Raw genomic sequence first — 72,089 nt, forward strand, 5'->3', positions numbered from 1 at the left:
GACATAAAGTACCTAAATAGATAAGTAGATATGACCCAATTATATGCCGTCTACAATAATACTCCTTGTATTATTTAAAAGAATTCTTTTAGGTTTTGCCCATTAGAATGATTTTAGATGTAGGTTTTTCACATGTGGCCTTTATTATTTTGAGGTATGATCCCTCTATTCCCACTTTCCTGAGATTATTTTTTATCATAAAAGAGTTCTGGATTTTATCAAATGCTTTTTCTGCATTTATTGATACAATGATGTGATGTTTGTCTTTCCATTTGTTTACATGATGAATCACAATCATTGATTTGTGAATATTGTACCAAACTTGCATTCCCAAGATAAATCCAACTTGATCCTAATGTTTGATATTTCTAATGTATTGCTGTATACAGTTGGTAGTATTTTGTTGACAAAATTAGCATGTAAGTTCATCAGAGATTTTGGCCTATAATTTTCTTTCTTTGCTGTGTTTTTATCTGATTTTGGAATTAGGATGATACCTGCCTCATGAAAAAAGCTTGGAAGTCTTCCCTCCTCTTGAACTTTCTGGAATTCTTTGAAAAGAATCTGTGTTAGTTCTTCTTGAATATTTGGTAAAATTTGCCTGTGAAGCTATCTGGTCCAGGACTTTTTTGTGTTTTTTATTATTTTTTTATTGTTTTATTTTATTCGTTGTTATAGGTCTATTTAGGTTTTCTGTGTGTTCTTGATTTAGTATTGGAAGATTGTATGTTTCAAGAAATTTGTCCATTTTACATCCATTGTCCAAATTCTTGGTGTATAGTGGTTTGTAGTAGTTTCTTACAATCCTTTTTATTTCTGTGGTATCAGTTGTTATTTCTTTTATTTCATTTCTGATTTTAGTCATTTAGGTCCTCTCTCTTTTGTGGTGTGTCTGATTAAAGGATCACTAATCTTGTTTATCTTTTCAAAGAACCAGCTCCTGATTTCATTGACCATATGTTTTTGATTTTATTTTTCAGTCTTTATGTCATTGATTTCTGCCCTGATCTTGATTATTTTCTTTCTTCTACTTGCTCAGGGCTTTGTTGTTGTTTTTCTGGTTCATTTAGATATAGTGTTAAATTGTTTCTTTCAGATTTTTCTTGCTTTTTGAGGTCGGTCTGTAACACTATGAACTTACCATTTCAGGACCACTTTTGCTGAGTCTCATAGCTTTGGGTTGTTTTGTGTTCATTTTCATTTGTTTCCAGGTATTTTTGACCTCTTCTTTAATCTCATTGGTTACCCATTCATTATTAAATAACATGCTAGTTAGCCTCCAAACATTTGAATGTTTTTGCATCTTTTTTATTGAGATTGATTTCTAATTTCATGCTACTATGATCCAAGAAAATGCTTCATGTGATTTCAATTTTCTTGAATTTGTTAAGATTTCTTTTGTGACCTAACATGTGGTCTATCTTTGAGAATGATCCATGAGCAATTGAGAAAAATGTATATTCTTCTTCTTTGGGGTTAAATGTTCTATACATATCAATTATATCCATTTGATCTAGTGTGTTATTTAATGTCGATTTATCCTTGTTGATTTATTTTTTGGTCTGAAAGATTTGTCCATTTTTGACAGTAGGGTGTTAAAATCCCCTACTATGATGGTATTGTTGTTGATATCTTCCTTAAAGTCCACTAACATTTAAAAAATATATTTAGGTGCTCCTGTATCAGGTGCATATATATTTGCAAGGGTTATGTCCTCTTGTTGGATTAATCTTTTTTTGTATTATGTAGTTACCCTCTTTGTCCCTTTTTATGGCCTTTATTTAGAAGACTATTTTGTTAGATGTAAGTATTGCTAGTCTAGCTTTGTGTGTGTGTGTGTGTGTCCATTTGCATGGAGTTTTTTTTCTCCTTCCCTTTACTCTCAGCCTGTGGACATGTTTTGTTCTGGGGTGGGTATTTTGTAGACAGCATATAATTGGATCATATCTACTTATCTATTCAGGTACTCTTATGTCTTTTGATTGGAGCACCTAATTCATTTACATTTAAGGTTATTATAAATATACTTATTTATTGCCATTTTTTATTGTACCTATGTTTCTCTCTCTCCTTATTATTAATGAAGGACTTTTTAACATTTCTTGCAGTGCTGGTTGGTGGTAATGAACTTCTCTAACCTTTCTTTGTCTGGGAAACTCTTTATTGGCTTTCGATTTCAAATGATAGCCTTGTTAGGTAGAGGAATCTAGGCTGCATGTTCTTAGCTTTTATCACTAAACATTTCCTGATAAACTTTTCTGGCCTGTAGTGTTTTTGTTGAGAAATCAGCTGAGATTTTTATGAGAATGCCCTAGTCTGTAACTGATGATCTCACTCTTGCTGGCTTGAAAATTCTCTCCTTGTCTTGCCCCTTTGCCATTTTAATTATGATCTGTCTTGCTGTGGGTCTCTTTGGATTCATCTTGATTGGGACTCTCTGGGCTTCCTGAACTTTTATGACCTTTTCCTTCCCCAGGTAGGGAAAGTTTCTGCCATTAACTCTTCAAATGTGGTTCTCTATCCCTTGTTCACACTCATTTCTTTCTGGTGCTCCTATAATGTGGATGCTGTTACACTTCATGTTGTTTCAAAGGTCTCTTAGATTTTCTTCATTTCTTTTTTTCCATTGAAGTTTTTTCCCTTTTAATTTTTTTCAGAATAACTTTATTTATTTTTTAAATTTTATTTAGTTATTTTTCAAGTACAGTTTTTTGTCTATTTCTCCCATCCCAGACCCCTCATCCCGTGCTCCCCACCTTCCTCCCATTTCCTCCCCCCCAGTCCTTGTCCCTGTGTCCTTCATACTTGTTCCTCCAAATCCCTCCCCCTTTTCCCTCTTAAATTCCCTTCTCTCTCCCCTCTGGTCACTGTCATTTCTTTTAAGTCTTGTTTCTTTCTCATTTTTTCTTTTGGCAGATACTGTTATCTTGTCCTATAATTTGCTGATTTGAACCTCTCCTTCATCTAACCTATTGCTGATTTTTTTCAAGGGAATTCTTCATTTCAGGTATAGTAATCTTCATTTCTGACTAGTTCTTATTTATTGTTTCTGCATTCTTTTCAATGCTTACTCTCTCTTTAGGTACATTCTCACTAAGATCATCAGTTCTGCTTCTAAGGTCTTTGAGCATCTTTATAACCATTATTTGAAACTCTGCATCTGGTATTTATGTTGCTTTCATTTAATCTATATCTTTTAATTCTTTTTTTTATAAAAAGGCTCTGTTTTTCTTTTTCTGAAGATGTTTTCCAAAATGTCTGTTTTTAAGTTAAAACTTTATAGCTTAAATATTATGGTATATAAGCAAAATGAGAATATATTTCAATCTGTTTCTAATTCTTCATCCTAGAATGGTGTTTTATGATTATCAAATACATGTGTCAAAATTCCTCCTAATCAACCAATGTTAGTTGTTTTAGCATTAATAGATGTGCACAAAGGCAAATCAGTCATTTTAAAAAAGTTATTTGTTTTCTCATGGTATAGAAATATAAATTTTATGTCTATGAATCTAGTAAGAAATGTTTATTGAGTACCTGCCATATATTTAATATAATGAAAGATATTGTATAAAGTATTTTCAAAAAGAATATTAGTTCTTTAGAGAGAATTATAACCACATGAGGCAGACATGACACATGGGAAGCAGTCAGATAATACAGACAAGCACATAGTGTGTGCTGGGATATGCAGCAGAGCTGATGAGCAAGATGGGAATTCAGTGAAGACTGTGAGCAAAAAAGGAAAAGTTGTTAGGAAGAAGTAGAGCTGGAAAATGACCCCTAAAGGAAAGCCAAAATTCATTGGAGAAGAGAGAAAGAAAGTAGGGGTCATTTATGGTGAGTATATAATGGTTTCACCTTTTTTTTCAGTTGAGTATATAAGAACCATTTTTTCATGTAGTCTTCTATATTAATAATTTAAATGGTTATATTCTACTGCATGGGAGGAATAGACTATTTTACTGGTGTTATACTATTGGTCACTGGGTGATTAAGTTTTTCTTTGACAGTAAAATTATGCAAACATTTTTGAAGCTAATTTTTGTCAGAATATTATTACATTATATTGGAATCAAAATTATTTATAGCATGTTGGGCTTAAATATCAACACATCAGTAATTTAGTTTTTTTAGTGAGTTAGCAAAGTTCCTGTCATGTAAGCTTTACACTGCTAGGTATCATGTAAAATGATAAGTTATATGAGACCTCTATGTAGGTTATGTGTGTATATGCAGAGGATATATATGTATGGTATATAATTGTATTTACATATCAGTATGTTTGTGCTTGTGTTAACACACACAATTAGAGTGTAGAGGAATTTTTAAAATAAGCTGCATGAAGTAATATTTAGCAAGGGTTCATTTTAAAGAAGAGAAATTTTATGAAAAGAACCAAAGTTACACAATTCTTGCTCTAATAATATAAATTTTTTATTTCAGTAAACACTAAGAAATGTATGCACTAAGACATGAGCTTGGAGAGTGGTTTTTCAGCCAGATAATAGAAAGTGTGAACTGTAAGCTAAGGAGTTTATACCTGATCTAAGCAATAAAGATTTTTAAAACAGATTTTGATAGATTAAAGGGCTTTAATAAAATACAATAAAAAAAGAGCTTTATAGTAGAGTAATAGAGGTTTACATACTGAGGTGAAAAGAAGAATACTTTTATTATTAGGCAAGATGGAAGATTACTGCAATTTTCAAGGTCCCATTTGGTGGGAGGTGTAATCATGGAATGATGGACAGATACAAACCACAAGGGTAGACAAGGTAGGCAGATATTGGATTTAGCTCATTACAACTATTCAAAGAATACCCCCAGTTCCTCACTAGTGTTATTGTCTACTTGGCACTGTACTTTCCAATATTCTTCATATTTTTATCAGTAGTAACCACTTGTATTACAGGATCAGTGAACAATCACACCTTTGAGTTATGTGCCATTTCTGTGAAACTCCTCGATGAGCATTTTTCCTCTTCCTTAAGGGTAGAGAAACAATGTGCTATTAAAATAAGCCCAAACATTTAAAAAGAACTTTACTAATGTAGCACTCGGTTTTCTTTTTCTGGAAGGACTGGACCCAAAGACCAAATCAACAGTGACAGCAACAAAAGCAGTAATGGCCTGCAGCAAGAAACTGCTGAATCTATAATCAGTTGTAATGATAGGTCTAAGATTCTCTTTGAAACTTAGACCAGGATAATAATGTGGGATGCGTGTATTGTTTGTAAGATGTTCAAAACTTCTCAAATGAGCAGAAATCAAGGAAAAAATTCCATTTGATATAGCAAAAACAAAAATAAAATATGTGGGAATAAACCTAACTAAGGAGGTAAAAGACCTGTATGCAGAAAACTACAGAGCCCTGAAGAAAGAAATCAAGGAAGACACAAACAAATGGAAACATATACCTTGTTCATGGATTAGAAGAATTAACATCATCAAAATGTCCATACTACCCAAAGCAATTTACAGATTCAATGCAATACCTATTAAAGTACCAATGGCATATTTCACAGACAGAACAAACACTTCAAAAATTTATATAGAACCATAAATGAGCCTGAATAGCAGCTGCTAATTTGAGAAAGAAGAACAAAGTAGGAAGAATCACAATACCTGATATTAAACTGTATTACAAGGCCGCTGTAATCAAAACAGCCTGGTACTGGTATAAAAACAGGCACATAGACCAATGGAACAGAACAGAGAGCCCAGAAATAAACCCAACTCTTTACAGTCAATTAATATTCGACAAAGGGGGCAATAACATAAAATGGAGTAAAGATAGCCTTTTCAACAAATGGTGTTGGGAGAACTGGACAGCTACGTGCAAAAAAATGAAACTTGAGCACCAACTTACACAATACACCAAAATAAATTCAAGGTGGATAAAAGAATTAAATGTAAGCCTTAAAACCATTAAAGTCCTAGAGGAGAACATTGGCAGGAAAATCTCAGATATTTCACGCGGCAGCATTTTGACTGATATGTCCCCTAGAGCAAGGAATATAAAGGAAAGAATAAACAAATGGGATCTCATCAAAATAAAAAGTTTCTGCATGGCTAAAGAAAACAGTATTAAATTAAAAAGACAACCAACTGTAAGGAAAAACATATTTTCCAATGATACCTCAGACAAGGGTTTAATCTCCAAAATATACAAAGAACTTACATGACTCCACTTTAAGAAGACAACCAACCTAATTAAAAAAATGGGAAAAGGACTTGAACAGATACTTCCCCAAGGAGGACATACAGAAGATCCAGAGACACATGAAGAGGTGCTCAATATCGCTAGCTATCAGAGAGATGCAAATTAAGACCACAATGAGATACCACTTAACACCAGTCAGAATGGCTATCATAAACAAAGCAACCAACAACAAATGTTGGAGAGGTTGTGGGGAAAAGGGGACCTTAGTTCACTGTTGGTGGGATTGCAGACTGGTGCAATCATTATGAAAAACAGTATGGAATTTTCTCAGAAAACTAAAAATTGACCTGCCTTTTGATCCAGCAATTCCACTGCTAGGATTATATCCCAAGAATCCCAAAACATCAATATCAAAGAACCTATGCACCACAATGTTCATAGCAGCACAATTAACAATAGCCAAGAGCTGGAAGCAATCTAGGTACCCATCAGTAAATGAATGGATCAAAAAATTGTGGTACATATGCACAATGGAATTCTATGCAGCAGAGAGAAAGAAGGAACTACTACCCTTTGCAATAACATGGATGGAACTGGAAAGCATTATGCTGAGTGAAATAGGCCAGGTATTGAAAGACAAATACCATATGATCTCACCTTTAACAGGAAGCTAAACAACAAAACAGGCAAGCAAACAAAATAAAAACCAATACACTGAAACAGAGAACAGGGGGACAGTGACCAGAGGGGAGAGGGGAGGGAATTTAAGGGGAAAAAATGGGAGGGACTTAGAGGAACAACTATAAAGGACACAAGGACAATAACTAAGGGGGGTAGAAATGGGAGGGAGATTGGGTGCATGGGTGAGGGGTGGGCTGGAATGGGAGAAGTAAACAGAAAACTGTACTTGAAAAATAACTAAATAAAAATTAAAAACAAACAAACAAAAAAACAAAAAAAATCTTCTCGTGATAAAGGATGTTGAATGAAAAATATAACATGAAAAATTAAAAATGAAGTAAAATTATTACATTAATAAAATTTTAAGATAACTCATTTTGTGAGATTCACATACCCTTAAATTTCATATTTCATATCTTAAAGTATATTTTATTCCCCTTTAGGCATTTATATCAAACCCTAAGTGCTGGCTGCCTAGCAGCTCTTGAATGAAACTCTCCTCTGAGAAAAAAAAACACATTTAAAAAAAATCAAAGTTCTGCCCGGGCTGATGTAGCTCAGTGGATTGAGCACAGACCTGCAAACCAAAGGATCGTGGTTGGATTCCCAGCTGGGGCACATGCCTGGGTTGCAGGCCAGTTCCTAGCAGGGGACGCACGAAAGGCAACCATACATTGATATTTCTCTCCCTCTCTCCTTCCCTTCCCCTCTAAAAATAAATTTTAAAAAATCTAAAAAAGAAACCCCACTTCTCTCTACTGGTATTTTTCTCCACCAAACTTCTCTCTATTGGTATTTTTCATCTCGTGACAAGACCTGCTTACCATCAGCTCAAATTTATCATGCCCTTATTTTATAATGTAAAACCTAATTGTTATTACCTATTTATTATGTGCCAGGTGAGTGCAAAACATTTGATGGGCATTATTTCACTTACACTTTGCCATGGAACTTTTCTTGGAGGAATGTTTTGCCATTGCTGTCGTTGCTATTAACAACAGAGTATGAAAATAATGAGTATGACATAAATAGTTCTGAAACCTCATTTGATGTGGATATTCCTTCATGTCTATATAACTCCTATCTCTCTGGAAACAAAGGTTGTAATAATTCCTACTGAAATCAAATGGATGTTATCACACTGCATTTAAAGTTGTACTATATGGGCTTATATCATCATTGCTGTTTTTCTTGTAAATACAATCGCACATTTGTAATATTATCATGGTCTTTTAATCTTAGCATTAAAGTTCAAAATATGTAATTTCTTTGCAAATTATGCAGTGAATTTGGTTCTTGGAAGCAAGGTTTACTGAGACCTGAATAAATACACTTGTGTCTAAGCAATGAAGTGATCAAGTATGTAGGTCTACTTTTCAGCAGTTTCCTTTACAATGGAAGTTTTCCCTCTCCTCTGTAGATGTGTGCAAATGGCCACAGGTGTTGAGCCTCTAGCATCATTTCAGGCACTGAAATAAATAGCATAGGGGCTTTGTAACTATGCATACACCTGTAAATAATTGCCCAATGGCTACTAAAATTGAACAAGCAGTGTTTTTTTTTTACCCCCCTATGTATATATTGCTTTGAACTTGTTACAGATCTAATTTCTAAGTTGTATTCACAATTTCTAAAAGCACAGATAACAATCAGGACACCTTTTTTTCTTGTAGAATATGCCATATAACTCAGTCACTGGAAAGCATTAACAATGCAGTATCTCTACAGAATAACATTTTAGTGTATATTTTAAGCTACAGGAAAAATCCTCAAAAGAAATGCTTTCCTCTTCTATAAGATTAGTCTTTATAACACTATTTACTCTGTAGTTTACCACCTCCTGAGTAAAGACCTAAATGCTAAATTCCTGTTAGAATTTAGCAACTGCAGGAAAACTGTTTGCTTTAAAAATAGTAACAGCTATGCTTTATTTTATTGGGCAATGGGAACTAAGTAATTCATTTTCCCCAGGCCATTGGCCTGGTCTAACAATATGCTTAGTGTGGTGGAGACAGGTCATATGTGATACTTTACATGTATATTTTTTATTTCATTTTCATCCTTCATTTAAGTCAATACTAAATGGTTAGCTACATAATCGAGTAACACTTACATTAGGAAAAATGATAGTAATTGCTTTCATGAGAACTGCAGTCCTCATCCATCCAACACACTCAGAGTTATGAAAGACGATGTGCTCATAGACTTTATCCCTGTTCCAGTGTTGCTTTCTTAGTTAAGCTCTCTTTTTTTCTTTTACTTTAGATAGCCTCCTTCATTCTAGCATTGCTCCTATGAAAGCCATCCAAAATATTATCAGAGGTTTTTCTCTATCATGGAAATCTTAGCCTCTCTTTTACCTTCTTTGGAGCTATAAATGTCTCTCCCTAAGGATGTTCCATAAAATAAAAAGCTGTGGTGTGATTTGTTCAAATCATGTTCATGATTTGTTCAATAAAGCATTCTCTATTCAAATATAATGGAAAGTTTCTTGTAGTTTAAGGGATTTCTTTATTGCTAGTTAGTATTCTAAGGTTCATTGAGAGTTACTAAGAGAACTTGAAGAAAGTGTGTCATTTCCCAAACACATGTATCCACAGGAACGTTTTCTTGTGGAGATCCAAGTCCACTTTACCAGCCTTTTCTTGGCCCAGATGTTTGCTTTAGTTATGCTGAAGTACATGCCATTTCTGGGCCACATCATGTATTCCTCATTTTAGTGTGAGTTTATGCTATTCCTTCTACCTATGAATACATTTTTCCTTTTATCCATATAAAATGCATAATGAGTCTTCAAAATCCAGTTCAGATTTTGTCATTCACAGTAAAACTTGTTTCTCCTTTCTCTAAAGCAGAACTATTCCCTCCTTCCTTCTGGTGACCATCAAACACTTTATTTAAAGATTTTATTTATTTATTTTAGATAGATGGGAAGGAAGAGAGAAAGAGAGAGAGAGAAACATCAATGTGTGGTGGCTTCTAGTGCGCCCTCTGGCAACCTGACCTGGTCTGAAACCCATGATTTGTTTCTAATTAAATTAAAAGTTGAACATGGTAGTTAGTCTCCATAGACGTTCCCCTCCTCAATGAACCTAAGTACAAGATTTCATGCCATCGAATAGTCGCTCTTGTGCCTGGGCTGGCCCTGTCACTTGCTTTTGATCACTAGACTTTTAAAAATATTCAATATTTTATTTAATTTTTTAACATTTTTATTGTTCAAGTACAGTTTTCTGCCTTTCCCCCAACCCCTACCTACCACCCCAACCCTCCCCACTTCTCCCCCCCACCACCATTTCCACCCCTCCCAGGTTATTGTACCTATGTACTTTATAATTATTCCTGCAAAACCTTAATCCTTTCCCCCTATAATCCCTTCCCCTCTCCCTTCTGGTCACTGTCAGCCAGTTCTCAATCTCAGTGTCTTTGGTTATATTTTGCTTGCTTGTTCATTTTGTTGATTAGGTTCCTGTTAAAGGTGAGGTCATATTGTATTTGTCTTTCACTGCCTGGCATATTTCACTTAGCATAATGCTCTCCAGTTCCATCCATGCTGTTACAAAGGGTAGGAATCCTTTCTTTTTGCTGCATAGAATTCCATTGTGTAAATGTACCATAGTTTTTTGATCCATTCATTTCTGCTGGGCATCTAGGTTGCTTCCAACTCTTGGCTATTGTAAATTGTGCTTCTATGAATATTGGGGCACATAGGTTCTTTTGGATTTGTGTTTCAGGGTTCTTAGGATATACTCCTACTAGTGGAATTGCTGGGTCAAAAGGCATATTCATTTTCAGTTTTCTTAGAAAATTTCATACTGTTTTCCACAGTGGTTGTACCAGTCTGCAATCCCACCAACAATGAACTAGGGTCCCCTTTTCCCCACAACCTCTCCAACACTTGTTGTTTGTTGCTTTGTTTATGATAGCCATCCTGACTGGTATAAAGTGGTATCTCATTGTGGTTTTAATTTGCATCTCTCTGATAGCTAGCGATATTGAGCACCTCTTCATGTGTCTCTGGATCTTCTGTATGTCCTCCTTGGGGAAGTGTCTGTTCAAGTCCTTTTCCCATTTTTTAATTAGGTTGGTTGTCTTCTTAGAGTGGAGTCATGTAAGTTCTTTGTATATTTTGGAGATTAAACCCTTGTCTGAGGTATCATTGGCAATTATGTTTTCCCATACAGTTGGTTCTCTTTTTATTTTAATACTGTTTTCTTTAGCCATGCAGAAGCTTTTTATTTTGATGAGATTTTATTTGTTTATTCTTTCCTTTATGTTCCTTGCTCTAGGGGACAAATCAGCAAAAAAGTTGCTGAATTGAATGTCTGAGGTTTTCCTGCCAACATTTTCCTCTAGAACTTTTACGGCATTATGAAATATATGAAGTCTTTTATCTATCTTGAGTTTGTTTTTGTGTATGGTGTAAGTTGGTGCTCAAGTTTCATTTTTTTTTGCATGTAGCTATCCAGATCTCTCAACATTATTTGTTGAAGAGGCTATTTTTATTCCGTTTTATGTTTCTTCCCCCTTTGTCAAATATTAATTGACCAGTAGAACATGGGTTTATTTCTGGGCTCTCTGTTCTGTTTCATTGATCTATGTGTCTGTTCTCATGCCAATATTAGACTGTTTTAATTACAGTAGCCTTGTAATATAGTTTGATATCAGGTATTGTGATCCCTACTACTTTGTTCTTCTTTCTCAAAATTGCTGTGGCAATTCAGGGTCATTTATGGTTTCATATAAATTTTTGAAATATTTGTTCTATATCTGTGAAATATGTTATTGGTATTTTAATAAGGATTACATTGACTCTTACAATTGCTTTGGGTAGTATGGACATTTTAACAATGTTAATTTTTCTAATCCATGTACATGGTACATGCTTCCATTTGTTTGTTTCTCCCTTAATTTTGTTCTTCAGTGTTGTATAGCTTTCTGAGTATAGGTCTTTTACTTCCTTGGTTAGGTTTATTCCTAGGTACATTATTTTTCTTGTTGCTATAATAGGATCAACAAGCCTTTAACTAGCTCCATCAAGAAAAACAGAGAGAGGACCCAAATAAATAAAATCAGAAACAAAAAAGGAGAAATTAAAACTGATATCACAGAAATACAAAGAAATTACTACAAACAACTCTATGCCAAGAAACTTGAAAACCTGAGCAAAATGGAAAAGTTTCTAGAAAAATATAGTCTAAAACTGAGTGAAAAAGAAGCAGAATGTCTGAATAGACTGATAACAGCTAGTGAAATTGAAGCAGTAATCAAAAAACTCCTGGCAAACAAAAGCCCTGGACCAGACAGATTAACAGGAGAATTTTACCAAACATTTAGCTAAGAGCCAACCCTGATCCTTCTCAAACTATTCCCAAAACATCCAAGAATAGGGAAGATTCCTAAAGTCTCTTATGAGGCTCTTATTATCCTAATCCCCAAACCAGATAAAGACCCAACAAAGAAAAAACTACAGGCCAACATCACTGATAAACATAGATGCTAAATAAAATACTCAACAAAATATTTGCAAACTGGATTCAGCAATACATTAAAAATATCATACACCATGTTCAAGTGGGATTCATGCCAGGGATACAAAAGGAAAGACAAAAATCGTATGATCATATCAAAAGATTCTTAAAAAGCATTTGATAAAGTACAGTACCTGTTTATGATAAAAACACTCAGCAAAGTGGGAATAGAGGGAATATACCTCAATATGATAAAGACCACATATGAGAAACCTATAGCCAACATCATTCTCAATGTGCAAAAATTTTCTAATGGACTAAAAGCTTTCCAACTAAGATCACAAACAAGTCAAAGGTGTCCACTTTCACCACTTCTATTCAACATAGCATTGGAAGTCCTAGACATAGCAATCAGACAAGAGGAAATAAATGGCATCCAAATTAGAAAGGAGGAAGTAAAACTGTCATTGTTTGCAAATGACATGAGAGCGTACATAGAGATCTCCATAGACTCTACCAAATAAGTGAATTTGGCAAAGCAGTGGAATACAAAATCAATATTTATAAATTGAAGACATATTTGTGCACTAACAATGAAATATCAGAAACAGAAATTAGGAGAAGAAATGATTTCCGTAAGACCAGATAATAGCTTAAAACCCAAGAGTTACTAAATGAATGTAGGGGGCTGAGCTATCTTACTTTAATGTGGGAATGTGTGCATCTTTACATCTTTGGCAGAAAGTACCCTTTTTCTAAAAATCATATTTTACTCTCCAATTGTTTACTCATTGAATCATTGCATTATTTTTCCATGGTTTGTTTCTCACAACAATACTCTATTTTATATTTATTAGTAATTTTGTAACATTTTTTTCTTTCTCAGGTAAGACAGGATACCAGAGAAGGCTCACTTGAGGTGAGAATTATGGGTGGATTCTGCCATGGGCTACAGCAGTCCTGCCCAGGACATACTACCTCTGCACTGTGCCGGGCGCCAGACCCTCCCCAGGAATTCCTGTTGTGAGTGCGGTGGGGCACATGTCCTTTGCTTTTTTTCCTGAGCTCATTTCATAAATTCTGAAACCCTGATCTGGTTTCTCCCTGAAGATTTGACATCACCTAAGTGGAGAAAAAAGTATTTTCTATGTTTTGAGTTCAGAGAATGTGAACACATTGAATTAGGTTGTCCTTTCTCACATTTCATAAAGCTCCTGCATTTAAGACAGTAAAGAGGGAAAATGAAGCATGAGTCATCAAGGCCCAAGAAGAAAAGAGTTAGGCTTATTTATCGTTGTCTTCCTAATAGTCATTTGACTAGTGTCACATATAGTATGGTTCAATACATATTTGTTGGATGGGTTAAAAATGAAAACAGGAAATAAAATTATATTGTTTATCTGCCTCTGTTTCTTGTTTTGGTTCATCTTATATAAAGCTGATGTCTTAATGTATGAGAAAAATAAATACATTTATTGTTTATAAATAGAGAATTATGCATATTGAAATACATATGTTGTTTTGTTATATGTCACTTTAAATTGTGGATATTTGCATGTTCATATTGAAATCATCGAAACAAAGAATGTGGACAACAGTGTGGTGATTGCAGGGGTGTGGAGGAGTGGGTGGAGTTTGGAAGAGGGTGTAGGGAGGATAAATGGTGATAAAAAAGAATGCCTGTTATGAAAATTGAGAATGAATAATTCCAAGAGCTGAACATTTTTCAATTATACTTTAACTGTTTTAAATATTTATTAATTCTAAATTTAAGTGTAGATTGTTAAGCCTGCACATTTAAATTACTATTAGTCTTTTTAAAAAGATGTTTAAGCGCACACTAGATGCCTAATCACTTTCCATTTTTACCATTGTTTGCATCTCTAAAGTGTTTTCTATAAAACAGATGAAAAAAGAGTAAGGAGAAACAACCATTTAATTTAATCATTGTTAAACATGATGGCAAAAGTGTTTCCTGTCCTATTTCCATTTCCCACAAACTTTCCCTACAAGTGTTGTAACACATATCTAAGAAGATTTTTTATGATGCCTGAGCAGTTATGGAGATAGTAAGTCCATATATACATATATATTCAAGTCTATGTAGTGTATTTATTATTTGCTACATTTTATTTAAAAAGATAAGGGTCATAGTGCCTTACAATATGGCTTATAATATGGCATTGATCATGAGAGGTAGCTATAGTCAACAAACACAAAAAATGATGTTTTTATTGAAAATCTTATTGATGAGCTAGGAAAAGCTTCATGTATTAATGTCATATTATTTTTTATTGTTGTTTATTTTTTCACAGTTCTTTCATTAAAACTAATAGCAAAAAAAGCAACCAAAAAGCATTCTAAGTTTTCCATATTCTGTGGTCTTTTAACTCTGCTAAAGCTGGTAAGAAAGTAGATGAAAAAATATTTCCAAAATTTTAAATTTGTAAAAATTTAATCTAGTTCATAGGCTACTTTTCATCAGTATTATTATTATTGTACATAAAAAGTAGCTAAAATATATGACTATCAATGAGTTAGCTGTACTTCTAAGGAAGAATGAAACTGTCTCTCTCTCTTCCTCTCTTTTTCAACAACAAAATGGTAATATTCATATATTGACAGTAATCTCAATGCAGATAAGTGATTTTGTGTTTGGCTTATCACATTGCTCCTGTGAATGCACATTTAACATGTGCATATATCAATTTGTATTTATAATCCCATGAAAGAGACTCACCTCTTGCAGAAATAGAGAGTTGAGAAGAGATTACACAGAAATGGTTTACACATTAATAATGGTCATTAATTATCTTCATTTATATTGTGAACTTATTTGGTAAGAGTGGTACAATTACCACTTAATTAATAGAGCTATCTAAGGTATTCATGACCGCTATGAGAGTAGTAAGGAATTTGGTAAGCGGAAGGAATTTGTTCATCTTTAGAAGACAGTAAAAAGTGTTCATTTCAGACTCTGGTATATGTGTGATTAAAGCCTATTAAAATGTGAAATTCAGTTGGTTAGCATTAATTTGAGTCATTTGCTATACCTCTCTGTTTTAACAAGCATTGGCACAGTGTATGCATTAAATCTTTTGCTCAAATAGAAATCAACAACAAAATTTTATCCATATGTTAACTTCTTCAATTTGAAATTATAACAACCCAATGGAGCATAAAAGAAATAGAAACTATTTTTCTTTACTATATAAATAGGACAAACTGATTAACTTGGAATTCATGATTTCATTAGGTTTTTCTTGTAGAAGCTTATGGCTATGTGTGCCTCAGGATTGTTTTGTTGTTGTTAATTTGAATTAATGCATTATGCTAATAACTACAATGCTATAAAAAGAGATTATGGGAATGGAAAATACACAATCAACCAGAATTTTGCTAAAAATTGCTGAAGAATTTAGAAGGGATACTCTAGTGTTCTCACAACTCTGTTATGTTAATGACAGAGGAGTGTGTGTGTGTGAGAGAGAGAGAGAGAGAGGGAGAGATCTGGATATGCTCACAGTTGGTTGAAGATAGATGGGCAGTAACAGCTGCCACTAGTGTCAGCAATCAAGCACAATGAAGTGTGGCAACCCCCCAACTGTTTTCCATTCAAATGAGTTATGAGATCTCTCTGTTCAGAGTCATTCTCATTTTTAAAAAAATCATAAGTTGAGTTGTGAGAATTGGGGAATATCCACCTGGCAGGGAAATTTTCATGCTTTGGAAAAAAGTGGGGAAAAAATTACATTGGATCAATCAAAGTCACTAGAAAATGTTAAAGTGAGAAAATATCAGAGCAACAAGAAATAAAATGGCAACCCAGGGCAACCCGTTAATGAGAATGAGTGTCAGTGTTTCTTGGTTCAAGGACTCTGCTGCAATGGATTAGAACACGGAGCAGCACACCACAATCTCACAGAGCAAACTGCAGGGGGGCAGGGGGCCCTCTCCACCCCAGCATCAAAGGCTAGCTGGAGAAAAAAAATGCTTGGTTCCTTGTAGCTTAATCCAATGTTACACACTTCTTCCAAACATCAAAAATGCTTCTCAGCCTTTGGGTTGCTGGACATTCTTACTACTAATCCAGCCTTAATTATAAAACTTTAGACTCCCTCAGTTTCCTGCCCCCTGTACCACCAAATGGCAGGAGAGGCATTGAAAAATAGGTGAAAGAAAATTGTTGCTTACTTAGTGGTCAGAGCTAGCCAGAATGTTCTAGGGATATCTGTATATAAAGATACTAACTTTAAGTGTCCCTTTGCTTCTTAGAAAAATTTGGGTGTTTTTTCTTATCTCTCCTAATAAACTAAAATTTATCCCCACTCAGCGATATCTCAAATGGCACTGGGATCCCACAGATCACTTCCAGCTACTCATATTATAAGATAAAGGTCACATATCTCTTTTCAACCAGATTTTATCCACAAACATTGGTTTGCAATCTTTTTGTGCCCTGAAGTCTAAAAGCACATGCCATTTGTGCTTATGTACTTGAACTTGAAAGATGTCAAGTCACAAGTTACATAAATTACCTAGAAAGGTAAAAATAAATTATTCTAGGCAATTCCCATGAAGTCCCTAAATTTATGGCTTTCTCCTCTTTTTCTAATGTTTAGCATGAACTTCTACTTTCTCTTCCCGTAACAGCTCCCTAAATGCTTGTAGACAATTAACATGTCTCTCTTCAATTGTCTCTGCTCTAGCCTGAACATGCCCATTGCTCACTGGTCTGTCTTACATCCAAACCTTTTATCAGTTCAGTTGCTTTCCTTTGAACTCACTCCAGTTTGTCTTTCTATTCAAACATATGATATCCAAAACAGAACACAAACCTCAAGTAGGCCTAGATGGAGCAACTCAAAGCGGTAAAAGTGGGTTCTTTCTTTTTACATTCCGCTTAAAGACTAGGTGTATTAAAGTCTTTGCCTTTATTGGAAATAGATTGTTTTTAATCCTTCTAAGTTTATTGCCCACAATCTTTAACATCAGAGCCTTTGGTACTATTAAACTGCCTCTTGTGTTAATATGAACAGATTATTCCTTTGAATAACTATTTTACACCTGTTTTTAAGCAATTTTTCAAAGATAATAGAAGTCATTTTGTATTATTATGTCTCTTCAATGGTATTTATAATAACTCTTACTTTTTTGTTGCTGATAAACATGCTTAATAATTTATTGGCTATCTTTTGCATTGTGTTCCCAATTTAAAACATATCATTCAATTAATTAGGTGGTGGAGAAAACACTTTATAATGTACACTTTCTTCAAATATGACATTGGTGTAGTAGCAATTTTTCTGCTACCCAAGAGACCAGAAACAATAGGCTATCCATCTTTTTGTAGTTTTCTCTAATCCGTATTTCTCTGGTTTCTCTATGCCACCCTCTGCTTTTGAGAAGAGGACAGGTGTTAAATGACAGCTGCACTGGGTCTCTTCTGGCAACCTCCCAGCAAGGAGGATCCCCCCACCCCTCCCCAGTGCTCCTCACCTCTCTCACAGTCTGCAGATATGTGTCAGTTGGAATAAAACAAGCTAAATCCAAACTGGAATGTATAATGATTAATCATCAATAAAGACTTTTTAATTATAAGTTTACTAGTGAAGGATGATGACTTCAACACATGTATTCTTCAAGAAAAGGTCCACATCCCAAATATGTTCATTTTCATTTTCAGGATACTAAAATGTTTATAAGCAGTGCAACTTTTATGTATCGCTTGATTTTTATGGAGCTATAATTGATTTTTATAAAGCTTTATTTGATTTTAGATTAAATTGTACTTTGAAAAATAGGATCTCTATGTGGTAAAGATGACCATCCCTAATATTTGGAATTATATTTCTATAAGAAATGGTTTGAGTAAACTAATTCTGCACCTTTTAGAGGAAAAATATATTTCTGATATAAAAAATCCTCATAAATTATATCTGTGAGACATCTAAAAGGCACTTATTATTTGCCAAAAACTGATGGTCAGTCTAAACAGTGGCAAAAAATCCATGAATTTTGAGCACCCTTATGATAACTTTTCCAATAAGGTATTGCTTATAGCAACAGTGCAAACTGTATCAGCAACCTACTAAGGTAAAGTCTTGAGCTGTCTATTATAAGTACACATTTAATTTGAAACCTTGTATTTTATCCAAACATTCATTGGATTTTGCATTTTACTTCATAATATGCCTGTGGTTGTTTCATACAACAGTGCTATTTGTATTCAATTCCAGTTAATTTTTTTTAACTTCTTATTGAACCAGTTAAATTCTGACCTTTCTTTTTGCTAGAATTGTGAGTCTAAGAAGATGAATTACATTTATCCTAAAAGTATAGTATGTACTAGATTTATTTATTGATTATCATATGACTCCTGCTCCAACATCTATGCCCTATAGGTCAAGGACTGAGACCAGTGATTGGCATATGGTGGGTTCTAAACAAATATTCATTGGAAAAAATAGCCTCGTGAGGCTGCCTATATCTCTGGGATAGGAACCCCCAGATAATTTACACTATATTATGAGCTGCAGGCATTGAAGCACCTTTATGATCAAGATTCATCAATTAATCCTGCAATGACTGTGTGATCTAACCAATTTGGACAAATATGCTGCATTACTTCACTTCATATACTTGTACATGACTTAAAACACCTTCTACTTAATGTCTGTTTGCTTGCTTGTGTTCATTTAACTGAGTGGGTAGGAAAGAAGAGAGCCTGCAGGCCAAAATTGTATACCATTTGTCTTTCTATTATTCAGAGTAAATGAATGGCTGAGGAAGAATGAATCAACAAATGGATGCATGATTCTGCCTCAGAGGGCAGGTAAGAGACACTTGTTTTTATGTGATCTGTGTATTTTAAGGCTTTCTATAATCTGATGATTTCTCAACTTCATTTTCTACTCTGTAATATACTGACCAACATTGTAGGTTGCTTGTAGCATAAAAGGAGGATGATAAACCCTTAGGTTCCATGTGTACTATGTACCTGCCGCAGTTAGTAGTGTTCAGTAAAAGCTATTCACCATTCCCTTGCCCTATTCTGTAACATAAGCAACAATCTTTACCAATCCCTTTTCCTAAACACACTGGTACATATACCAAGCCCACATTCACTTTAGTTATTCATCTTGTGTCTTACCTACTTTCTAAAAGTAGAAAGTCTATTTTTCTTCTTCACCCATTTTTACTCAAAAGCTTCCCAATTTTTACTTTTCTTTTTTTATTTTTTTCATCCAAGAAAAACAATTGTTGATACCCAATGTGAGAATATTTAGTAATATTTTATATGTTCACAAGTCACTACAAAAAGTACCAATCTTCCCTCTCCAATTTGTCACATTCCTGAGGATTTAGGTCATATACAGACAGAAGCAAGTACCCAAATATATCTTTGACAGATTTATAAATAGCTATCTTTCATGGTTCTTAATTTTTCTTTCTCTTAAATTATCTTAGTTCAACAGTTAATGAAAACATGGTAGAAAAAGAGATTTTACAAAAGTTGTTTCATGTAAAACTATTTTAAATTCCTTTAGTTAGCAAACATCTATTTAGATGCACATTGGGATGAAAAGCCTACATGGTCCACTTGGAGACGGAAATGTCCTCGTATCCATTTGACTTTAGGGAGCAGTTTTGCAGTTCTGGATGACTTTAAACTTCATGACAGCCATTTTTTCAGGAAATTGTAAAGTATTCTACATCAACTTTCTTGTGTCTCATTTGGTGCTGCCCTGAATTAAAAGGCAGCTGGACTCCTTTCTAGTCCCGAGGGCTATTTAAATTGTTTTGGGAAGAGGGGAATATGGAGTAAAGGGGACAGCTTCGAACCAACAGGTCTAAATGGCCTCCTCACTTTTTGAATAACTCATATATTTTATTTATTTTCTTTTTAAAAATTATTTTATTTTTGTTCAATACAGTTGTCTGTATTTTCTCCCCCTCTCCCCTCCACCCACTCTGAACCCACCTCCCTCCTTTGCTTCCACCCTCCCCCTTGGTTTTGTTCATGTGTCCTTTATATATTTTAATAATAATAAATGCTTTAAGTTAAAGAAATAAGTTTTATTTTAGAGTACATTTTCTTTATTTAAAATGTATTTCAACATATTTAAAGTTTTCAAATATGCCCCTTTTTAATATAGTCAGCATATCATCCTCTATGTATTAGCTATGTTGCACTAATACTTTCCAGAAGCTATAGTAATATCCTCTTAATGTTTATTTAGTACTTGTTTCAAAAGAAGATTTAATTAATCTGGTAAAAAGAACCTCAAGTACCTGTGTTTCTTGTCTGTTATTGTACTTGTAGCAGATTGCCAATGTCCTAGAAGACAAAAAGTCCAAACTCCAAAGGGAGAATGGAGTGTGCTATTTCCATGATTTGGCGGGTGACAATAGCTGAAGGGTGTAGAAGCATGTGAAGATGCAATTTTATTTTTCCCAAAGCTTTGTTGGAGGTATAGAAGAAACAGTCTAGACATGATAGTGGATTAAGAACTAACAACAAGAAGTTAGTGGATTATAACAGCAGGAAAGAATAATCTTCTGAATACTTTGTTGGGCTTACCTTGCATGTCAAATGTCAGCTCTTTTTCTGCACATTTTCTAAAGACAATAGCATTGTTGATAGTTTGCCTGTGCATTTGCAAGGATGCCTTGTTGGAACCAGTCTGCCTTTGGCACACAGAGACAAGGCTGTAGTTGAAAAAGCAGAAAGGAAATGCCAGGGAAGTTTCTCAAAAAACTATAATATCTGTTTACATTTTTGTGTGGGTGAGAGAAACAAAGCCACTTGTTGAGTTAAGAGACAAAGTACTGAAAACATAACGTCACACAATGTTACTGTCACTAAACCAGTAAATGCATACTATTTTGTGGAACTTGGCACAAGGTGCTTGCTCAGAAGTAACCCTTTGGGTTAATCATTTTATTGGGTCGATTTGACTGAGGAAGCTTATCAGAAGATTGTATGAAAATGAGAAGAGAAAGAAAGAAGCTGAAGGATGAGTTTTTTAGGGATGCATTTTACAGGCACTTCAAATAAGTTGCCCTAGATCTCCAGAGGGATGAGCCATTCCCATGCACTCTCTTGCCACCACCCACCCCGAACTTTTTCATGCTGTCTTTTTGCCATTTCTACAGTATAGGCTCTGGAAGATGGAGGAAATGTGTCTCCTTTGAGAATCTTGGAGAAAAAAGATAAAGTGTTGGGAGCAATATGTGATTTTGGGAGTTTTGAGTATGTGATACCAGCACCTGACATGTAGGTTTTCCAAAATCTCTCACACATCTTTGATTAACTAACAGATTATAGGTGAAAAAATTTCACCCACTGTGGGACTGTGCCCCACTGCTTTCATTTCTTCTATTCTTCCCTAGGCTATTTTCCTTAAAATGAAAGAGGTTCTAACTGTAGGTAGGCTTTAAATATTATATGATATTTTAAAATGAAGAGTAAAGGCAATTTCCTGCGTAATTATTATGGTGGTTCAATTGCTCCTCTCTGCAAAGTTTCTCTAAACGACAAGGAAATTTAGTGAGCGGGTGTACTTTCTTTGACCTGTATTTTTTCTCTGATCAAAATCATTTCACCTACCTCTCTGCTTGTGGAATTTTGCTCTCTAAAGGTTATTCTTTTCTTCTGTCCGAATGATGTATAGGCATGTTGTACTTTATTTAAAAATTGCTGCTTTTCACTGCAAAGCTCTTTGCATTCCTATGTTAGTAGAAATGATTAGGATATCCATATTTATTTATAGCTATGTAGGTAATACCAAAACTAGAAGACATGCTGATTATAGTTTTTCTCTCATATTTCAGTTGGTTATAATTTTCTCAAACACTTTTCTTCTGGGCAAAAGTTCATACTATATTGTTTCTTTCCTCCACTTTAACATGGTTGAGCTGTATTACTTAAGTCATTTGACATTATTCAAATATAAGACAAACACAATTATTTTTCTTATAAGAAAATGGTTTTGAACTTTGTATCACTCCTTTAACTCAAAGCCAATAGAAGTTATAAACTTCAATCTTCACATGATTACAGTCCTCATCAGGGAAGGCGAACAAAGCCAAATCTTAAGAATAACAATTACATTTTTTTAGATTATAAACATTTTTAAATGCTGAAAATTATAGTTTTGTATCTTAGCTCTATAGTCAGACCATCTTACTGACTTCATAAATTATTTTATATTTTTAAACATATAAAGAAACTGAAATAAGACATGTCCAATTAAATATACCTTAAATATAGAAAACTACCTAACCTGCTTCCTGATTTAAAAATAATTTGTTGGGGGTCACTGTAGCCAGAGAGTGATGTTATTATATATTATATAAATGTTTTAGGCTGATAATGGCATCTTCAGTACTTAGAGTGGATTGGGAAAAAAAATGACAGTCATTAGGAAATCTAATCAGTTGCTTTTGAATAGTTCAGGTGCATGAGACAAGTCAAACAGGTGGAAATGAGAACCTGAACTGAGGAAGCAGAGGGGACACAGGGACTGAAGGAGACCCGATGTTTAAAACCTGGACAATTCTGCTCATTGCGATGACACTGATCTCTATGGAATGCAGAAGGGGGAACGTGTTTTCAGAGAAAGATGCATTCTGTTTGAACATGATGAGTCTGAGGTGCACAAAACATACTGGTGTGGTCATAGTCAATGGGAAATTTTCATCAGGCATGGGAGTTGAAAACTATATTATATATAATATACATTCAAATACATATATGCATGTGTTCAAATACATATATGTACATATAATATACACATACATATTCAAATATTAGAGTCTACAGATGAAAGGAGAAAGATTTCAAGGCAAGAAGATCATGTAAATGAAAGCATCCAACTACTCCTGCCACCTCGCCACACTCCTTCACCTCTAACACTAGATTCCTGAAGACATGAGAAGTCAGGCAGACGTAAAATACCTTTGTTGAAAGGGGAGCCCTAAATCAGCATGGAATTTAGAAACAGTGTTTTACTTGCTTCTTTCTGTGTCCTTGACCTCATTCTATCTAATATCATTCATTATTTGTCACAATACACATTTACATGTTCACTTGTTTATTCTGTGACTCCTCCCCATTAGGATATATGCTTCTCAGAGTCTCTGCTTCTGTCATTAGTATATCCTCAGCTCTCAAAAAGAAAAGCTGAATGAATGAAACTTCTACATAATGAAAACCCAGAGAAACTTTAGTTAGATGTAGATTAGGCAAAGATATATGAAAAAGGATGTTGAGAATCTTTTGGAAATCCCCACTTCCATAGAAGAACATTTATAGACATTCATGAATGACATACTGGCAAAGGTCAATGTAGCTTTTACGTCACAGTGATGAGGTCAGATTAGAGAACAAGAGGAAGTAAGAGACCTGAAGTTGGCCCGCTGGTGAAGTCTCCACCTGCAGCAGACACCTGCAACTTGCTGACACCGTAATGGGGTTTTCATTGAAGGAACAGGCATAGAAAGAGAAAACTTTTACATGGGCTCCCTAGCAGAGTAGATTCTTACCCCTAGCACAATTCTTCTTTTTATTTTTAAGTTGAATTTATTGGGGCAATATTGGTTAATAAGATTGCATGGATTTCAACTATACAATTCTATGATATGCTATCTGTTTATCGCATTGTGTCTGCCACGTCAAGTCAAATCTTCTGTCACCTTACATTTGACCCCTTTTACTCTTTAATGCCTCCTTCCCACCCCCTTGTCTTCTCGTAACTACCATACTCTTTGTTGTCTGTATCTATGAGTTTATACTGTTGTCTGTGATTATAGGTTTTTGTTTGTATTGCTCGTATTTGTTCATTTGCTGCTTTCAGTTTTATATCATGCATATGAGTGAAATCATATGGTTTTTTATGAACTTTTCCTGTTTGACTTATTTTGCTTAGCGTCATTTCTTAAGATCCATCCATATTATTGCAAATGGCAGAATTTCATCTTTTTATGGCTGAGTAATATTCCATTGTAAATATGTACCCCATCTTCTTTATCCAGTCATCTAGCAAAGGACACTTAGGTTGTTTTCATGTCTTCACCACCATGAATACTGCTGCAATGAACATAGACATGCATATAACTTTGTGAATAAATGTTTCAATTTTGTAGGGTAGATACCCAAAGAGGGGTTGCTAGGTCATTAGGTCACTCTATTCTTAATTTTTAAAAAAGCCTCCATACTGTTTTTTATAGTGGCTGTACCAGTTTACACTTCCACTAGCAGTGAATGAGGGTTCCTTTATCCCCACATCCTCTCCAACACTTGTTATTACTTGTCTTGTTGATAACAATCATTCTAAGAGGTGTGAGGTGGTATCTCATTGTATTTTTAATTCGCATTTCCCTAAAAGCTAGTGAAGTTAAGCACCTTTTCATATGTCCGTTGGCCATTTGTATGTCTTGTGAGAAATGTCTGCAAAAACTTCTTCAGCTTCCTTCAAAGGAGGCAACAGAAACTATCAGAAACTCTGCATCACAAGTCTTCTTGCTCCAGGAAACCAGAATGAAACACAGAAAAAAAAGTATTAGACCATCTTTATCAAAAGATGTAGGACTAAGAACTTATATACCCAAATACTCATGGGGACATTACATTTGTGAAATTAAATCTGGTATCTGATGAAAGAATAATATGTAATTGGTCAATGATGTACAGTGATGAAAACACATATTGTGGAATTAAAACCATACTGAAGGCTTAATGAGGATATCCTTAGTGAGGATATTAGATACTTGCAAAAATAGAATTAACAAAATAAAAAGTAGACTAATACATTCTTCCATTTAAAACGACAACAAAAATGGTGAGTGAGAGGGTGAGTGAGAGGGTGAGAGAAGAGTTAGTAAATATAATGCACATATAATAAAAATACCAAAAAGACAATAAAATAATTTTTAAAAAGAACAAAAATGTATGTATAATAAGTATTTTGACTAAAATTAAAAGAATGAAAATGTAGTGCAGATAGAACATAAAGACTATTTAAATAAATATAAAATAAATTTTGTTAATGTGAAGACAAAACTGGGTATTTACATTATTTACAGATTCAAAGGGTGTATTTAGAAAGTGTGGAAAAATATTTTTGCTGATCATGTGCAAAAAAATAGAAATACTTTTGATATTGAAAATCACTAGTATACTTTTAAAAATTACTCAAAAACAAACTACAGTTACTTGGGTTATAAACTAATATAAAGAAGTAAAATGTGGGGGATATGTATTAAAAGTCTATATAAGCAGCAGTCACCATTATACAGAGTGACTTTTTTTTTAAATGTTGTTAGTGGGATTCTTAATATTTTTAAAAGCAGTAGTAATTTTTGAAAGGAAAATATATAAGGTCAAAACCAGGATTTAATTCTGATTAGCAGGATGTAAATTCCAAACTATATAAATGATATAGGAAAATTTGTAAGAAGAAGTTAGTGTGGAAACATAAAGTATACTAATTTTTAATCCTCTCTGAAGATTAAGAGATGCTATTCTCCTTTTTTATCATTTATAATAAATAAAAATAATCTAAAGGAAACTATTAGTGGAATAAAAATAAGTGTTTAATTTCAAATCCCTAGAGCAAAGGAAATAGATCAGAAGAAGAAAGGATATTTAAAAATAAACGTAGGCATAAAAATAAAAAGAAATAAAAGCTGGCTGAAATAAAAATAAGAAGAGACTAGTTAAATGTAAAATCTCTAGTACTTGAGAAAAATGGTGGTAATCAGAAAGCCTGTAAAGTGTTTTGGTCAACTCTCAACCCTTCTGTGACCCAATACCTATTTTAAGGAATGGCAGGAACTTGGGAAAGACAGTGAAATGCTACAGCTTATGTAGATAGTATAGTTTCCTTGATTCTTCACTAAATAGCTCTACTATCATTTACAAAGGCACTGTGATCTGGGAAAATATATTCTTATGGAAGCAAACTCAGCAAAATAAAAAATAAGTTGTAAGAAGTAGAGGAGTCATGTAAATAGATAGTAAAAGAAAGTCCCAGAGTGACTACTTAGTCAGATGTCTAAAGAGCAAACTGTCCTGATCAACGAACACTGAAGAATTATGTAGGAAAATCTCAAGGAACTAAATGATGAGTTCAAGCATTTGGGGAAAAACGTGAGAGGTTTGGCTGCAAGAAGTTTGACAATTGTGATAGAACATCTGTGAAAAAATGTACATATATGTTATTAATAAAGATAAATATATAAAATATTGGTAAATAAAAAAATATAATTAGGTAGAATTCACTTAAGAATAAATCAACATTATACAAAACAGAAAAATAATAACAAATCATTTCTTAATGCCATATTAAAATTTTAATATAGTCACAAATTATGATTTTAGTTTTTTATTGTGCAATAACAGTTGCTTGATAAGTAGTAATTTAATTAAAAGCTGATATATAAATATACTTGAAAAATAAAGAAAGATATTTTGAAATAAGCTATCTAATATCTACCACCTATCATATTGAAAGTGATTTATATTTACTGAGGATGTTCTTTAGATTTCTGACACACAAAATATGCATGTGTGTCAGGTATATATAATATATTAAAATGTAAATATTATATAAGTATATAATACATATTATACAATATAAATGTAAATATATAAAGTATTAATATATATAAGATAGTTTATATAAAATATATAAAAAACTAAGCTACAAAGCACTACATATGCATAATATACATACACACACACACACACACATATATATATATATATATATATACACACACACACAGTTGATTTACACATTTAATGATTTGGCATTTAGCTTTTCAACATATTGTAAAGGCAATTTTATTTTAAAAATGAAATTTCACACAAAAAGGAATTTAACAAAACTCAAATATTAAAAATAAGAGGGCGGCCCTGGCTGGCATAGCTCAGTGGATTGAGCATGGGCCTGTGAACCAGACAATCGCAGTTTGATTCCCAGTCAGGGCACGTGCCTGGGTTGCAGGTCCGTTCCCAGAGGAGGACACACAGGAGGCAACCATACATTGATGTTTCTTTCCCTCTCTCCTTCCCTTCCCCTCTAAAGATAAATAAATAAAATATTTAAAAATAAAAATAGAAATAATAGAGTGGGGGACAAAAATGGGGGTGGGAAAATGGAGACAATTGTACATAAACAACAATAAAAGCAAATAAATAATATATAGATTAAAAAGAATCTTTATGTTAGAGATTAAATGTCAAAAATAATGTATATGTTAGAAGAGAAAAAGATTGCTAAGTTAATCTTTTGCCTTAGAAAATATCAAAACCTTAAGCATATGAAAAATAACAAAAATTAATAAATTTTGAGTAAAGTCAATAAGTAATCTAAATATAGAAATAAATATACACCACATTAGAAAAAATGAGAGACAATCTTTTTCACTTTACAGTATGGAAGATTCCTAACCAATACCCCAAATTGTAAAGCTATAATAGAAAAAAATCAAAAGATTTGCCCACAAAAAATAAAAATCGGTATACAGTGACAAAGTTACATAGAAAAACATACAATTAATTGTTATAATATATAAAAGTGCTTCTAAAGATTAATATGAGAAGTAAAAAAAAATCCAGTCCAAAGTGAGTAAAAACAAAATAAGGAAAAAAAAAGAAGAAACACAATATTCAAATAAATATTTAAAAACATACTGAATTACACTGGTAAACATAGACATAAAAAGAAGGCAGAAATTCTTTTTAAAAACAATTAGACTGAGAAAAATTAAAAGTGTTAACAATGCCTAGTCTTTGTAAATAAGTTGGAATAACAGTTACTGTCAATATTTTACAAATATACATTAATTCAGCAATTCTAGGAATTGACTCAACAGATATTTGCACATGTATACAAAGACACGTGAAGTGATAATCCTTGTATTACTGATTTAAAAACACAAATCTAAGAGAAAAGGCTAAATAAATTTTGGTATAATTATACATTAAACTACTATGTTGTGATTAAAAAACAACAGCAACGAACACAAATAAGCAAACAATAATAAAAAAGAAAAGTAGACTTATATGTTCTGATTTGGAGAATACTCTGAGCTGAATCATTACGTGAAGAAAAAAATCTACAAAGCCATGTATATTGTATGACTCATTTAAATATAACAAAATTGCCAAACTTTACACTCTCGTTCTTCTTCTCCCTTTCTATATAAATACATACACACATTTATAAACACTTGCAGATATATAAATACATATACAACTATAGTTTTACATATTTGTATATATATTCATAGTGTGTATATTTGCATCACTATAAAAATACATATATAAGTATATATGTGATTATTGGGTATAATATAAAGATGTAAAAACTGCAAGATTATGAACCATAGTATTAACAGTAATTACCTTTGGAAAAGGGCAAATTGGGCAAAGTAAGTTTAACTTTTTCTTCTCTATATATAATTTCATATTCTTTAAACTTTTTACTGTAATGTTGTGATTAGATAAATAAATAAAACAAGATACTAGTATTTCTCCAATTAGATTTAAAAAATTGAACAAAAAATTGATAGTATAAAAATTGGCAAGGATTGTGGAAAATACAATCAATACCCTCAAGAGTTCCAAGCCAACCTCATTTTTGAGTTGGCAGCACAGGATGCAGGAATTGGTAGGATCAGAGGTAGTGAGACTAGAAGATTAGGTAAAGGTGTGTTTAATAAACCTTGAATATCAGTAATAATTTTAACATTCAAAGGTTAATAGTTTGTTTTACAGGTCAAAATTTAATGGCTTGTCTCAAAGGTCAAATTTAAATAGCTCTGCATCACAAAAAACTTTAAATAAGTGTCCAAGTGATAACAGCAGGCATCTTAGACTGAAAATATGTATTTGAGAATGGGCAGAAAGAGACAGCCAGTAAGGATTAATAAGTAATAACAGGGTTTGATAGAAGAGGATCTATTCATAAAAGGAAATTTTAGGATTCATGTTTCGATCATCCCACTTTCTTATGCTTTCCACACTTAAAGTTAGGTTAAGATGTGAATAATTCACACCCAGAAATATTCCAATAGAATATTACATAAACATTTAATTATGTTAGTGTTACTATGTTTTGTAAATAATTGGAAAATATGACACTGCATTTTAAACTCATTATATATTTTCTTATAAAATCATTGAAATTATGTAATATTATTAACCAGATACCTCAATAGATTTTAAATAAATAAAACAAAAAATTAAATAAGACAATTTAATAAAAAAGGAATGGTTTAAAAAACTGTGGTTCATCTACAAAATGGAATACTATGCAGCAGGAAGAAAGAAGTCACTCCTACCGTTGTGACAGCATGGATGGAACTGGAGAGCATTACGCTAAGTGAAATAAGCCAGTTGGTGAAAGACAAGTACCATATGATCTCACTTATAAGAGGAACTAATGAACAAAATAAATTAATGAGTGAAACAGAAGCAGAGACATGGAAACAGGGAACAGACTGACAGCTGCCAGAGGGGAAGGTGGAGGGGATAATGGTGGGAAGAAGGGGAAGGAACTAGACAAAGAAATGTATGAGTGACCCATAGACATGGAGAATGGATGGGGTTGGACTGTGGGATCAAGGGGGCTGGATAGAGAAGGGCAAAGGGGGAAAAGTTGGGACAACTGTAATAGAATAAACAAGAATAATTAAAAAATAGTAAAACATTAGATTTTTTTTTTAAACAGTAACCCGAAAAGTGCTGTTTTTATTCAAAGTTTTATATGACTCTTATATAGTCATAGCATTTTTGCCTGTTTAATATATATGAATTTTATTTAATTGTTATATATTTGTGTATATAGTTCAGTTTCATAGTCTATAGTGTAACCATGTTTTATATGATTATATATTTATTTCTCCATTCAACAAATATTAGTTGGCTCCCTCTATATACTGGATGTATAACTGATAAACAAACTAGGATCTTTGAGGAACTCCCAATTTCACATGAAAAACAACTTAAGAGATCATTACAATTTATTGTTCTAACTCTGTAGAGGTTATAAGCACATACAGAAACACCAGAAGAGGCCCCTTCCCCACTGTGTGGGTTAAGGTACAAACTTCAGAGGAAGATGTGGATTTAAACTAAGAGAGAGGCAGGTGAGTGGAGGGCAAAGAATGGTGCAGGAAAAGAGAGTACGGTGTACAAAGAGACTAGGGCTACAGTGAAGAGGAGAGAATATGGTATATTCAGTCAACTGGAAGTGAGTCTTTTGATGCTACTGTAGTTAAGAAGGTTAGGAAGAGTAGTATGTACCTGAAAATATAATACACACCAACTGGGGCAACTTTTAAACTTGTTCTTGCTCCTGTGTTCCTCATTTTGGAGCCTAGATGGGTAATCTAGTAATCTAACTCATTATCCCAACAAGCTACAAACCAAGAGCCTTTCTTAATCCTTCCAACTCCTCCTCCACCTCTCTTGTTAGTTGCTACCTTAGTTCAAGTCTGCCCTCAGAAGTAATGTCCCTTTACTCTTCCTTCCACATTTCCAGATTAATTTTTCATTCCCCATATGCAGTGGCACTCAAACCACAAGGAACAATAAATTGCTACAATGCTCCCTACTTATCTTTTCTGTTTCATTTCTGTTTGGTTGTTTCTTTCTTTATCCTCTCCCTGACTGATTCATCTTTCCATCTTATTTACTTTTGGTTCGGAAGATACTTTCTCTCATGAGCCTATCAGTTTTGGGTTATGTGCCCTTTCTACATAGCCACAAACCCCCCACTCAGGTGGTCACATGGTAATTAAGTCTCACTTATGTCAGCTATCCTTGGAAGTTAATACAAATAGAGAACTTTTGATAAATGCTTCCTATGTGCACAGCATAGAACAAAGGCATTTACATGATCTCATTTAATGTAACACATTTGCAAGGAAAGCACTATTTTTGCTTTTATTGGAAGATGAGAAAGCTGGGCTACAGGAATTCAAGGTCAAATAGTCAGTGGCAGAGCACTGATGCCAAGTGTAGTGAGTTGAACAGCAGAATCATAGTACAATTGTGCAGAAATATAGTGTTGCTTTTAATTTTTTGAAGCTAAGTTGACTCTGCTTTTGAATACTCAATTCAGCTAGACTGTGTGGGGTGGTGGGTGGGTGGAGAGACAAAGCACACTAAATAAAACACAAACAGATCAACAAATCCTCCAAACAAAGGATCAAAAACCATCTTAATCACTCCCCTCCACCCTCTGTCCCCCACCAGTCTTCAGAAACCTGAAGATCTTACAGGGACATCCAGGACCTCAGTGATTACGTGGAGAACAACAGATGCATGGAGCACAGCATCATCAGAGAATAGATGTTGGGAATCATGTCTCAAGCTGATAGGGCATACTTAAAGCATTCCTCTGCTCACCACCCGCTGACTTGTATTTGTTATCATGCCCCCTCTGGGTATAAGCACAGTGTGTCTTGTGTAAAGAAAAAAGCCAGCATGCTTGGAATGAAGAAGGCTTTGGGTATGCATAGTCTGGCTAATTTAGAAGATACCAGTGGAAATGCAGCTATGTATATAGTAACAATGAGAATGGCATTGCTCTCTTTGGAGCAGATAATGAAGAAATGTGATGAAGCAGACATGGAAGAATGCCTTACACAATGTGAAAGGAGGCCAAGAAATCTAGAGTGGTAGCTAAATCTGAATCTGAAATCCTGGATGGGTAAGTCAGGGGTGCAGCATTAGAGGGGTAAGTCAGAGCATTCAAGCAGTGGCTTGGTTTGAAGCTCTTCCAAACCGACTCTGGTAGGATATACCACCAATAACCTTCAGAAACAGAGTGGAGTTAGAGATGACACCTTTGCAACAGTGTGCTGAAGGAACAGATAACTCCTTTTGAGAATTTGTGTTTGGTTAATGGATAAGGCTGTTTTCAACAGGAGCAGAACCCTTACTTGTTAATTGACTCAAGTGAAAGTTTGAAAGAAGGAAACAAATCTTAATCTTGTCTATTAGAAGTAATTCAGTCATTGACAGTTTACCCAGAGACTCGCGGGTTAACTAGCCCCCTTTGTATTAAATGCCCCAGTTTGTAGAGTTCCACCAATGCTGTGCTTCTCACTCTTCCTGCTCTCATGGCTGCTTCTGATTGACAAGAAGCTTCTGTAGTACCCCTGCAGTGGGAATGGGGTCCATTGTGGTTTCTGCCTTGGCTTGCAGTCTTCATTGAGCTGGGTCTCTGGGTACTGGCGTCCTCCCTCTCTGGGCCCTGTGTAATTCATTGTCTCTTCTGGTGAGAGATCACAATTTCAAGTCTCGTCTTGCTCACACAGCTGCACAGGGGCTTTTATTGTCTCCGAGAATCTGAGTTACTTCTACCAATCCCATTATCTTGAATCTCCAAACATTCTGGTTTATTTCCTTTGCCCAACTTGGCCACCCCTTCCCCTGACATTTCAACACTGAGAAACGACAAACAGAGCTGAGGTCCTCCCAGAGGCCCTCACCCATGTCTTTGTCTCTCTGTCCACTCCAGCCCTGATGGGGTGTGGTAGAGTGGTAGGTAGGGTTGGGGTAGGAACGGTGTGGAGGGAAGGGCAGAAAGCACACTCAGGACCTGCTCACCTCATTCAAGCTGCTGGAAGGAGCTCTGGACTTGGCAGTCTCATGAGCAAATTAATTTCCTTTATTTTCCAGCTACTTTGATATTGGTTTTTCTTATGCTTTCAGTCTAAAAAGTCTAAATTGAATCAGAGAGGTAATGCAACATTTCCAGTAAAACGTATCCTTTGGAAGACAGGACATGGAGACTGGTAGTCGAGAGTTTGGGAATTTGTTAAGGTCTCAGTTCATATCCATTCTGAACATCTGCACATGGTAGTTGTTGATTTAGCCACTTTTGTCCTGTATCACCTTTGCCATCTTTGTTTACATTTTCTTAAAGTTACAGATGATGGGGGATAGCATGAGTGGTTTATGACTGAGGTTTAATACTTTATCAGTTTGGAGTTCGAAATCTGAAAGCTCTCTTGACATTTTCCTGATGTCTTTATTGTCTTCTTGGTCAGTCTCAAGTTGAATTCTACATTCTTTACCCCACCCCCCTTTCCTTTCTCTCTTTTCTCACTGCTGGGAAATTAGGACCAATAATTCAATAAAAGAAACACTTAGCTAACAAGAGACCTTTTCAAGTAGATGTCATCTTCTAACGAAGAATTATTGCACTAAATATATTACCATAGCAAGAGCAGAACTAGTTTGAAGGTAAAATGACTTGGACAGTCATTTCTTTTACACATTTTTTCCTCCAAGAACAGAAAATATCAAGTAGCTAGGTTCTTGCCCTGTAGTGAATAGGATGAATAAGGAGAATCATAGGCGATGTAGCTAGAAGCAAACTCCTATTGAGCTATTATTGCACATGTCATTACTGAAATATTAGTCTGATAAGGAATTCACAAAATATATTATTTCACTAAAATTTTAAACATTTAAAAAAATTCCATCAAATATTTAAAATTATCTTTTTTGGAGGGGGATTAAATACTGATACTTGTTTTTTACTGTGAATTTTGAAAATTTAGGAAGAACTATAATCAACATATTAGTCTTGAAGTTGGCACTCTAAGTGCTTAAATGAACAGAATAAAGAACAAATGACCAAATACGGCTAGTTAATAACTTTTTTCAGTTTTGTAGGTAAAAGTATTTCAGGACTCATAGATTTGCAGCTCCTTAGTGGCAAATAGCCTCTGGCATGTAGAATTTTTTTCACATAAACTTCAATAGCTGTACACTATAAATCTGCTGAAAGTTTGTCTAGCAAGAAGACATGAGCTAGGGTAGATTTTTCTCATTTTTCCTTTTGTTTCTCAAGAACAATCTGCTTTGTGAAGGTGTATTCAATGGCCCAGTGTCTCACAGGACATGGGAAACTGGCAGAATTCGGTGTAGAGTAGAACTAAGAGGAGACGAGCAGGAAAATAGTCCCCCACCAACCGCGAGTCTGAAATACTGCCTGACCTAAGAGTAGATATTTGGTTTCCCCAGATTTCTAGAAATGTGATTTCTACAGTATATGGCTAATATAAGGTGCTCTGGCTGCAGCCTACCAGGGTCGGACCCTGATTCCACAGCTGATGCTATGACCTTTGAGCAAGTAAGTTACTTATTCTCTTAATTCCTCAGTTTCCCCATCTGCAACATGTGGCAAATATAACATCATTTACTCATAGCATGTTTTTGTATGAATTTAATAATAAAATCCATGCCATATGCTTAGCCCACTGCACCATATATCGTAAGTACACTCTAAATGTTAATTATTATTAAGTCTAAGTATTTGCTTATCACCAAATATTTATAAATCTAAGGACTATGCATACTCTCTGTATAACTTGGTGGTGTAAAGACTGATAGAACCCCAGACAGATACATTTTCAAAGTCAAACCACAAAATGTGAAACATTTTTTCTAATAATTTACGTATTTGTTATGTGGGCATCTTCAGAATTTTATCAGAGGTTTTGAAGAGCTATGAACACCGATAAGTGCATCACTTACTCGACTTATTCCTTTATCTTCCTTGAAGCCCTGATCTGTAGTAGTAAGTAAAAACTCTCTTCTCTATGTTTTTAAGCTCCAGGCAAACTGCCTACATTAAAGGGAGACTAAGGTTCTGCTATTTTGAATTTAACAAATGAAAAGGGGATCTTTCTAATTTTATTTTATTCAGTGGATTGTAGTCTTTTGGTACATTCTGAGATATATATCTCCTATCATCACCTAAGACTCACATGAACTTCAAAGTGGATGAAACCCAATGGTGCACAAAGTGGTAAGAAACAATGCCAAGTTATAATGAGGCATTATCTGAAGCAGTGCCGAAGCAGATGTCTTGGGAGAGGAAACAGTAGCAGCATACCAAGTGCTGAGCTGTTGAAGTCAGGCCTGGGTCACTTAGCCTTAATGAGATCATGCTGAAGGCCATCCAGAAAGGCAGGGCTTGCGGGGCTAGGGGAGCGCATGGTACAAAAATCACTGGAGCCACTGTTGTTAACTAAAGGACAGACTGTATATGTGACTTGTTGGCAGAGAGGGCTGGTGGTGCACAAATCTTCCCAGTATCGGGGAGCTGGGCATGTTGGGAAATGACCAAGACTCACATTATCATATAATGTAACCAGAGCACATAAATGAATGTGGGCCCTGGAGGGGAGTCTGGGCCCACCACTCCTGGTGTACATGGGCCTTTTACTTCATTTTTTGCTAAAGGTGTGCCTTCCCCAAACTCTGTTCACCTATATCTTAGCAAGCTTGTTTGGATTGAGAATGGTGAAGAATGATTTTGCACTCTGGGTAGAGTGTGTGGGCAGCACTGGAGTTTTACTCTAATCCATCCCTATTGTCCAAGGCTCCATAACCTGGGACTGGAGTGAAGGGAGGAAGAAGGTGCTCACACAGGCTCAGGGTTGAGTTGAGAGTCTAGTATCCCAAATACCATCCTATGGAAATCTCTTCAGTTATGAGATTACTTGGGGTGCGGCTCCTGTGCCTGGCCCTCAGACAGGAAATGCAGAAGGCTGTCAGCTGAGCTGAGAAAAGAGCAGTGATTCTGCAAGAAAAAGGGCATGGGAAGAGTAAAAGGATCAACACCCGTTATTTTTAAGTCTCCCTGGGCCTCTTTTGTAACTGCAATATTTAACTTTTAAGAGTACAAAACAAGAAGGAAAAGGTAACTACAGCTCTGAAAGAAAAAGCACACTTTATTGTCCACTATACAGTGTTCTTTCTAGTGGTTAACAGAAAAGTTACACCAGAGAATTACCTGCTGCCCACTGCCTTTGCTGACGAGTTGTTAGGAGAGTTGATTAATGGAGAAAATATGGTTTTGGCATAACAATCAAGATGGGCTCTTTAGACAAAGCAGGATTTGTCTACTTTACCCAATGCCCGTTCAAGATGGACAAGTCGACATTTAAAAAATGGAAAACAGATGTTTCATACAGAGCTTTAAAAGTGTCACGTATAGATGAAGGACCCTGGCTACTGAGATGAATTGGATTCAAGAAGGGAATGTAGAGAAATCTGGCATTTTACCCAGAAGGCATAAGTATATTCTAAAATAATTGTAGTTTACTTTTAAATAAAGGGAAGTTGTCCTGAATCAGTAAATCAAGATAGAATGGCTTCTGAATGACCCAACAATCATCACACTAATTTTCTGCCAGCTTTATTGACATATAATTGACAAATGGGATTGTGTATGTTTAAGGTGTACAAGGTGATGGTTTGATGTGTATTGTGAAATGATTACCATGACATGTTAATTAACAAACCTATCACTGTCATCATACTAATTAATTGCTACTCTAAATAATTAGTTTGTCAGGTTGTTATAACATAATCCCATTTAATAAAGAGACAAAATTTTGAATAAAGTTATAACTGCATATATTTGTAACTGAGTATTATTTACTCAATTGCATCCTGCTCCACAGACTACATGTGGAATAGCTAACAAACTTACTTTCATTTTCTTAAAGCAAAACAAAAGGAGACCATATGCAAAAACATGTGTATGTTTTTAAATTTTAAGTAAATACACGTTTTAACTCTCATCCAGTTGCATTAACTCTCGTAATGCAACAGTGTTCCATTACAATTACCTGAGGGAATTAAAAAAAAACACTTATGGGATTTCGCTCTTACATATTATAATTTCATTTGTCTGTGGTACAACTGAGACACTGGAATTTTTAAAAACCTTGTCTGGTTTTATAAAATGTATAACCAGACTGGAAACTCCTGCTTCAATGTAGCTAAGTGGCTGCATTAGAAATTTTGTGTCCTCCTGTTTCCTGGGATGAACTGTCGATGACGCCAAGGGCCCGTGCTTATTGCCAGTAGCTGTTTATAGTCTCAGTAGTTGTGTGGTGTGGTGAGTGACAGCACAAACTCTGGAGAAGAAATGCCCAGTTGGGAATCCCAGCCCTCCACACACTAGCTACGTGACCATAGACAAATTACTAACACTCTCTGTTCCTTTTGTGTGTTAGTAATACTATTTATTCTTAGAGTTGGTGTAAAGATTAAATTGAAGATTACATATAAATTAGTTACTATATATAAAGCCCTGAACAGTGATTTTCTACTGGTGTACCACAAGAGATATAGTGGCGTGTTGCAAAAATTTTAAAACATGCATTACCTGACTATTTAGTCAGGGGCACTAACCTCCTTTCCCTTAAATTATCAAAAAAACCCCAAAAAACAGCCAACACAATAGCCATCTGACATGAATGAATCAAAGTATACCTATTTTTGTTAGGCAAAAAAGATACATTTTTTGGTGTACCACAGAATTTTAGTAATTAGTTTATATGTGTTATAAGATGAAAAAGGTTGAAAATTGCTGCTTTAGAATACATTTTTGAAAGATCATTCATTACAACTAAAAAGATCATTGCCTCTAAAACTTGCTCTCTTTCTCCCAGTTACAAAGTGGCCAATGAATATAAACTAAAAACAATCATCTTTTGAAATTATGTTGAAAATTTTGCAAGTTAAGTTCCTGGAGGTGGATGCTATTGTGAACTCACTTGGTTTAGCAACAAGCAGAGTAACTTTTTAGGAGAGCAACTAAAATATACTTAGATTTTAAAGGCCAGCAATGTTAGACTCAAGTTCAATTTACCTAGGTCCAGCTGATAGCTAATAATGAGGTTCATGAAGAGCTGTTGGAGTTCTTTGAAACTTCTGTAATAAAATAGGTAAATCAGCACACAGGGACTCATTAAGTGTTTGAGTGACTGGTGAAGATGCTGGTGACATTGAAGAATGAGGGAAAACAGAACATCTCTAATACGTATTTAAATATGGAGTCCAGAAAACTATGTGGTTATATTTAGAGAAATAACAGTAGCAACGCTTTCTATGAATATTGTTCTTCCTGAAAATATTTTGGGATGTGGGGATAAAGATAGAGATTTTAAGAATCAAAACTCAGATAAAAAGCATGTGCTATCAAGATATTTGAAATCTTGACAAGCCACACTTTTATTGGAGGCACAAATGTTCACCACAATGGTGGCACAGATGGCTTGCAGTGCATCTCCCTGTGTGTCTTGCAGTTTGGTGTTATCATGAGACTGAGTTTTAGCTAGTGCACAAATGATGACTCTTACAGGTCTGGCTCTTAAGAACTTACCATCAATGGACCTAACCATTCCCTTCCCTTCTAGCTGTTTGGAATGGACATAACTCCTGGAATGACCTTGAAAATGTACATTAAAAAATAACTGAGCTACAAATGAAAGTGAATAAGTGAATTGCTATTTAGAGTAGAGACTTCTACCAATCAGGAAAATCCTTTCTGAACTTTGCATGAATGAGGACTACACTGCCACAGACAGGTTAAGCCATCGTGGTCTGGGGCTTTGTTTCCGCAGCTAGCATCACCACAATTAATACAGTTAACAAAGCATTTATGTCACATCTACATATCAAAGATAGAAGCATATTTAGGAAATATTTAGTTTACATATGGGGGACAAATTGTTATTTTAAAAATGGAACACATTAGGTTTCTATATCATCAGGAATGGGGGGCACCCAGGAGTCTTGACGCTCAGCTATCTGATACACTTAATTGAGAGCAATCTCACCTAGGGCTGGCTGGGCTCCCCTGGGTAGCAGCTGAAGTTCCCGAGGGATATTACAGTGGCCAGGGGATTCCCCCTGAGAAGTGTGGGTTCCCCCTGAGAAGTGGGTTCTAAACTGCCCCAGACTAGAGCATCAGAGTCAGAAAGGAACATAAATAACATCAACTGTAAAAAGCAGCAGGGTTTCTGTCCACCAGAGAAAGACTGCTGGAGACTCTGAAAGTCTCTTAAAGGGCCAACACACAAAATTTCATTTGCAGCCACTTACCTTGCACTCTGGCAGAGAAAGGACTGAGTGAACTAGAGATGCTTGAGAAGAGTCTGGGGGTGGTAACTCCAGGAAAAGAACTGAAGGAATGGCTACCTGAATCCCTGTGCTGTGTCATTCTCCTTACTGTTGAAACCATCTTTTTTTTTTTTTTTTTTTTTTATTTGGTTACTTTCAAACATCCTCTTCCCCCCCCCCCCGGCCCCCCCCCCCTCCTCACTCCTCAAACCCCTCCCCTTTTTCCCCTTAAGTTCCCTTCCCTCTCCCCTCTTTATCATGCAGAGCACTCTTCTCTAAATCAGTCTGAGCAGAAGCAGTAGCCCGGCCCACAGGAATTAGTCTGCTCCACCCCGTGGAGGTTAAGCTGGGGCTGCTGATTACAGCCTGAGGCGATTATGTTGATTAGTTTAACAACTAAGGTGGATCCCTGGGAGATCTTTGAGAATTCAGCTGACCCTCCCCAGGGCCTGGTGCTGATAAAAGCCAGCCTTGATGCACAGCCTGGTTTTTTCTGGCACACCCAGGTCCACCAGAGGAAGCCACACACTGTGTGTTACTGAAAGCTCCAAACTGGTTGACCAGGGCCCATCACAAACAGCATCTCACAAAGGCCTACACCAAGTCTTTGCAGATCTACCTGATATGTAGAAACAAATATAAAGAAGCAGCCAAATGGAAAGACAAAGATTAACAGACCCCAAAGGTAAGGAGAGAATTCTTCTTTAGAAGAGCTAGATGATATGAAGGCAAGCAATTTTCACACAGAGAATTTAGAGTAATGATATAAAAGGATACTCAACAGCATGAAAAAACACATAGAAAACATAAAAAAGGACCAGTCAGAAATAAAGAATGCAATATCTGAAATAAATGATACACCAGAAGGAATAAACAGTAGGTTAAATAAATCTGAGGATTGAATCAGTCATTTGGAAGATAAAAGCAACAAAAAAAAAAGAATTTTTGAAAAATGAGGAGACTTTAAGAAACATTTTGGACAACATATACATCATGGGAATACCAGAAGTAGAAGAGAAGGAACAAGGGATTGAGAACCTATTTGAAAAAATAATGACCAAAAACTTTCCTAACCTGGTGAACGAAAAAGACACACAAGTCCAGGAAGCCCAGAGAGTCCCAAACAAGTTGGCCCTAAAGAAATCTTTACTAATACACATCATGATTAAAATGTCAAGGCTTAAAGACAAGGAGAGAATCCTAAAAGCCACAAGAGAAAAACAGGTAGTTACATACAAGGGAACACCAATTAGACTGCTATCTGATTTCTCAACAGAAACATTTCAAGCCAATAGGGAGTAGTGTAAAATATTCAAGGTGATGAAAAACAAGGACTTACAGCCAAGGCTATTTTACCCAGCAAGGCTAAATTAAAATTGAAGAAGAAATAACAAACTTCACAGACAAGAAAAAGGAGGAGTTTGTTAATACCAAACCAGTACTGCTGAGAATGTTAAAGGGCTTGTTTTAGGAAGAAGAAAAAGAGGGAAAAAAAAAACCAGACAAATACAGTATAAGAATAAAATGGCACTAAATACATACCTATTAATAATTATGTTACATGTAAATAGCTTAAATACCCAGACCAAAAGACATTAGGTAGCTGAAGGGATAAAGTAACAAGACCCATATATATGCTGCCTCCAAGAGACACATTTCAGATCAAAAGATACACACAGACTAAATATAAAGAGATGAAAAAGATATATCATGCAAATGGAAAAGAAAAAAAGCTGAGGTAGCAATAGTTATATCTGACAAAATAAAATTTTAAAACAAAGGCTATAGTAAGAGACAAAGAAGGACAGTACATAATGATAAATGGAACAGTCCAACAAGAGGATACAATCCTAGTAAACATTTATACACCCAACATAGGAGCACCTAAATATGTGAAGCAAATCTTGATTGACATAAAGAGAAAAATCAACAGAAATACACTCATAGTCAGGAATTTTTAAATTCAGCTGAAGTCAACTCCATTGACTTCATCAGACAGATCATCCAGACAGAAAATCAAGAAGATAGTGACCTTAAATGACACACTAGATCAAATGGATTTAACGCATATCTTCAACCCATTTCACCCCATGCATTAGAATATATATTCTTTTCAAGTGCACATGGAATATTTCCTAGGATAGACCACATGTTAGGACACGAAACAGGTCTCAATAAACTTAATAAGATTGAAATTGTATAAAACATATTCCTTGCCCACAGTGTGATGAAGCTAGAAATTGATCACATGAAGAACACTGAAAAACATACAAAGACATTGAAGCTAAATTGCATGTTATTAAACAATGAATGGGTCAACAACAATCCAAAATCTGTGGAACACAGAGAAAGCAATCCTAAGAGGGAAATTCATAGCATTGTGGAACTATCTCAAAGAACAAGAAAAAGCTCAAATAAACAATATAACTTCACACTTAAAGAAACTTTAAAAAGAACAATAAATAAAGCCCAATGTGGGAAGGAAAGAAATTATAATAAAGATCAGAGTGGAAATAAATGGAGTCTAAAAACTTCATACAAAATATTAATAAATCCAAGAGTTAGTTTTTTGAAAAGATATATAAGATATACAAGATTGACAAACCTTTAACTAGAATCATTAAAAAAGGGGGGGGGACCAAAATAAATAAAATCAGGAATGAGAGTGGAGAAACAACTGACAACAAAGAAATACAAAGAATTGTAATAAATATTATGAATAACTATATGCCAACAAACTGGACAATCTGGATGAAATGAATAAATTCCTAGAAATATACCATCTTGCAAAAGTAAATCAGGACAAATCAGAAAATCTGAATAGACAGATTACACCTAGTAAAATTAAAATAATAATAAAAAAACTAAAATATTAATCCAAAGTCCTGGATTAGATGGCTTCACAAACGTGTTTTACCAAACATTCTCAGAACTAACAATGCTCCTTCTCAAACTATTTATAAAATTCAAATGGTGGGAAGACTGCCAAACACATTTTATAAGGCCAGCACTATTTTTAATTCCAAAACCAAATAAGGACACTACGAATGAAGAAAATTAGAGGCCAATATCCCCAATGAACACAGATACTAAAATTCTCAACAAAATATTAGCAAATTGAACACAGCAATGCATCAAGAAGATCATACACTATAATCAGGTGGGATTTATTCCAGGAATGAAAGTTTGGTACAACATTCTTAAATCAATGAACGTGATTCACCATACAAACAAAATGAAAAATAAAAACTACATGATTATATCAATAGGTACAGAAAAAGCACTTGATAAAATTTAGCACCCAGTTATGATAAAAACTCTCAGCAAAGTGGCATTAGAGGGAACATACCTAAACATAATAAAGACCATATATGACAAACCCACTACCAGCATCATATTCAGTGGGCAAAAACTACAGGCATTTCTCTTGAGATCAGGAATAATACAGGGATATCTGTTTTCACATCTCTTATTCAAAAGTACTGAAAGTCCTGGCAACAGCAATTAGACAAGAAGAAGAATTAAAAGGCATCCAAATTGAAAAGGAAGAAATAAAACTGTCATTATTCACAGATGACATGATATTGTACATAGAAAATCTCAGATTCCACTGCAAAACTATGAGAACTGATAAATTCAGCAAAGTAGCAGTATTCAAAATTAATATCCAGAATCAGCTGCATTTTCATCTGCCAATAATGAACTAACAGAATGAGAAATAAAAAAATCTCATTCACAATTGCTTCAAAAGGAATAAAATACTTAGGAATAAACCTAATCAAGGATGTAAAAGACCTGCACTTGGAAAATTATAAGACACTGAAGAAAGAAATAGAAGAAGATACAAATAAGTGGAAGCACATGCTGTGTTCATGGTTAGGAAGAATGAGCATCACTAAAATGCCCATACTACCCAAAGCAATCTATAGATTCAATGCAATTCCTATCAAGATTCCAATGATGTATTTCACTAGAAAAAATACTTCAAAAATTTTTATGGAACTACAAAAGGTCCCATATAACAATAGTGATCCTGGGAAAGAAGAACAAAGTTGGAGATATCACACTGCCTAATAACAAACTATGCTATCAAGCCATAGTAATCAAAACAACACAGTACTGGCATAAAAACAGACCCATAGATCAATGGAACAGAATAGAGAGACCAGAAATAAACCCACATCAATATAGTCAATTGATATTTGACAGGGGAAACAAGCACATACAATGGCCAAAAGATAGTCTATTCAGTAAGTGGTGTTGGGAAAATTGCACAGATATGTGCAGAAAAATGAAGCCAGATCAACTTCTTACACCACATGCAATAATAAATTCAAATTGATCAAAGGCTTAAGTGTTAGACCTGAAACCATAAAAATCCTGGAAAAATATAAGTAGCAAAATTTTAACATTGCTCTTAGCAATATTTCATATGAACTATCTCCCCACACAAAGGAGAGAAAACGATAAACAAAAGGGATTAATCAAACTAAAAGGTTTTTGCACAGCAAAGGAAATGATTAACAAAATAAAAAGGCAACACACAGAATAGGAGAACATATTCACCAATACATCTGATAAGGGGTTAATGTATGATATTTATAAAGAACTGACAAAACTCAACACCAAAAAAAAACCCAACCCCATTAAAAAATGGACAGTTAAGCTGAACAGACACTTACTCAGAGGATATACAGATGGCCAGTAAATATATGAAAAAATGCTTAATGTCACTAATCATCACAGAAATGTGGATTAAAACCACAACGAGATACCATCTCACACTTGTCAGAATGGCTAGTCTGCATCCACAAACAACATGTGCTGGCAAGGATGTGGAGAAAAGGGAACACTTCTGAACTATTGGTCAGAATGCAGACTGGTGCAGCCACAATGGAAAGCAGTATGGAGATACCTCAAAAAATTAAAAATGAATCCGCCTTCTGACCCAGTGATCCCACTTCTGGAAATATAGCCAAAGGAACCCAAAACACTAATTTGAAAGAACATTAAGTGCCTTTAAGTTCCTTGTAGCATTATTTACAAGGAATAATGTCACCGAGACATGGAAGCAGCCCAAGTGCCCATCAGTAAATGAGTGGATAAAACAACTATGGGACATTTATACAATGACATTTTACTTGGCTATAAAAAAGAATAATTTTTTATTCTTGTGGCAGCGTGGATGGACCTGGAAAACATTATGCTAAGTGGAATAAGCCAGGCAGAGAAAGACAAATACCATATGATTTCATTCATATGGGTAATCTAATGAACAAACTGAACTAAAAAGTAAAATAGAGACAGACTCATAGATAAAGAGCGGGATCACAGCTCCGTGGGGAAGGTAGGAGGTGGAGAGTTCGATAAAAAAAGGAAGATGTACCCATGGACATGAACAGCAGTGTGGTGATTGCTGGTGTTAGGGGGATTTAAGAGGACTAAAAAGTAATGGAAAATGCAATTTAAGTTAAATAAAAAGGAAAGAAAGAAATAAATCTTGCTGAATTTGGAAATACTCTATATTTTAAACGTACCTTTCTCATGGCACCTTGTACTCTACCATAAATATTTGCATATGTATTTTATATTATTTCTCATCCTATATATCATACTTTTAAAGCCAAGGATTATTGTGATAACTTTTTATCATGTACCCTAAAATATGGTGTTCAGTGCTTTGTTAAACATTTTAGAGCTCCATAATTGTTTATTAAATAAGTATGTGAGGACTAGCCACTTTTTTATATTAAGGAAGTGAGAGATCACTTAGATGTGCTATAAATTAGATGTGCTATTAAATTCTCCCACTTCAACAGTTTCCATGTAATTTCAGAATTAGAGTCAGCACAGACTAGAAAAAGGAAACTCTTCAATGCTACAAACATTTTGGCAACATTCTTTATCCGAGAGTTGAATATATTGGGTTTTATTTGTCTTAAATACATATTTTTTAGCTTAGTCAAAATTTGACATTTTCTTGCAAAAATTACTGAGCTTCTAAGTTGTCACTTATTTGAAAAACCCACATATCAAGATTCCATTTGTTTATTTTTGTACAGTATGCAAACCACATGGGCAACTGGAGAAGAATAAAAAAAATGCATGTGTGGTGCTCATGCAGATGAAAATACACCAAGCAGTTACAAACACATTATTTATTTAATTCTAACAGCAAGTTACATCCTCCTAAAATGCAAGTCATAGTTTTATTTTTAGGTATTAGTTTGCATTTTTTTTTTTTTTGGTTAGCAGTTCTGAAATTTTGTACTTGTAGATCTTAAAAACATCCTTTAATTTACTTTTATTTAAAAAGTGAGCATTTGCCAAAAATATCTTTTAATTGAAGGCTGAGGATATAGCCAAAACTCAAACTGCTCAGCTTTGTCTGGGATATGTTATTTTAGAGCTATTTTAATATTTAGATATTAGTACTTGTCATACAGTGCACTGCAGTGTATAATATTATTATAGAAAATTAGCATTTTTCTATAAGAACACATAATTTAGAAATCAATAAGGTTTAGAAATACTATCAAAATTCTAAACAACACTGTATTTTTCTTTCCAAGTGATACATGTATATATATATGTGTGTATGTGTCTATATATACATATGTATATATATGTGTGTGTGTGTACATATATATATTCTTTGTATTATTAGACATATCATCATCACTAGTACCATATTAGACGTTGTGAGAAGGATGAGAAGCTCACATTTTGGTCCTTGCTCTTTAAGAATACAGAATCTGGTGGGAAGATAAGGCAAATTTTCATGTTAATGAGATAACTTAATGAAGGGTTCTAAATGGAATGCCAGTTAAATTGTGAATAGAATTTAAGCAAAGTCTTAAAGACTGGTTAAAATTTAAATAGGCACTTAACACATTATTTACCTCACATAATTCTCATAAACATTTGCATTATATACACATATCAAATCATCACATTGTACAATTAAACCTTACACAATGTGCCGATTATATCTCAGTAAAGCTGTAAATTTCTTTAGCCTCTTGACTCATCCACAACACCCCAAACACTTACTTTGATCCATCTCTTGAACATCTTCCTCCTATTTGTACACCGGGTGTATAATTACTTACACAAATTACAGTAAGTCTGATTTTGAACCTATGTACATGTTCTATAGTTTAGTTTTTTACCACTCTATTTTTGAGTTCATAAAAAATATCTGGTTGTTTCAATGATAAATATGATACTCACCTTAAGTTGAAACATACACTTTCAACACTTTCTATCTCAAAGATAGACCTGGGCGTGTTGTCACTTGGATAAGCCACAGGTGGTGCAGTCAGGAAATGCCAGCTTCCCCAAAGCAAATAGAACAGCTAAAGGGACCATGTACTGGGTTGTAACAAATGCAAAATATAAGGTTTGCTTATAATTAATAAAATTTAACTTATTGAGAAGATTTCCAGTTTCTGGTCTGGCATGTAAGGAGCTTGGAAGTTGTCATTCCATCCTACCTACAAGTAAAAAGCCGAACAAACTGAAATGTAAACATCTCTCCTCAGAGAGATACATCAGAGAATGTGTCAGAGAAGGAGGTCACAGGGAAACCACTCCCCCCAAAATTAGAAAGACAGACAAGCTGGATACAGAGACTCGTACCTGCTGGAGAGGAGTCCCACTAGCAGACAGCTCCACAGACACTGGAGGGGAAACCTCTGCAGGGTCCAGCCCCAGAGCAGGAGAATCTGAGCTGTAGTTGGTGAATTTCTGAAGGCTCAGTGTGGATGACAAGGCTCAGTGTAGAGTGAAAAACTTCAGGGGTGGGTGCCCAGTTATAAGGGAGTTCTCACAGTTTTATGAGTTTTATGTCTGGGAACTCAAGCAGTTCTCACTGTGAAAATCTGAAAAAAAAATCCACTCTTTTTCTGGTAGGGGAAGGGAGATATCGCAATTTGAAATATGCCAGAGCATTCTATTCTTAACAAGGCCTGCCCTCAAGAGAAACTATTTCACTGGAGCCTAACTTTGGGGGGTTTTAGCAGAGCTGAACTGACCTGGGGGAATGGAAACATTCAACTCCAGCTCATTCTAGTCTTTTGTGTGCGGGAAGGGAAATACACAATTCCAGGCTCCTCTGGACATCCTGTCCCATTTTACTGTGTTCTTAAAGGGGACGATCATCTGTGAGGACTGAGAAGCACTGTTAAATTTATGATTTAGGGCCACAGGCTCTTTAAAAGACTACAGTCAAATTATAGGACTGTATAATGCTTCCCCTCCTCCCACACCTTACCACCACACCACTAAAAGCCTATTTACTTCAGATTGTTTTATTTAGTACACCAAGGTACACAAACTAGAAAAGTTACAAGGCATACGAAAAGGCCAAAAAACACAGTTTGTAGAGATGACTGGAATCAGAATTAGATAGGGCATGAATGTCAAAATGGTCGAACTGTGGGATTTAGAACAAAACAAACTGATGATGTGATTGGGCCCTAATAGAAAAAGTGGACAACATGCAGAACATATGTGTAATGTAAGTAGAGAAATAGAAACTCTATAAAGAAACAAAAAAGAAATGTTAGAGATTTCATTTTTTTAAAAGGGATATCAATCAAAGGAGAGAGCTATGTCACAGGTTGTTAGCATGACATAACTTCAATGTTGAGACATAGAGGACATAACATGCCTCTCAGTCATGTTTATCCTCAGGCCCCTCAAATTATAGGGCTGCGTCTGAGTGGATGACCACAGTCGGGCAGATGGAAGCCTCACAATATTTTTCCTTCATGGCAGACTTTGGGAATGAGAATTATAGAGGAGGTTAGGTAGGGTACTGCTAAAGACTTTGCCAAAAAAGAAACATGTTTTCTTTCTAGTATATAATTTAGAGTAAATAAAAATGTAAAGTATTACCAGATATAACAAATATTTAACTTGTACTCTCTACATTCAAGTAAAATATATTCATATTTTAAAATGAGAAACAAGTCTCATCAACATGATTTTTTAATATCAGGCTTTATGTTTGAGATGACTATTTCTAACTGAATTTAGATGTTTTATATGTTTTTCCAAATCCTTGGAGATAATTTTTTCAATAAGGATATAATAAAAATTTAAGTGATTATACATTTTAAAATGTATAATAATTTACTTATATATAACATTCCTTTATTTTATTCACAAATATAAGGTTGATATTTTTACAGTACTATGTTTTTTTCTAATTGAAAATACTGAGAAATAACATGTACATTAATTACATCAGTTTTAACCATAAAGTTTTACAAGTTTTGACAATTGTATGGAGCCATGCATCTCTACAGTGGTCAAGATACAGTGCATTTCAGTCATCCTTAAAGATACCTTGTGTCCCTTTGTAGTCCAGTCCTTTCTTCTCTCTCTAGTTCAGAGGCAACCACTGATCTGCACTTTGTCACTATAGACTAGTTTACACTTTATCTTAATGGAATCATATTATATGTACCATTTCAGTCTGGGTCTTTCATTCAGTTTAATGTTTTTGAGATTCATCCATATTATTGTATGTTTCAATAATTCATTCCTGTTTTTCAGTGAGTAGTATTTTATTGCAAAGGTATATACACATTTTATTTACTCATTTTCTCATTCATGGTATTTGAGTTGTTTCTACTTTGAGCATGTTGGGAATAAAGCTACAATGAATGTTGTGCATAAATATTTGGGTAGACATATGTTTCCATTTTCCTTGAGTAAATAAATATCTAACAGTGAAATGGCTGGGTATGTCATAGATATAAATTTAATGTTTTAAAAAGCCACTAAACAGTTTCCCATAGTGACTGTTACCATTGCACATTCCTATTAGTAGTGTATGAGATATCAACTTGCTCTGTATCCTATCAACACTTAATATTATCAGTCTTTTACATTTGTAGCCATTCAGGTGAATGTGTAGTATTATCTCACTAAGGCTCTGATTTGCATTTTCCTTATGAAGTAAATGCTGAACATTTTAAAAATTGAATTAATTTGGAATCCAGTTCACATAATCATGCTGAATGCTAATTTCTAACTTATAGAATGCCTGTGTCTTTTTAAAATACTTATCTAGTTTGACAACCAAAAAAACAGTTGATAAATTTTGCAGGATTTTAGCCCAGCCTCTGTATCACTCACCACTCTCCACTCCAACCAGCTATTACTTAGTTCTGGGGTTGATCCCATTAAGATCAGGAATAGAGACTCCTGTAGCAGCACCACAAGGGATCATCTTGTCCTGGCTACTGAAGTAGATGACATCACGGCAGATCACTTTGGTGGATGGTCTGTGTGCCATGCGGTAGATCAGCAAGTGTGAACATGACTCTCCATGGCCTGCCTACTGGGGAAAGATAGCGTAGCACCACCACACTATTCTACCAGAGTCCCTGTCAGGGAAACCTAAATGAAAGGGCCTGTTTCTGGTGGCCCAGGGTCTATCTACTCCAGGAACTGCACTCCTGTAGCTTCTTGGGCAGAACTATTACCATCTATGTAACACTGGTGCACTTGAGCACTTCATGCAGTTGAGATGCCTTTGACCAGACTCTTTTCACATGAGGCTTATATATAGTATTTTCAAAGTTTCAAGGCAGAATTTTCTCACAGAAATTGTCTGCTTAAAGATTTTAAGACCCAAGGAATTTTTAGTGGGGTTGGGTAAAAGTGTATTTTGTATATAAAGTTTTCTTTAAGGATAGATTCTGTGCTGTGGACACATTGTGAATAAGGCACATGGAAGAAAATGGCACATTTGAATCTTCCGAAAAATGTTTCCAGGATTCCCAAGTGACAAAATTATAATGGTTGGTCTGCAGAAATGAGGCACCATAACGGATAGGCTTTAAACCATTCTGGGCTTACCTTCCTGACGTGTGATTGAAAAATGGAGCAGCTCTCCTTTTGATTTTCTTTTCCATCTGTTTTTTACATTTAACTAACCAGAGCTATACCATTTATCCCTCAAAATGGCCTCTTTTTATTTGACCCAATTTTTTTTCTCTGGAGGCTGGAGCCCATCCTGTGCTCAGTAAGACTCGACCCCACGTGTCAAGCATCCCACCAGCTGATACTAGCAAGGTAAAAGCTTCCTACTTTTGATATTTCTGGGTTAAAATATGGTAAAAACTTACATGCCGCAAAGTTTTTTTAGCTATGGTGGTTAAGACTAAGTGGTGAACTAGAATTTGTATTGTTCAGTTTTGTGAGGCCTATATTTTATGAACAAAAATGAAGTTTCATTCAGTGTATGAAATAAGTGAATCAGTACACATTAATCACAATTGCCCTGGAAAAAGCTATGGCATATTTTAAACAAATAAACAATAGATCCTTTATTCCAAGAAACTTTTCATATAAGAAAAATTGATTTTGTAATTCAAACCAGAAATTACCTGAAATATTCTGCCTGTATTGATTCATTTTGTTTGCCATTTTCTCTGGGCGATTTCTGTTGACGTTTTTTGTGTTTGTAACTTCATAGGCTCTGGTCATTTGTTACCTCGGCATCACCTATCTGCACCAACATTTGTCATTCTTCTGAGTTCAGCTCAAGTTGGGCAATGAGAAGTCAGGGCTGGTGGAATAATGCTGTTTGTTATATGAAGGCTATCATTAGAGAGCAAAATTGTACTTCAAAGACCAAGCACATATGGTTTTGACTATAAAGATGGCAGGTGGATGGGAAGAAAGGTTGATTTCAAATTTATTTCCATGATAGGAGAACCTTCTTGAAAGTCTGAGGAAGATTAATTTCCAATTTGAAATTCCTAATAACGGAAACATGATAAGGTTTTACAACTTCCTGGGGTACACTTTCTGGATGACCAAAACATCTTCATGTGAATCAGTGGAACAATTTCATGTTAACCTCAGAATGATAGCATACTGACAGATGTTTGGTAAGAGAATCTTTAGAAAACCAACACATGTAGAGGGAAATTCATTTGAAAACTTTTAATTAAAAGATTTATAACATTACAGAACTGAAAAATAAATAATTACTTTTTAAATCAGATTCAAATAAAATCAAGCAGAGTTTTAAAGATCCTCTTCTATTTGAAAAGATGAATTTATTATGTATCCAGTTTAGTCTGCAATGCTGTTCAGCATAGGAAGGCTTCCTTGTGCCCTGGAATACCAAAGCTTCATTGATATGGGCTTTACTTAAAGCATTTTTTCCTCCTGTACTTATTTTTCCTCCATTCAAAGAAGGTGTAAAGACCAGACAATCATAAATGAGAATTCAACTCTTAGTAATTATCCTACACACACTTGCACATGCAGTATTTTAACATCCTTCAGCAATATTTACAATGGCAACAACACAAAAGATCACTTAAAAGCCCATTTGTGGGAGACAAATTAAATAAGTCAAATTACAAATAAATTCTGCAGTGCTATATCCTACTCCATGTAATGACACAGATCTGTATATAATGCCATAGAACAATTTCCAGGATATAGTGATACCATAAAAAGCAAAGCTGATAACAATATGCAAACTGTACTGACATTCGTGTAAAATAGATGTATAATATACACATCATATATATAAATTTAGAAACAAAACTGCTGACTCAAACTTTAAGTAAAATGTTACTTTCACCCATTAATATTCTACACATGAGAAGAGAGACACTGCACAGTCCCCAGGGGAACCACCGTACTCCCTTAACCCCAAGTGCCTTCATATTGCAAAGATTTTTTTACATCTTTGCATTGAAGTAGTTCAGTAACTTGAGTAAGCAGACAGGGAACTTTTTATGAGAATTACTTTATTTGAAGTAAGAGTTTTCCTTTCTGAGACCTGTTTTTTGTGTGTGTGTAGTGGTGGTAGTAGTAGTAGTTAGGGATTCTGTGAGACAAGGGAGCTGTTGGACAGGGGCCCTCGTACTCACATGTTTTGGATGGAGGTAAACTCTAGCAGAGTTTACCCGGGCACTGTGGGCAGGGGATGAAGAACTGGGGTCTTTACTATTTTCATTTTTGTGAGAGGCAAGTTTCATAATTCTATAGATCATTTGTAGATTTTATTGTACTCTTTTTTCTTTTTTTTATTGTTGTTCAAGTACAATTGTCTCCATTTTCACCCCTCCATGCCCCTGCCACCCCACCCATCCATGCCTCCCATCCTTGAACCTATTCCCTTTGGCTTTGCCCATGTGTCCTTTATACATGTTCTTTGATGGCCCTTCCCCTATTATCTCTCTCCCCACTCCTCTCTGGTAACTGTCAGTTTGTTCTCCATTTCAGTATCTCTGGTTGTATTTTTCTTGCTTGTCAGTTTTGTTGATTAGGTTCCACTTATAGGTGAGATCATATGGTATCTGTCTTTCATTGCTGGGCTTATTCCACTCAGCATAATGCTTTCTAGTTCCATCCATGCTGTTGCAAAGGGTAGGAGCTCCTTCTTTCTTTCTGCTGCATAGCATTTCATTGTGTAAATATACCTCAGTTTTTTGATCCACTTGTTTACTGATGGGCACTTAGCTTGCTTCCAGCACTTTGCTATTGTATTCTTTAGGGTAGCTAATTCTCTAGTATGGTGAGATCAAGAAAATAATACTTTTTGGAGTGTTAGATAGAGGCAGAGGATAATAATTATCTTCTCTAAGCAAGAAGAGAAGTCACTTTTGGGGATGGGAAGTGAGGAAGAAATATCTTCTCAGTAGGCATTATTAACAGAGTAAAACTCTCAGAGTATTACCTCTGTTTTTGAGCCCTAGACCCAGATCTGGTGTGCTCTGACAACCAGCCCTCCCCTCTAGCAACAGTGGGCTGGGTCAGCATTCCTTTACTGGCTGTATCATCAGCGATCCACTGAGATCTTATCCAAGATGAAGGGGAAAAAAGATGGAGTTTGGGAAACACTTGCTCTTCACCTCCCATGGCCCAGTATCTTCTACCTTCAGCTTCACTCCAGAAATTTAGAGCCCAATAAAGGCTTATTTGTTTATTTTTCTTTTCCCAGTACAATATCTGGCATTCAAAAACAAAGAAGCAAACGGAAAAAGCAAAGTAAAAATCCACAAGGCATGCCAAAAGCATAAAAAAACACTCTGAAAAGACAAATACACATCAGAACAAGATTCAGGGGTCTAAAACAAAGTAAACTAGAAATCAATAAAATTGAAAACAAGAAACTGTTAGAGAGGATCAATAAAGCAAAAATTAGTTATTTGTAAAGGCTGCTAAAGTTAATAATCTCTGACCAGGCTTACCAGGAAAAAAAGAAGACACAAATTATCAATATCAGAAATGAAGGAAAAATCATCACTACTGATCCAATAAACATTAAAATAACAATAAGGGAATACCATGAAACAACTCTCTGTCTACAATCTTTTTTTAAAAAAGATTTTATTTATTTATCTTTAGAAGGGAGGAAAGGAGAAAGGGAGAGAAATATCAATGTATGGTTGCCTCTTATGCGTCCCCTGAGGGGAACTGGCATGCAACCCAGGCGTGTGCCCTGACTGGGAATCGAATCGAGATCCTTTGGTTTGCAGGCCTGCATTCAATCCACAGAGCTACACCAGCCAGGGCTCTGTCTACAATCTTGATGACTTAGATAAAATTGACAAATTACTTGAAAGACAAAACTCCTAATATTTACTTAAGGTGACATAGCTAAACAGAATAGCCCTGTATCTATTAAAGACATTTAATTAAAATTTTAAGTCTTTTCACAAAAGAAAGCACCAGGCCCAGATAGTTTGACTGGTAAATTCTACCAAATATTAAAAAGATACATACTGCCAACTTTCTATAATCTCTCCCAGAAAATATAAACAGAATGAATACCAACTTATTTCATGAGGCCAGTATAACTCTAATATCAAGACTTGATAAAGACATTACAAAAACTTCCAATAACTCTCATAGACATAGATGTAAAAATCCTTAAGAAAATATTAGAAAATTAAATTCAGCAATATGAAAAAAGGATAATCTATTATGACAAAGTTAAGTTTATTCTAGAAATAAAAAGCTGATTCAATATTTGTAAATCAATTAACCATAATATTAACAATAAAAAGCCATATGATCATACAAATAGATGCAGAAAACAATGAACAAAATCAATACCCATTTATGATAAATATTTACAATTAATAATGTGTTTATAATCCAAAAAAATCTCTGACCCTCAAAGCAATAACAAGGCAAAGATGTCTTTATTTACCACTCTTACTCAATATCATACTGAATAACCTAGCTAGTGCAATACAGTAAGAAAAAGAAATGCAATTTATATGGAGTAGAAAGTTATACATGTTTATTATTCATAGATGACCTAATTTTCTATTTAGAAAACACCAAACTATCTGAAAAATATGTCCTGGAAAAAATAAATAAGTATAACAAGATATTACTAGGTCAATATACAACTCAATTGCTTTCCAATAGACCAGCAATAAACAACTAGAATTTGAAACAAAAATACTATTGAAAATAGTGTAAAAATAATAAAATAGTTTGTAGAATTTTATCTATATTGCATATATATAAGGATATATACAAAAGAAGAGAGAATCTTTGTTCATACATTGAAAGACTCAATATTAAGATGTCAATTCTTCCCAATTGGGAAGAAAGCTATAAATTCAATATAATTCCAGTCAAAATTTTAACAAGCTATTTTGTGGGCATGGACAAAGGAATTTTAAAATTTATATGGAAAGACAGAAGAAGTAAAATTACAGACTAAGGTAGAACAAAGTTGGAATACTCATGATGCCCCAATCAATAGATACTATAAAGCTGCAATAGTCAGGACAGATTGATAGAGGAGAAAGAATAAACACACAGGCAAATGGAACAAATATGCAGGAATAAACCAAAGTAATTGAATTAAACTAAAGTAATAAAAGTAATTGAAGTGGTTATTTTCCAATAAACAGTGCTGGAAAAGTTATATATCTATATGCAAAAAAAAAGAGACCTAGATACAGAACTTACACCCTACACAAAAATTACTTCAAAATACACCATAGAATTCCATGCAAAATGCAAAATTATAAACATTGTAGTAGAAAAATTAGGGAAAAAATCTCCATGATCTTTGTTTTGGTGAAGAGTGCTTAGATATAACACCAAAAACATAATGCATAGAATAAAAAATTGAGAAGTCAGACCATTTTAACTAAAACCTTTTATCCTCAAAAGAAGAGAATGAAAAAATGTTATGGGCTTAGAGAAAATATTTGTAAATTGCCTAACAGATAAAGAAATTGTATCAAAAAGTTAAAAAAAGAACACCTTAAAACAATAAAAACAAGCAACTCCATTAAAAATGTGCAAAAGATCTGAACAGCCACATCACCAAAGAAGACATGAAGAGGGCAATTAAGTATACAAGAATATTCTCAACACTGTTGATTATTAGAAAAACACCAAGTAAAACAACAACATACAACTGCACTCCTATTAGAGTAGTTAAAATTATTTTTAAGTGGAAATAATAATTTCTGGTAAGGATGCAGAGCAGCAGAACTCTTGTTCATTGCTCATGAGGATGCAAAATAGTATAGTGACTTAGAAGATATTTTGGCTATTACTTACAAAGCTAAACATAATCTTATCACATGATCAAGTAATCATATTCCTTGGCATTTACCCAACTGTTTTGAAAACTTATGACCACACAAATACCTGCATTCTAATGTTTATAGCAGTTTTATTTATAATTCCCAACACTAGAAGCAACTAAGAGGTCCTTCAGTAGGTAAAAAGATAGATGTATATATACATATATTTTTCTGTTTCTGTTAATAGAGAGATTCCAGAATCAACAATACCCTAGTGATGATTATCAAACTCAACACAGTAATTTTTATTCATAATACCATTCCTCAATAAATGGAACCAGAGCTCCTTGGAAAAATGGCTATTTCTAGTGATGAGCAGGAAATTATACAAGATAGAACTAGAGCATCTTATACTACCAGCAAATAACACTGTCCTAATAGAAACAAAAGCAACAACAATGGGTATATACCAAATCCATAATTGGCAACTGGAAGAATTCCCAGTGGTCAAATCTGAACAATCTGAATGATAAAGCAAATAATGTATATTGGATTTGATATAAATAAACAATTAAATAGATTAATAAATGGGAGAGGATAGAAAAATCTTGCACGCTGAAGAATTTCAGATAATTGATGTGCATACCCTATGGTCAGGGAGGTGGAGCATCACTCCCTAGCCGTGAAGCATGGATTGCACATTGTGGTTTCTTCCAAAATATGCCTGATGAGAGAGGGGTAAAGAGTAAATTTACAGTGAAGAAACCTAACAAGCCCCACCTTAACCAGATGATGAAAGTTAACATCAAAAGTGATAATTCATTTTGACAGCATGTGCTCTTGACTAGATGTGATGAAAATCTAATAATGTAGATTTGACAGCTGAGGTCTTTTCTCTCAAAATCCGTAACTTCAGTTTATCATGGGAAAAAGATAAGAAAAACCCTAATTAAGGAACACTGTGTACAATGCCAGTCCAGCATGCAAAACAGAGGTCAAAGTCATCAAAAGAAAGAGAGAGAGAGAGAGAGAGAGAGAAAGAAAAAAAGAAAGAAAGAAAGAAAGAAAGAAAGAAAGAAAGAAAGAAAGAAAGAAAGAAAGAAAGAAAGAAAGAAAGAAAGAAAGACAGGAAAGAAAATCTGAGAAACCGCCAAACTCTACATGAATCTAAGGAAACATAATGACTAAATATTATTGTATAGAAAAGGACATTGGATAAAAACAAAGAAAATCTGAAAAAAGTATTAATAAATTACTGATTAATAATAATGTCTCAATGTGGTTCATTAGTTGTGACAAATATTTATACTAATGTAAAATGTGAACAATGGGGTAATTGAATGCGGCATGCATGAAAATTCTCTAAACTAGCTTTAGAGATTTACAACTTTTCTGTAAATCTGAAACTATGCTAGAAAAAATTAGTTTATTCATTTACAAAAACATGTCTTGATGTAAACCTAAATAGCTGTGAAGATTTTAGTGCAATGAACAGAAACAAAGAACAAAGTATGGGACGTGCATTTGAAGAAAAAAGGGTTTAATGCTTTCCATTTGATACATTAGTCTTTTTAAAAAGTGTGTTCCACGAAAGGAAAGAACTGACCTTGACTGTGATTCACAATAAACTTTATGCTAAAAAGTTAGTAAATAGTCCCTGACCAGGTAGCTCAGTTGGTTAGAGCATGGCCCCAACATACCAAGATTGTGGGTTCAATCCCCATTCAGGGCACATATAAGAATCAACCAATGAGAGCATAAATAAGTAGAATAATAAAGCAGTACTTTTCCCTCTTTCTCTCTTTCTCTCTCTCAGGTCAATAAAAAAAGCTTTTAATTTAGTAACTAGAATTATGTGATACATAAAAATGCTAATATATAACAGTCAATTGGAATTTATTATATGAATGTAAAAATGATTTAGCATTAGAAAATCAATTGATTTAACTCACAATCAACATTAATAAAAATGAAACAATTATATAATTACCTCTAATAGAAAAAGGATATAAATTTGGAAAAAATCCTTTTATAGTAACTTTTAGCATACTAGGAGCTAAAGGGAACGGCTTTTACTGATCAGATGTATCTAGATGTATGAGTGAATATATTACCATATTAAAATCAAGACTTTCAGTTCATTAAATAGTACTATTAAAAAGTGAAAAGGAAGTCAAAGAATAAGAAAAGATACTTATATTCATATATTCATACCAATAGTAATTATTAAAAGATTTCTGCCCAAAATTGAACTGGATCTTATATTCAATGTTGAACTAGATACTGTATTCAGTGCAATAAGTTAGCATAAAGAAAATAGAAGGTATAAAATGAAGAAGTAGTACAATATTCAAACATTTCTATTTTTCCACAAACCAGTAGTAAGTGGAAAATGTAATTAAAACAAAAGACACTTTCTTTTTTTAAAGTTTTATTTAGTTATTTTTCAAGTACAGTTTTTTGTCTATTTCTCCGATCCCAGCGCCCCCTGCCTGGTCTCCCCACCTCCCTCCCATTTCCTCCCCACCCCAGTCCTCATTCCTGTGTCTTTCATACTTGTTCCTCAAAATCCCTCCCCATTTTTCCCCTTAAATTCCCTTCCCTCTCCCCTCTGGTCGCTGCCCACTTGTTCTCTATTTTAGTGCAAAAGACACTTTCAATAATGGCATAAAACACATTAAGTATTAAGTCTTAGGGACAAGTCTAACAAGAGTTTTGTAAGACCTATGCACAGACATCTCTACCAAATATTTCTGAGACAAAATAAAACAAAACATAAAGAGAAATATTCCATATCCCTAAGTTTTAAGACTTGATATTGCACTGATATGTATTATATCCCCATAGATCTGTTGATTTAGTGCAACCCAGTTAAAATTTTAGCAGACATTTTAGTGTTGAAATTAACAAGATGATTCTAAAATATATTTATCAGAGGCCTGGGATCAGCTGAGACAATCCTGGTGAACACCAGAGCTGGGGAGTTAACACTATCACATATAAAGATTTAATACAAAGGTATAATAATTAAGAGATAGAGCATATAACAGTGGAGCTGAATAGAGAGCCCACAAACACACCCCCAAATATACATTTACTTCACTTATGATGACTACGGCAGGGCAGTGTAGTGGGGGAAATAATAGCAATTTCAATAAAAGATCCTGGCTATATTGGACGAAAAGCAGCAAAGGGACAAACCAAAGAACATTGGTGTATGAGTCACGGGCACAGACAAGGATATCAGAATTGACTGAGGGTGGGAAGTACTGGGTGGAGGTGGAAAAGGGAGGAAAAGTGGGAACAACTGTAATAGCATAAATAATAAATTAAAAAATGGTGTTGAGTGAATTGGATAGTCATATGCAAAAGAAACGTCCTGGATTCCTAAATCTCATTATGTATAGAAATCAAATCTAGATGGATCATAAACCTACAGGTGAAAAGCTAAACAATAAACTTTTACTAAAGTTTCAATAAAGTAAACAAAAGAGAACATCTTCATAAAATTCAAGAAGGCAAAGTTTTACTTAGGAGGAACACACACAAAAAATAACCATAGAAAGATAAATTGTACTGTATTAAAATTAAGAATTTCAGTTCACTAAATAGTACCACTAAGAAAGTGAAAAGGTAAAGAAAAAGTGAGAAAAGATATTTATACAAATTATGTCCAATAAAAGAGTCATATACAGAGTTTCTAAAGAAATCCTTCAAGTCCTGAAAAAAAAAAACCCATGAAAGTGCTAATGACATGAACAAGCACACTGCAAAGTGAATATCCACACAGCCAGTAAAACCACTATGTGATACCACCACCTGTATATGCTGAAATCGCTAAAATCAAAATGATACACAGTGTTAGACATTGATGAAGATATGGAACAGAAGTAATAGTCACTATTTCTGGTGAGAACATAAATTTGATCAACTACATTTGATAGTATTTTTAAAGTTGACCTCTGTATATTCTTTGACTCAGTATATGTACTCATATGGCCAACACCCCCATACAAGAATGCTGAAAGCAGCATTAACCATTGAATGAAGACAAATCAATGACCATTAACAAAGTGGAGTATTCATACAACAGAATTTTGTACATCAATAAAAAGTTCCACATACTGTTACATGCAATCACATGAATGAATCACACAAAGATAATATTAAATGAATGAAGCAGACACAAAATAGTACATGTTGGGCAATTCCATAAGTAAGAGTTCAAAAACATGTTAAGGTAACATACTGGCTAGATGTCTGATTTATGGTTATAATTTAGGGAGTGATGACTTGGGGAGACTCTTGTGACACTGCTAATGTTCTATTTCTTTACCTAGTTTGTTGGCTGATAATGAGTGTTTTCCTTGTGAATGTTCATCAATGTGTATACTTACAATTTGCATTTTTCTCTATATAAGTTATCTTTTCAAAAAATTAGCTCATGTACACAAAGGTAATTAATTTAATATTCTCTGCATGCTTTATTCTGAACTTCACAGCTGAAATCAAAGTCACTTTCATAAATATTTTGAATACCTACAATGTTTGGTCAAAAAAAAGGAATAATAAAATAGAAACTCTCTGTTCAAGAAGCTAAACATTTCATGTAGGAAGCCTGGACACAACAGCAGATTTGGAAAATCCTTAGTTTTTGAGGTTGCACACAAGGCAAGCTGTACACTTTGGTGCCCCTAGCTGTGGGCTTTTGCTGTGTGCTCCTATGTTGCTGGCTCCTCCTATGGAGGTCCTTTGATGGGCTGAGTATAATTTTATTTTAGTCACTTTATTCTATAATGGTTCTTGAACTGGAGAACTATTACAAGTGTGTTATAGTTTGCATGTTTAAATAATCGTTTTTGTTTAATCTAACATCAGTTCACAATTGGCTGAAAATATATGCTCTTTTGTCAAGTTTTTTTATTGTTGTTCAAGTGCAATTGTCTCCATTTTCATCCCCCGCCCCCACACCACCCATCCCTGCCTCCCACCCTCGAATCTGGTGGGATATGTGTCCAATATATATGGACATATTGGTTTTGTCCATATGTCCTTTATACATATTCCTTGATGGCCCTTCCCCTATTATCCCCGTCTCTTTCCTCTCTGGTTACTGTCAGTTTGTTCTTTATTTCAATGTATCTGGTTGTAGTTTGCTTGTTTGTTTGTTTTGTTGATTAGTTTCTACATTAAAATGAAAAGAGAACCAACCATATGGGAAAACATATTTGCCAATGATACCTTGGACAAGGATTTGATGTCCAAAACATACAAAGAACTCATACGACTCCACTCCAGGAAGACAAGCAACCCAATTAAAAAATGGGCAAAGAACCTGAACAGACCTATCTCCAAGGAGGATGTACAGATGGTACAGAGACATATAAAAAGAAGCTCTGCTTTTTGTATTATATGTACGCACACCATTTGTGGTGAAGACCAGCCATCATGTTAACATACAAAATTCAGTGTCTCTCATGATCCTGATAGGCTGAGGAGTGTTTGTCTCATTTAAGAATGTGATCAAAATTAAGACTAGTACATGAATATTTTATATGCTATTTCAAAGGGTTTCCAGACTTAAAAAAATTGGTCCTTAACCCAATGCAATTCACTTTATGAAAAAAGCCACTTTTCCTAGTGTATTAAAAATATATATATATATTGATGTATTTTAAATGTGAGTGTAGTTAGTATACAATCCTACATTGTTTATATTATACTCAGGCATACAATATAGTGATTTGACATTTATAGCCTACAACCACTAATTCTAGTAGTCATCTGTAATTATGAAAACTTATCTCAATTATTGACTATATTCCCCTTGCCCTCTCACCCATTTCCCCATCTCCTCCCTTCTGCTAATCATCCCTTTGGTCTCTGTTTCTACAGGAGCAAGAGCCATATTTAGTGAGACAGTCATTATACTCAACCTGAAAGAACGGTATTATAGTGGAAGCACAAATCCATTTGTAAGGAAATGCAGAGATAAAAACAATTCATTGTGACCTTAAGGAAGAGATAAGACTTCACAGAGAAGATGGCTTTTACTCAGAGCCTTAAAATATGAACAGAATTCCAATGGAAGAAGAGGTACAAACTGTTATATGCTTGGGGGACACCACAAGAAAAAGCAAAGAAGCCTGAGTCATAGAGATCAAGGACAGGTGTAACTGGGAGCTTTCAATCTCGTGGGTGATTCAAAAACAGTGATGGGGGAGGATGTGAATGTGAACAATATTGAAAATGCATACATTTAAGGCATAAGAAGAGGGAAAGGAAGCAGAAAAGAAAACAAAGGATTATTATTAGAGAAGTTGGGGCAAACTACAGGTTATTTAGTGTAATGGCAATTGAAAGAAGAAAGGCTATCAGGTGGGGGTAATAGGGTCATGAACTTCAGAATGCAACAGCTGACTGAATATAAGGAATTATCAGTTTGATATGGCAGTTCAAAACATTAACAGCATGTTTGCTGAAATGTTAGAGCAATGATTTTCAATCTGCACGCCATGGTGGCACACTGGTGTACTGCAAGAATTTTTAAGTATCAATAACTGACAATTTAGTCAAGGACACTGACCTCTTTTCTTCTAGATTATCAAATTAAAAAGTGACAACAGCCAACGTGACAATAACCATTCAGTTGGAAGTAAGATTCTAACTGTTTCATGAAATTTATACTAACCACTCTAATCCTTTCTTCCCCTATTGAACTATAGTGTTAATGGTCTATATCTATCAGCTTTTACAACACTTTCATTTTTTAGTTTGAGGAGTCTTCTTATGGAAGTCTTCCATAAGTGTGTGTATCTTTTATTTTTTTGTCCATGCCATCCAGTGCATCTTCCAGACAGGCACTAATGGTTATACTTAGCACAGGGCCTGGCTCCTATGGCTTGCCTCTCCAAAAGCAATGACACTAACAAAACAGAACCAAGCTAAGCCAAATCCTGTCAAATTAAAACACATGATATATAAAGGAAATTGAACTAAATGCAAACAGAACAAGTTTCATAGTCCTCAGTTTCTCTGTTTACATTTATGAACTATTTATAAATATTCCCATATTTATAAATGGGAATATTCCTATTCCCATATCTCTGAATGTACATATAAACTCTTGAATATCAATTCGAAAATTTTCTCTGGGAAATGATTATCTGTATGTCTAAGAACAACATTGTTCACCCAGAGCAACTCAAGGAAGGTTGCTTAGGGAGCTGGATATGTAGGAAGATGAATATCTTGGCAAAGCTTTCTAGAGGCTAACTCTGAACATCTATGTCACACGGACTTAGCAGTAGAACAGTAGAGAAAAGTTCTGAAGGGGCTATTTCTCTAGCAAACTTCTGAAACATTTTTAGAATACTACACAAATAACCTCAATTCCTGGTGGGGTTGCTTTAAAAAATAGAAATTAAAAAAAAAAAGGTGGAAACGATGAATTAGGTAAAAGTTGAAACGGAACATTTAGGGCATCTCAGCAAGCACCATATCAATTATATCACTTTTTCTATCCTTCACCTAAAAACCATCTGGGACTGTCATGCAGCCTTGGCCTCTCCATAATGTCAAGAAGGAATTGTCCAGATCGTCAAGCACACATGCCTTACACCACTTGTACAACACTTGTGTGAGGAAGGCAACTTATACAACAACGGGTAAAATTATATAGTGTTCAGGAAGTTCATAGTATGAATAGCTCCAGGATAATGTAAATGTTTATAAAGCACAGTCAGAAGTTAGAGATTTCACACCTTCTTCCACCAAACACCTAATTTATTTTTTTCTTGAAAAAAAGTTATATTGCATTTTCACTATGTGAATATTTAAGGCACTAGAATATATTTTGGTCTTTTTATATTTTAATAATTTTACCTGTATCTCTGGTTACTAGAAACTCACCCATCATAGATCTTTAGAAAGGCAGAAATGCATTCAAGTTCTTTTCTTTCTTCTTTAAGTGGTATAGGAGAGTAGAGAGGGGCTGCACAAAAATTTGAGGCGATAGAAATGATATTTTTGGTATTAGTAATTAGACTTATTGCAGCTTACTGTAATCCATGTGTTTTGAGTACTCTCAGAGTTTCATTCAGTTGACTAATTACTATAAATTAGCTAAATAAATATAAGACATATAGTTCCTGGCTTCATTGAGCTTACCAGCTAACCTGAAACCATAGTTGAATAAATAGCCATACATTCTAAATTTAAGGAGTATCCTCAGATATAAAAATAATATACTATCATTGTAAAATGTAATATAATTTATAAATAAAACTTTATTTTCAGGGTTTTTTCCCTTCCATTGTTCAAATATAAAATCAAATGTTTGTTCTCATTCATAAGATGTCTGTAATCATCGAAGGATATTCTTGTAATCTTTTGGATGTTAATTCTATGTCCTCCTTTGTTCTCCAGCATATTGTTTTCTACCCAAATATTTTTTTCTAAATTTTCAGTGGTTCTTGCTGACACTATATTTTTGAGGTCCAGTTATTTTCCTGACTCATTATAGAACCTTTGAGGTAGTGAACAAAGAGACATTGTATGTGTTAAGGCAATATTTCAAAGAAACTGATTATGGAATGACCTATGGCTGAAGATTCCCTGAGTTATGTATTAGAACAATTTTATTTTGTTCACATCTTGCATGCAACCTTACAAAACAGAAATATTTAATTTGAGAGGAAGGTCATTGCAAAAAGTACCTTTGACTTAACTACTCACACACACTTGGCATTATTACCTGGGACAGTTAGTATAAACAATCATTTGAAAGGGCATTTACTAGTCATCAATGAATGCTAGAGAGGATAAGGCTTGGGAAATAGTGCAAATGCACACTGACATGCATGACTCCATGATTGCTATTAATAGGTAAGTAATCTGGAGAGCATATTGAACAGATGACTAAAGTCATAACAACCTCAAATCTGAAGAAAACCAGCAATAATTTTGAGATTTTTTTCACATTTAGAATTAGATGATTTATTTACCTCTTTTTAACTTATTATTTTAAATGTGACTTACTGACTCACAGAAAATGCCATAAAGAGCTGGTACATATTTTCTTTTGGGGAAACTATGGGGAAGAGCTGGTATAAAATTAGAGTCCTGCCCTAGCAGTGTGTCTCAGTAGACTGAGCACCAGCCTGTGAACCAAAGGGTCCCTGGTTTGATTCCCAGTCAGGACACATGCTTGGGTTGAGGGCCAGATCCCCAGTAGGGGGCGCATAAGAGGCAAATGCAGATTGAAATTCTTCTCCTTCTCTTTCTCCCACCCTTTCTCTCTGTTGAAAAATAAATGAAATCTTAAAAAAATAAATAAAATTAGAGTCCTTATTTGTTTTTTATAAAATCATGTACTCAATGATTATGATGCTCCAAACTTGGATGGACAAACATGTAACTGTGGACTTCTCAGAGGTGCTGCTGTAAGCACCAGCTCACTTCTTTTATTCTTCTCCTCATCATAAATTCTTGTTTGTAATTTCTTAGGAACCTTTTTCTGTAGTGTTTTTTCAGTTTCATTAAAATAGTCAGGGAGCTCTCTTTTGTCTTTTTTTTTTCCAAGCTAAATAATGTTACTGTCTAGGGATCATGAAACACTTAAAATAAAAGCAAGTTCACTTTATAGAAATTATGCCATTTGAAATGTTTGGTTGCAAGTGATAAGGCAGTATATAAGACATACAATATTAAAGAGTAAGAAAAAACATTAATAATGTTAACTTTAACCTTCAACTAGTGATAGATGGAACGCTTGGTACCCTTCAAAAGTCCTGCAGGCCTTTGCCCATTCAAAGCTTGGGTTTTTCAAATGGGCTGAGAAACATACAGTGCTGCTGTTGAAGATTGGAAAAAGAGCTGAGGTTAAAGGTCGACACAGTCAGAGAGTTTGCTCTTTAAGAGGTTATCTGTGGATCTGCAAAGCCAAGGTGTAATTGGGTTTTGTGATGTGATTTTAGTGTGTAATTGTATATGATCTGAGATAGTTTAAAAGACAAGCTTGGAAGGTTTTTCCAGCCAGTTTGTGATAGCAATTTTAGGCATTGTGGGCAATCCTTGGGTGAACAATGCAGAATGACCAAAAAGAGTCCCCAGCAGTGATACACCAAATACTTGTTTCACTCTAATTTCAGCACAGCGATTCTAATGTAACACATTTTTACTTTTATATATAAAAGGTATTTTATTTTCATGGCTGGTATCAGTATAGCCATTTTTATATCATCACCACAGTTCGCAGTTTTTCAGAGTTACTTGAAGGTTACTGCATCACTATAAGAAAAGAAAAAAAAAAGTCCAAGCCTTGTAATTGAACGCCCAGGATTTTTTTTGCCACAAAATTTGTCAAGTTTCTCATTCATGAATATTCTAAACAATGGAAAATAAACATTTCCTTATTGTTTTAGATGTTTAGGGTTGTCTTGATTAAGCTGTCACTGCTGTCAGTTATGTTCTTATAAGCCTGGTTGGATCTATTTCATGTTAGGAAAAAGCTCAGATAAATCCAGGAAAGCTTAATGTTTATCCAATGTGAAAATAATTACTCAAAAGTGTTATTCTTAATCCAGATAATTAGAGTGAGGAAGGAAAGATCAGTGTCATTGTGAATTATGCCCCGGCAATTGACTCTTGGTCCTTGTAAGTTTCAGGTGAAGATGTGAATGGATAAAGGTTAGATTAAACATAATCCAAAGTAGCTGCAACCTTAATCTGTTATGATACAAGGATGATCACTTAAAAAGAGCTGGATTGTGGGATTGTTTCTGGTTGGATAAGATGCTGCTCGACTGGGACTAGTCTTAAAACATGCTTAGCACCATGTCACTGCAGCCGTAAGCACTTGTGCACGACTGCAGACTGCCACAAGTAACAGGCGCTCCTGGCTCAAGCTGTACGTTGAAGTATCACACTTTCACAGTATCTGGGCTTCATATCAACATGCCTGCAAAGGTTTGCATGGGAAATATATTTCCTGTGATGTTTGAGGCATCTCTTCTTGGTTGTTATAATAATAGATTTAGAACCTGCTAAAACTCTGATATACAGTGTGCAGGCATTTATTAACTTAGACAGTTAGAAGGCATATTTCTAATTGAGTTTGTTTTTGCTCTGTTTCAACATAGGGACTCTGTTTTCAATGTAATTCTTTAATGCAATTCATAATGTTCAAAGATCTAGTTACTTATCGAGTATTTTGAAAAGACATTTAGGCTTTTTTATATATTTCTGTTAAGTTAAAACTATTTGTTTTGCAGTATGGGTAATGAGATCCAAAAATCTTTTAAGAGGCATGTTTGAAATCTAGCAATTTTTAATTTAAAAGAAAAAAATGCTAATAATTTTATCTATTTTTAAAACAAATCTCAACATTTTAATATGCTTATTTTCTGAATGTCTCAGTTGATTTACTTTGATTACATAAAATGAAATAAAAATAGTTTAGCAATTATTATGTGAAACTAATTATAAATTGAAATTAATTTCTATTTCATCACAAAGAAATTTTAATTAGTTCGAAGATTTAATAATTTATAATTATTGTTTATTTTTCTCTCCAGTAAAATTGTGTCCCATTTATTGTTGCTAAGCAGTAATAAAATAACTAGTGCAATGTAAAAAGCTAATAATGTGAACTTTTAGAAACACATTTGGCTTTACTTAAAATAATCAAAGTTTTAAACTGTAGTTTGAATATTGTAATAAATATCACTCTAATTTATCTGTAAATTTTAACCTTTATTAAAACCCAAATTTACTCCATCTGATACTTGTGGTCCTTGTATAAACGTTAACATAATATGCTATAAATGTATCAGCTACATTAATGATTTCCATATGTATTTGTGCAAAATTTGTTCTTCAATGACCATAAACATTTGTTGCAAATTCACCACACTGTTAGGTAATTTCTTCACATTTTCACAAATTATTTAATGACACTGGGCTTCACATAACATGTGCAACCGATGTTCTACCAAACCTGTTCTGTGCCAAGCAGCAGTGCAGGGGCCGTGGTGACTAGAACAGTGAAAAGGTACTTCCTGCTCTCATGAAACTTATATTCTTGTGAGCAGAGACAGAAAGTATGATTAAAAAGTAAATGTAAATATGTAAAAGAATGACAAATGCAATGAAGAAAAACAGATGCTTAGGGGCTTAGGAATGGGGCATAGCGGATCGCTATTTAAGATGGAAAGGCTAGGGATGGCTTCACAGAAAAGGTGACGTTCATGCAAAAACCCGAAGGGTATGAGAGAAAGAGTCATGTGGTGTTCTTGGCTAAGGGTGTACTAGTTTCCAAATAATGACCCTTTCTTGGTAAAGAAGACAATTAACCAGGCTGATTTTTCATTAGGTAATCAAAAATAGTTGTCATTTCCGATTTACTGCTGAGTTTGTCCAGAATACCAAATTCTTCTATATATTTAAAAAATATTTAAATTGAATTATCCTCCATAAGTTTTGGTTCTAAACTATCTGTAAACATTTTCTATGTTTAACTTTGGAAGAACACAGATATGTCTTCACCTTCCAGATAATGATGGAAAACACATGGCTGTCAGTCTTCAAGAAGAGGCACTTGTGTTCTTGTACAGAAGAATAAGAACAAGGTTGAAGACCATCTCGTGGTGTCTGTTCAGTTGTGTGTGAACACTGCAGGCCTGAGGAATGCTGCTGTTACTGGGTGTTCTATCACCTACACACATATGTCTCCAACCTGGCCTGGGCTTGTGAGTTAGTTCACATACAGACATGATGGTCAGTTTACAGACGTCTGGCCCACTGGACTTACTGCTGTAACTCATTTTTATCCTTTAATTTGCAAATACTGTTTTATTGCAAACAACCCTGAGATTTTTACACTTAATTTTTGTCACTCACTTCTATTTCAATATCAATATATTTTTCATAAAATGGCTAGAGTAGAGAATTTGGAAGGAAGAGAATGAACAAGCAGTTTTGAAGTTCCCAGACAAAGAGAGGAAGGTAAAAGATACATCTGAGAGAAGGAGTATTACAGAAAGGGAGGTCGATGTTTCTACAGACAACATTTACTACTTCACAGCTCCAGAGTAAGGACTTGTAGGACAAGCTCTAGCCAATGGGCTTCCTAAAAGAAGTGAGAGGATAAGCATAGGAAGTTAAAGTCAGAGGAGAACACGGTGACAGTCTTGGTGCACGTTCGCACACTGTTGGCAGAAAGCGTTCCCAGTCTAGTACACTGTAACAGCAAATGGCTTCTAGCCTGGTGTAGACACCTGAAAACTGATGAATAGGCAGTGTATAAATAGGTAGCAAGCTTCTATGTTCTAATAAGATAAATAAAAGTTACAATAAATATCTAAGTTCATTAAAAAGCTGAAACTTAATAGTCGTGAGCTCCAAATTCTAAGACATTGGTACCATAATCAATTTTGAGTCCAAGTTGCCATAAGCCCAGAATCCTGTTGAAACCCTCCATGGTATTCTCTATGTTTAAGACTTGACTATGTAGCTGAAAGATTTGAGGCTTCTTGAGAACTGCATAGAGGTCATGGCTCCTGGGCATCATCAAAGCAGAGCCAATTTTGGAGACTGGTAATGGCTTCTGTTCTGGAGGTGGAAGTAGGGTAGTAGGTGAAAGTCTGCACACGAATATCACCAGCAATAACTCTTACAGCATGAAGGAAGGTTTGATAGGCAGTGTTGATGGGATTACAGGAGCCGAATGGCAGCAACACTGATGTAGTAGATAGCAACCAGTCAAATGTACTAATGACCAAAAAAGGCCATTGGTACGTATGGTTGGCCCCACAGTCACCTTCATTGTCTCTTTCGTCAGGGTGAGGAGTTATCAGTCTCTTCAAGAAGACATAAGATGCAATATTGTGATTTTAATAATTCATTTAAAATTAAATATTTGTCTTCATGAAACAAATCATTCCTTGTATGCAGAAGAAGAAAAGGTCATCACTGAACCTTAGAATTACAGGAAATAAACATTTAACTTAGACAACCACCAGGGTTCAACTTAGACACAGAATGTTTGCCTTGGTGGTTACATTGCACATTGTGAAATGTAACTTAGCGGTACATTTCACAAACACAAAGGACAGGCACCACATGATCACTTCAACTGATTAAATGTGTAAAGCAATAGAAATAATTAGTAATTAGTAATAGAAAGTAAAGCAACTTCATGGATATGAAAAATTACCTATTGTATTTTTAAAATTATAATATATATCTTTACCATTGTTTATATCTCAGGTATGATTAAATGAATCATTTCACATAAAGGTAATCTACCACAACTAATCCTTTCAACTAAAAAATAAAAGACAAAGGTCATTATTACCGGTATTAATTTAATTTATTCTAAAAGTTCTTGACAGGAAAATAACACAAGAATGGATATAAAAAAGTATAATTATCTGGAAGGATACAAATCCATCATTATTTCATATCATATAATTGTACATCTAAAAAACCTAAGAGGGTCAGCTAATAAAATATTAGAACTAGTAAGGATATTCATTAAATGGCAGGATATTAAGTAAATATATAATATTAACAAGTAGAGCTTTATTGCCTGCTTCCTAAGCATGCAATAAAAAAATTGATACTTCTATTGAAAAATAAGAAGGAAGATAGTTTTATACATACTTTGAAAATTAAAAGGTAGGAAAGTTGGGAAAACAGGTGAAAACACCATAAGTATCATAAAAGGACTAATAGTAGCCTGGAAAATCGTGAGCGATATATATGACAGGCAGAGAAGTAAAATTCTTTAATATAAAGAACTCTTAAAAATTAAAGGAAACATTCTTTGTAGGAAAAGGCAAAAAATGTGAAGAGATAAGTTATGAAAACACGACATTAATTTGTGAAAAAGAGAAAGTTCCATCTCATTAATGTTGAAATTAAAAGAGCTATCAAGTACCACTTCCTTTCTGCATTAGTTATTTCTTGCTGCACACTAAACTACCCCCCAACTTAGTATCTTAAACAATAAACATTTATTTCCTCATGGTTTCTGTGGGTGAGGAATCTAGGTGTGACTTTGTTCCTCTAGCTCAGAACACTTACAAGTTTGCAATGGCTAGCAGCCAGACGTGAGTTATACAAGAACAAGCGCAAGAAGATCAGGAAGAGAGATGGCCAGAGAAAGCCATGGAGATAGTCCAAGTTCAAGACTTTTGTAAGCTAATTTTGGAGGTGATATCCATTGCTTCTGCTGTATTATGTTGAATAGAAGTAAATAAGGAATCCAGCCCAACTCAAGAAGAGGCAATCACACAAGGGTGTGAAGACCCAAGGGCAGTGATCACTGGGGACTACTCCAGAGTGTATAAATTCACACCTCTCATTAAACAGCAAAGCATAAGATAAACAAATAAGCTAAATCAACTGGTAAAATTTTGCATCATAAAAGGTGAGGTGAACTACAGCTGGTAAGAGTATATATTGGTATAAACTTTGGGGGGAATATTTTTGCCTAAAGAGCAATAAAATTATTGGATTCATGAATATATTTTTATAAATTCATTAAAAGGATAAAAGGAGACACACAAAGATCAGTATAAAGGAATGTTCATCAGGGTCTTATTTATAATAGACGGAAGCGGTAAAACAATTTCACAAGCAAAGATAAAATTATTTACAGTTATATCTGAATGATAGAATGTTTTACAGGAACTTTATGGTGTTTCTAAAGTATATTTCACATATTAGAGAAGGCTTAAACTGGTTTTTAACAACAAAAGGTTTAAAGTACGATGTAGTGATTCTGATTATATTGTAATGATGTATATATAAAGAGAAAAGGAAAATAATTATTACTGGTATGTACCTTTGGTTAAGAAAATTAGAGGGAGTTTTGATTTGTAAAAATATCTATGTGTACAAACAGAGAAACTTCCCAATATATTTTTTTGCTCTTTTACTTTCTCTTGCCAATGCAAAGTAGACAGCTATGATTTAACGTACAGACATGATTAGCTATGTTGGAAAGAGTAAGTCCAGTCATTCTAATGGGTGGTCTGCCATGTGATGGACAGGACCCAAACTATGGGATCCCACAGAACTCAGAGCAGTTTCCATACCTCAAGTCCTGCTATTAGTCTTGGCTAGCATACCTCATGATAATGACAAGTGCTATGCTTAAAAAGTAATCTCATGTTGGCATATATTTAACATTATTTGATGATTTTTAGCTAAAATTGCTGAGTTCTAGTTATGTTTCTAATATGAATCTACTATAACTCTGCTTT

The sequence above is a fragment of the Artibeus jamaicensis genome, unplaced genomic scaffold (genome assembly GCF_021234435.1).
Source record: "Artibeus jamaicensis isolate MK-2021 breed Jamaican fruit bat unplaced genomic scaffold, CSHL_Jam_final scaffold_3222, whole genome shotgun sequence".
NCBI lineage: Eukaryota > Metazoa > Chordata > Mammalia > Chiroptera > Phyllostomidae > Artibeus > Artibeus jamaicensis.